The 72,089-nt window shown below is 45.1% G+C and overlaps 1 protein-coding gene across 1 annotated transcript; it reads left to right on the forward strand.

Moving 5' to 3' along the window:
* The first annotated feature begins 49,827 nt into the window (after positions 1-49,827).
* Positions 49,828-54,943, forward strand: C2H10orf71 (chromosome 2 C10orf71 homolog). Its single transcript, XM_069753039.1, has one exon. It carries the CDS (start codon positions 49,901-49,903, stop codon positions 54,335-54,337), a length of 4,437 nt encoding a protein of 1,478 aa, XP_069609140.1. The 5' UTR covers positions 49,828-49,900; the 3' UTR covers positions 54,338-54,943.
* Positions 54,944-72,089: the final 17,146 nt, after the last annotated feature.

The raw sequence follows: 72,089 nt of genomic DNA on the forward strand, positions 1-72,089 counted from the left end.
CCCTTATATACTTATACATGGTTATTAGATCGCCCCTCAGTCGTCTTTTTTCTAGACTAAATAATCCTAATTTCGCTAATCTATCTGGGTATTGTAGTTCTCCCATCCCCTTTATTAATTTTGTTGCCCTCCTTTGTACTCTCTCTAGTTCCATTATATCCTTCCTGAGCACCGGTGCCCAAAACTGGACACAGTACTCCATGTGCGGTCTAACTAGGGATTTGTACAGAGGCAGTATAATGCTCTCATCATGTGTATCCAGACCTCTTTTAATGCACCCCATGATCCTGTTTGCCTTGGCAGCTGCTGCCAATGATTGTAATGATTACAATTAAACTTTCATATATTATAGATTCATTATCCACCAACTGAAATTTGTCAGGTCTTTTATTTTTTTTAATTCTGATGATTTTGGCATACAACTCCTGATAACCCAAAAAACCTGTCTCAATAAATTAGCATATCAAGAAAAGGTTCTCTAAACGACCTATTACCCTAATCTTCTGAATCAACTAATTAACTCTAAACACATGCAAAAGATACCTGAGGCTTTTATAAACTCCCTGCCTGGTTCATTACTCAAAACCCCCATCATGGGTAAGACTAGCGACCTGACAGATGTCAAGAAGGCCATCATTGACACCCTCAAGCAAGAGGGTAAGACCCAGAAAGAAATTTCTCAACAAATAGGCTGTTCCCAGAGTGCTGTATCAAGGCACCTCAATGGTAAGTCTGTTGGAAGGAAACAATGTGGCAGAAAACGCTGTACAACGAGAAGAGGAGACCGGACCCTGAGGAAGATTGTGGAGAAGGACCGATTCCAGACCTTGGGGAACCTGAGGAAGCAGTGGACTGAGTCTGGTGTGGAAACATCCAGAGCCACCGTGCACAGGCGTGTGCAGGAAATGGGCTACAGGTGCCGCATTCCCCAGGTAAAGCCACTTTTGAACCATAAACAGCGGCAGAGGCGCCTGACCTGGGCTACAGAGAAGCAGCACTGGACTGTTGCTAAGTGGTCCCAAGTACTTTTTTCTGATGAAAGCAAATTTTGCATGTCATTCGGAAATCAAGGTGCCAGAGTCTGGAGGAAGATTGGGGAGAAGGAAGTGCCAAAATGCCTGAAGTCCAGTGTCAAGTACCCACAGTCAGTGATGGTGTGGGGTGCCATGTCAGCTGCTGGTGTTGGTCCACTGTGTTTTATCAAGGGCAGGGTCAATGCAGCTAGCTATCAGGAGATTTTGGAGCACTTCATGCTTCCATTGGCTGAAATGCTTTATGGAGATGAAGATTTCATTTTTCAGCACGACCTGGCACCTGCTCACAGTGCCAAAACCATTGGTAAATGGTTTACTGACCATGGTATTACTGTGCTCAATTGGCCTGCCAACTCTCCTGACCTGAACCCCATAGAGAATCTGTGGGATATTGTGAAGAGAAAGTTGAGAGACGCAAGACCCAACACTCTGGATGAGCTTAAGGCCGCTATTGAAGCATCCTGGGCCTCCATAACATCTCAGCAGTGTCACAGGCTGATTGCCTCCATGCCACGCCGCATTGAAGCAGTCATTTCTGCAAAAGGATTCCCGACCAAGTATTGAGTGCATAACTGAACATTATTATTTGATGGTTTTTTTGTTTGTTATTAAAAAACACTTTTATTTGATTGGATGGGTGAAATATGCTAATTTATTGAGACAGGTTTTTTGGGTTATCAGGAGTTGTATGCCAAAATCATCAGTATTAAAACAATAAAAGACCTGACAAATTTCAGTTGGTGGATAATGAATCTATAATATATGAAAGTTTAATTGTAATCATTACATTATGGTAAATAATGAAATTTAACACTATATGCTAATTTTTTGAGAAGGACCTGTATATATATATATATATATATATATATATATCTTCAAGCCACTTTCTGCCCCTGAAACTGTGTAGTGTGAAACATGGACCTGTATTTTTTCTGCACTGTCCCACACCTAAAAAGGGAGATTTATATTGCCAATCAGTGCATCTGTGCCAGTCCAGTCTGTTGTATCTGTCAGTCATTTTCTGCCACAGAAATAATACTGTAAAACAGTGGGCCAGATTTATTCATTAGTCTCCCATATAAAAACAAAAAGGGGAGATTAATATTGGCAAATCTGTGCATCTGTGCCAGTCCAGTCTGTGGTATCGGTCTGTCATTTTGTGCCACTGAAACACTACTGTAAAACTGTGGGCCAGATTGATTCACTAGTCTCCCATCCCCCAAAAAAGAAGGGGAGATTAATATTGGCAAATCTGTGCCTCTGCGTCAGTCCTGTTAGTGGCATATCTGTAAGCCACTGTCTGCCACTGAAACACTACTGTAAAACTGTGGGCCAGATTGATTCACTAGTCTCCCATCCCAAAAAAAGGAAGGGGAGATTAATATTGGCAAATCTGTGCATCTGCGTCAGTCCTGTTAGTGGCATATCTGTCAGCCACTGTCTGCCACTGAAACACTACTGTAAAACTGTGGGCCAGATTGATTCACTAGTCTCCCATCCCCCCCAAAAAAGAAGGGGAGATTAATATTGGCAAATCTGTGCCAGTCCAGTCTGTGGTATCGGTCTGTCATTTTGTGCCACTGAAACACTACTGTAAAACTGTGGGCCAGATTGATTCACTAGTCTCCCATCCCCCCCAAAAAAGAAGGGGAGATTAATATTAGCAAATCTGTGCATCTGCGTCAGTCCTGTTAGTGGCATATCTGTCAGCCACTGTCTGCCACTGAAACTGTGTACTGTAATACAGTGGGCCTGATTTTCCCTGCACTCTCACACACCTATAAAGGGAGATTTAAATTCACAACAATTTTTCGTCCACCTTGTAACTGGTTTTACAATACCAAATAACGTTTGTTAGTTTGGTTACATATTTCCAAGAATGAGGAAGTCTGGTGGAAGAGGTTGTGGCTGTGGGCGGTCATTGCCAGCTGGTAATGATGGTAGTGGTGGTGGATAGGGTTGAGCGAAACGGGTCGAAATTTTTTAAAAGTCGCCGACTTTTGGCAAGGTCGGGTTTCATGAAACCCGACCCGACCCCAGTGTGGGGTCGGCCATGAAGTCGGCGATCTTTTGAATCTAGAATCGGAATTCCGATACCGATTCCCGATATGTTTAAGATATCGGGAATTGGTATCGGAATTCAGATTTAAGTGTAAAATAAAGAATTAAAATAAAAAATATCGCAATACTTACCCTCTGACGCGCCCTGGTACTAACCGGGAACCTTCCTTCCTTAGAATCAGCCTTCCAGGACCCTGCGGTGACGTCGTGGTGACGAGGTGAGGAGGATGATGGGGATGAGTATTTTTTGGATGAGGAAGCTTCTCAGGGGGCAATAGAAACTGATGGCGTTGCAAGGCCAGGTACAGGATTTTTGAGGGAGGCAAGTGACGTTGATTTGCCCGAAAGTGCTCCTCAACCCAGCCCAAGCAGTGAATTGACAACTGGAACATTGGCCCACATGGCGGATTATGCCTTGCGTATCCTAAAAAGGGACCCCCGCATTATAAAAATGATGACCGATGACGATTACTGGTTGGCCTGCCTCCTGGATCCATGCTATAAGGGGAAACTGCAAAACATCATGCCACATGAGAACCTTGAACAAATATTGGCAACCAAACAAGAAACTCTTGTTGACCGTTTGATTCAGGCATTCCCAGCACACAGCGCTGGTGATGGTTCTCACACGAGCTGCAGGGGGCAACAGGGCAGAGGTGTTAGATGTGCACAAATCAGAAGTGGCGTTGGACAGAGGGGTTTTCTGACCAGGTTGTGGAGTGATTTCGCAATGACCGCAGACAGGACAGGTACTGCAGCATCAATTCAAAGTGACAGGAGACAACATTTGTCCAGTATGGTTACTAACTATTTTTCCTCCCCTATCGATGTTCTCCCTCACCCGTCATTCCCATTTGATTACTGGGCATCCAAAATAGACACCTGGCCTGATTTGTCCGAATATGCATTGCAGGAGCTCGCTTGCCCAGCAGCTAGTGTGCTATCAGAAAAAGTATTCAGTGCTGCAGGTTCAATACTGACCAAAAAAAGGACTCGTCTGGCTACCCAAAATGTTGATGATCTAACCTTCATTAAAATGAACCAATCATGGATTTCTAATTATTTTGCCCCACCTTTCCCGGCTGACACCTAGCTTTCCTGTAAAAAGGTCTTGCTTTTGGACAGGTCTTACTGAGTGTTCCAATTTCTCCATTTGCAGCTGCTATATGTCCAGCATATGACATGTTTAAACCTCCCTAAATGGGCTGACTCCCCCCACATGGCCGTGGTCTCGCCACTTGGCGGAAGCACGTGTGAGAGTGCCGTTTGTCTGAAGAGGTGGGTGTGCCCACTTTAGGTCGACGGCACTGGCACCGGGTGCCTCATAGTACAATGAAGTGTCTCTGGCGTTGGTGGCGCGCATCCAATGTCAGACACACCATTGTAACACGAGGGGCCTTGGGCCAGTACCGCCGGGCACGAGAGAGTGCCCCCCAGCCCCCAGCTCAAACTGTGCTCTACCACTTGCAAAATTATCTGTCACTGCTCCACCGCTGTTTAGTCTATGCGGTGAAATCCTTCAATGCCTGGCACTGACAATACCAATTTGTTGACATGTTGGATGCTACTTAAAATATTCAGTGGCCCTGTCCTACATTTACACCAGTAAATACTTTGCGCCAAATAACAATGTCTGAAAGTCATCAGAGGAGCCCACCCCTGTACCTAAGTATGCCACCCTTTTTTTGTTTGTTTTGTTTTTTTGTGAGACATTAACATCTATGTATTATTTTGGAGTACTAACTGTGTCAGACACTCCTTCCAATAGTCCTCCACTGACCACAGCAATGCTGCCTGTGTACCCCTGGAACCTATTTAAAAGTGCATAGAGCCACCTTTTTTTATTTCAGGCCTACTAAGTCTGTCTGCGGTCCCTCCTTCCAATAGTCCTCCACTGACCACACCAATGCTGCCTGTATACCCCTGGAACCTATTTAAAAGTGCATAGAGCCTACTTTTTAAATTTTAGGCCTACTAAGTCTGTCTGCGGTCCCTCCTTCCAATAGTCCTCCACTGACCACAGCAATGCTGCCTGTGTACCCCTGGATCCTATTTAAAAGTGCATAGAGCCACCTTTTTTTATTTTAGGCCTACTAAGTCTGTCTGCGGTCTTTCCTTCCAATAGTCCTCCACTGAACACACCAATGCTGCCTGTGTACCCCTGGAACCTATTTAAAAGTGCATAGAGCCTACTTTTTTATGTTAAGCCTACTAAGTCTGTCTGCGGTCCCTCCTTCCAATAGTACTCCACTGACCACACCAATGCCACCTGTGTACCCCTGGAACCTATTAAAAAGTGCATAGAGCCTACTTTTTTATTTTAGGCCTAGTAAGTCTGTCTGCGGTCCCTTCTTCCAATTGTCCTCCACTGACCACACCAATGCTGCCTGTGTACCCCTGGAATCTATTTAAAAGTGCATAGAACCTACTTTTTTTTAATTTTAGGCCTACTAAGTCTGTCTGCGGTCCCTCCTTCCAATAGTCCTCCACTGACCACAGCAATGCTGCCTGTGTACCCCTGGAACCTATTTAAAAGTGCATAGAGACACCTTTTTTTAATTTTAGGCCTACTAAGTCTGTCTGCGATCCATCCTTTCAATGGTCCTCCACTGACCACACCAATGCTGCCTGTGTGCCCCTGGATCCTATTTAAAAGTGCATAGAGCCACCTTTTTTTATTTTAGGCCTACTAAGTCTGTCTGCGGTCCCTCCTTCCAATAGTCCTCCGCTGACCACACCAATGCTGCCTGTGTACCCCTGGAACCTAATTAAAAGTGCATAGAGCCACCTTTTATTTTATTTTAGGCCTACTAAGTCTGTCTGCGGTCCCTCCTTCCAATAGTCCTCCGCTGACCACACCAATGCTGCCTGTGTACCCCTGGAACCTAATTAAAAGTGCATAGAGCCACCTTTTATTTTATTTTAGGCCTACTAAGTCTGTCTGCGGTCCCTCCTTCCAATAGTCCTCCACTGACCACACCAATGCTGCCTGTCTACCCATGTAACCTTTTTTAAACCTGCATCGAGCCAACTTTGTGGTGTAAGGCCTACTAGCTGTGTCTGTCTGTGCCACTCAATACAGCTGTCCTCTTAAAAAAATGACCTGCAATTGTCAGGTTTTCAGCCTATCGGAATTTTAAAACTGCAGTGGGGCTACTTGTTTGGTTGGGGCCTACTAACAGTGTCTGTCGCTCCAAGGTGTTCTCCTGGTTGCCTTTCCTGAGCTTCTATCTTCAGGCTCTTGTTAAATAGTTGTTAAATGGAACAAATGCAGTGGGGCTACTAGTTTGGTTGGGGCCTACTACTGGTTTCCTGTCCTGAACTTCGATCTTCATGCTCTCATTAAGTAGTTATTAATATAACACTGCATTTGGCCTACTAGTTTGGTTGGGGCCTACTAACGGTGTCTGCCGCTCCTTGCTGTTCTCCTCCACTGAACAAAGTAGTGCCGCCTGTTTACTACTGTTACCAATTTTGAACTGCATTTAGACTACTTACTGATTTGGGCCTACTCACTGTGTCAGCCTCTCATTACGGTTGTCCTCCACTGAAGAAAGCAATGCCACCTGTTTAGTCCTGTTACCAATTTTGAACTGCTTTTAGCCTACTTTTGTATTTGGGACTACTGTATATCTGTGTTTCCTCCTCATCCTGCCCATTGCCCAGACAGTGCTAGATGACTCTGCTGGTACATTGACCCAGCCAGCTACATTCCCCTTGCACGCTGCACAGCCAGATTCTGACCCTGCTGAAAGTGAGGTTCCCCTTCCCGCATACTCTACCACCTTACATGGGGACAAAGAGGAAGGTGCAGATGAAAGTGCAGGTTCCTTCATCAGGTTGGGGGGGATACTAGTTGGCGATGTCACTTTCACAGGGCCCCTCATAGTACGCAAAAGTGTCGCTGCCGGTGGGAGGCGCCCTTGCCGTTCAAACACACCGCCGTACTTTGAGGGGCCCTGTGCCAGTGCCAATGCGAACGAGTGGGCCACCCCTGCTTGCTCAGGATCACAGCACTTGCAAAGTTGAAATACTTACCTCTCCCTGCTCCACTGCCGTGACGTGGTTTCCTGGGCCCACTAAATACTTGACCCAGCCATACCCCCCACAACTTTAGCCAAATAACCCCCAATGTCCAATGCCTAACTATTATTATAAGGTAAATTAAGATTGACAAGCTTCAGTACCAAGAATGGATGTTTTTGCCATTAAAATGGGCACTGTAGGTGTTTTCCTGGCCTCCACTCACTGCCGACTATGCTTCCCCATTGACTTGCATTGGGTTTCGTGTTTTGGTCGATCCCCGACCCCGACTTTTCCCGATAATCGGACGATTTCACTCGACTCGACTTTTGAGATAGTCGGGTTTCGCAAAACCCGACTCGACCCTAAAAAAGTAAAAGTCGCTCAACCCTAGTCTGCACCCATCCCCAATACTGTTTCCTCATATATGCTCCCCATTCCCCGGTATTGTTTCCTCATACATGCCCCCATCTCCCCCTTTGCTCTTCATTTTGTGTCCTCAAATCTCCCTCACACATTAAATTCCCCAATCCCCACTCCAAGTATCACCCCACACATTAAACACCCCCATCCCCATGACAAATCTCCCCCACACATTAAATCCCCCCATCCCCATGACAAATCTCCCCCCCACACACATTCAATCCCCCATCTCCACTCCAATTCTCCCCACACACAATAAATCCCCCCATCTCCACTCACATTAAATCCCTTCCCCACAATAAATCCCATCTCCACTCATATTAAATCTCCCCCATCCAATAATAAATCCCACCATCCCCACTCACATTAAATCTCCCGCCCCACAATAAATCTCCACTCATATTAAATATCCCCATCCAATAATAAATCCCACCATCCCCACTCACATTAAATCCCCCTCACAATATATCCCCCCCATTCCCACTCACAATAAATCCCCCCCTGCACCTTTGGTGTTTTCAGCTCCACTGGAGCACTTACCACCGATCTGCGTCTCAGTGCCTCTGCTCAGCCTCTGCTCTGCAGCGCGGGCGAGTGACATCAGCAGCAAGATCACATGACCTGTTCACGCTGCTGGCGTCACTCTGACCCAGCAGTCAGAGCTTCAATTGTGCTCGCATCTCAGATGCAGTACAATTGAACACTGGGAGCCGGCGCGCTGCAGCTTATCTGTGCCAGCTGTCAGCTTGACAGTCGGCACAGAGAACAGCTGACTCCCAGTGCGGGGGGAGGCAGAATGCAGATGCCAGGGGAGACACTGCGCCCCCCTGCCGGCTGCGCCCGGGGCACATGCCCCGGCTGCCCCCCCCTAGATACGCCACTGAGCGTACCACATTCTTTAAAGTGAACCTGTCAGCAAGATTGTGCATAGTAATAGTAGTGTCAGGTCAGCGCCTTAATACTGATTAAAATGATACCTTGGTTGATGAAATCCGTCTTGTGGTTGCTATTTAACCTATACTTGTAGTTTTTGGGTAATGATATCCTCGTGCGCTGGGGCGGGGATGTGGGGCCATCTTCATGTGGTGCTTTGATTAGGTATTCATAATGCAGACAGCTACATAGTTACATAGTTATTAAGGTTGAAGGAAGACTATAAGTCCATCTAGTTCAACCCATAGCCTAACCTAACATGCCCTAACATGTTGATCCAGAGGAAGGCAAAAAAACCCATGTGGCAAAGAGTAAGCTCCACATTGGGGAAAAAAATTCCTTCCCGACTCCACATACGGCAATCAGACAAGTTCCCTGGATCAACGCCCTATCAAGGAATCTAGTGTATATACCCTGTAACATTATACAGTACTTTTCCAGAAAGGTATCCAGTCCCCTCTTAAATTTAAGTAATGAATCACTCATTACAACATCATACGGCAGAGAGTTCCATAGTCTCACTGCTCTTACAGTAAAGAATCCGCGTCTGTTATTATGCTTAAACCTTTTTTCCTCCAAACGCAGAGGATGCCCCCTTGTCCCTGTTGCAGGTCTATGATTAAAAAGATCATCAGAAAGGTCTTTGTACTGTCCCTTCATATAGCTATACATTAAAATAAGATCACCCCTTAGTCTTCGTTTTTCCAAACTAAATAGCCCCAAGTGTGATAACCTATCTTGGTATTGCAGACTCCCCAGTCCTCTAATAACCTTGGTCGCTCTTCTCTGCACCCGCTCTAGTTCAGCTATGTCCTTCTTATACACCGGAGACCAGAACTGTACACAGTATTCTAAGTGTGGTCGAACTAGTGACTTGTATAGAGGTAAAATTATATTCTCCTCATGAGCATCTATGCCTCTTTTAATGCATCCCATTATTTTATTTGCCTTTGTAGCAGCTGCCTGACACTGGCCACTGAATATGAGTTTGTCATCCACCCATACACCCAGGTCTTTTTCATTGACGGTTTTGCCCAGAGTTTTAGAATTAAGCACAAAATTATACATCTTATTACTTCTACCCAAGTGCATGACCTTACATTTATCCCCATTAAAGCTCATTTGCCATTTATCAGCCAAGCTTCTAGTTTACATAAATCATCCTGTAATATAAAATTGTCCTCCTCTGTATTGATTACCCTGCAGAGTTTAGTGTCGTCTGCAAATATTGAAATTCTACTCTGAATGCCCTCTACAAGGTCATTAATAAATATGTTAAAAAGAAGAGGGCCCAATACTGACCCCTGTGGTACCCCACTGCTAACCGCTACCCAGTCCGAGTGTGCTCCATTAATAACCACCCTTTGTTTCCTATCCTTGAGCCAGCTCTCAACCCACTTGCACATATTTTCCCCTATCCCCATTATTCTCATTTTATGTATCAACCTTTTGTGTGGCACCGTATCAAAAGCTTTTGAAAAGTCCATATACACTACATCCACTGGGCTCCCTTGGTCCAATCCGGAACTTACCTCTTCATAGAAACTGATCAAATTAGTCTGACATGAACGATCCCTAGTAAACCCGTGCTGATACTGGGTCATGAGGTTATTCCTCTTCAGATACTCCAGTATAGCATCCCTTAGAATGCCCTCCAGGATTTTACCCACAGTAGAGGTTAAGCTTACTGGCCTATAATTACCGAGTTCAGTTTTTGTCCCCTTTTTGAATATTGGCACCACATTTGCTATACGCCAGTCCTGTGGTACAGACCCTGCTATTATGGAGTCTTTAAAGATTAAAAATAATGGTCTATCTATGACTGTACTTAATTCCTGCAGTACCCGAGGGTGTATCCCATCCGGGCCCGGAGATTTGTCAATTTTAGTGATTTTTAGACGCCGCCGCACTTCCTGCTGGGTTAAGCAGGTGACATTTAATTGGGAATTTTTATCACTAGTCATTTTGTCTGCCATGGGATTTTCTTGTGTAAATACTGATGAAAAAAAGTAATTTAGCATATTGGCTTTTTCCTCATCCTCATCCACCATTTCACCCAGACTATTTTTAAGGGGGCCAACACTATCATTTTCTTACTATTTATGTAGTTAAAGAATATTTTAGGATTATTTTTACTCTCTCTGGCAATGAGTCTCTCTGTCTCAGTCTTTGCTGCCTTGATTTGCTTTTTACAGAATTTATTTAATTTTTTGTAATTATTTAATGCCTCCTCACTACCTACTTCCTTTAATTCTCTAAATGCTTTCTTTTTGTCACTTATTGCGCCCCTTACAGCTCTATTTAGCCATATTGGTTTCCTCCTATTTCTAGTATGTTTATTCCCATACGGTATATACTGTGCACAGGTCCTATCCAGGATGCTAATAAATGTCTCCCATTTTCTTTGTGTATTTTTGTGTCTCAGGATATCGTCCCAGTTAATTAAGATCCTCTCTCATCCGTTGGAAATTTGCCCTCCTGAAGTTTAGTGTCATTGTAACCCCTCTATTACACAACTTTTTAAAGGATACATGAAAACTTATTATTTCGTGATAGCTATTTCCCAAGTTACCCCCAACCCTTATATTTGCTATGCGGTCTGGCCTGTTGGTTAATATTAGGTCTAGCAGTGCCCCCCTTCTTGTTGGGTCCTGAACCAGTTGTGAAAGGTAATTGTCTCTCATAGTTGTCAAAAACCGATTACCTTTGCTGTAACTGCAGGTTTCTGTTCCCCAATCCATTTCAGGGTAGTTGAAGTCCCCCATAATAATGACTTCTCGTTGAGTCGCAGCTTCATCTATTTGCTTTACGAGGATATTCTCCATTGCTTCCATTATTTTTGGAGATTTATAACAAACCCCTATCAGTAATTTATTATTTTCCCCCCCTCCCCTTATCTCCACCCACAGGGATTCTACATTTTCATTAAATTCACCTATATTATCACGCAGGATGGGTTTTAAGGACGATTTTACATACAGACACACCCCTCTCCCTCACATACCTGTACGGTCATTTCTGAACAGGCTATAGCCCTGCAAGTTAACAGCCCAGTCATGGCTCTCATCCAGCCACGTTTCAGATATCCCCACCATGTCTTAATTATGCTCCAACAAGATTAGTTCTAATTCGTCCATTTTGTTGGCGAGGTTTCTGGCATTAGCATACATGCACTTGATGTTCCTCTCTGTACCTCTATTTCTTAAATTATTAACTGTTCTAACCCCACCCCCCATGCCACCGCCACCTCCATCTTCCTTATTTGTGCCCAGGTCTCTATCTGCACTATCTTCCCCTCCTATAAAATGAATACCCTCCCCCCCAATTCCTAGTTTAAACACTCCTCCAACCTTCTAGCCATTTTCTCCCCCAACACAGCTGCACCCTCCCCATTGAGGTGCAGCCCGTCCCTAGCGTAGAGCCTGTAGCCAACTGAGAAGTCGGCCCAGTTCTGCAGGAACCCAAACTCCTCCTTCCTACACCAATTCTTGAGCCACTTATTAACCTCTCGAATCTCCCGTTGCCTCTCTGGCGTGGCACGTGGTACAGGCAGTATTTCGGAAAATTCCACGTTGGAGGTCCTTGCTTTCAGCTTGCAGCCTAATTCCCTGAAATCATCTTTAAGGACCTTCCACCTACCTCTAACTTTGTCATTAGTGCCAATGTGCACCATGACCGCTGGGTCCTCACCAGCCCCTCCCAATAATCTGTCCACCCGATCAGTGATGTGTCGGACTGGAGCGCCAGGTAGGCAGCACACCGTTCGACGATCCCTGTCTTTGTGACAGATTGCCCTATCTGTTCCCCTAATAATTAAGTCGCCCACTACCAGCACCTGTCTGGCCTGCCCTGCTCTCCTATTTCCCTCCTTACTGGAGCAGTCACTCCTCCGGCTTTCAGAGGACATGCCTGGCTGCAGCAGTGCTACCCCTGTATTGTCACCCCCCTCATCTGCCAACTTAGCAAACTTATTGGGGTGTTCCAGATCAGGACTAGCCTCCCTGGCACTCTTCCCTCTACCCCGCTTCCTAACTGTCACCCAGCTTGCTACTTCATCGTCCTGCAGCTCCATCCCACCATCTTCCCCCCCCTCATCTATCCCATTGAGTGTCTGCCCTGTGAGCAGAAGACTCCTCTCCATATTGTCTATGGATCTCAGTGTTGCCAGCTGCACATTTAGATTCAGAATCTGGTTTTCCAACAACGTGCTCACATCTCGCACAGCAGTATGCACCCTCAATCGGCTGCTCAAGGACTGCATACATGTGGCAAGATGTGCACTGGATGGCATTAACAAGAGTGGAGCACATTTCCTAATGGGGATTGCACCAGACAGAAAAGTTAAATAAAAAAAATAAAAAATAAATACAAAGTATTAATACAAAACAGACAGCAATTCAGTAATTCCTCCCTTGGAAACTCCCTGAATCTAAAGTCACTGAATCACAAGTCACACTTACCGCCGTTCACACTTACACTCAGCTCACACTCAGCTCGCTCACACTCGCTATGCTGAAGATTTATAGATTTTTTTTTTCTCTAGTTCCCTTAACAGCAATCCACCTTGCTGTCCAAATGCACTTCCACTGATCCATCACCAGAATAGAAAGGATGAAGCAGATACTGTATACGGACAAACACCATTTCAGCGCATCATGGCTTTCATATAGAGGTGGATCTGAAATAAAGACAAATATGACGCAGGCAATGTAGCTTTCTATGACTTTCAGGAGTCCAGGCACACATGTATCCGGTGACTTCTCCTGGTTGAGCTCTGGTTAAGGACACTTCGATGATATAGGCCAAGGTGGTAAGGCACGAGAACACTGTGGCCACGATTTCGTAGCCCCCTAGTTTGCATAATGAATACCTGTACATACTGAAGAAAAAATACAACCCTTTCTGCAGGCAGGTGCCAGCCGTGTCACCTGTGTTGCAGCATAATCGCATGTTTAGTGTTCTAATAGATCAGGCATTTCTTAACGCGTCAATACCAAATATATGCATTTTTATTTTTGTTTTATGTTGAATGGGGCAAAAGGGAGTTGATTCGAACTTTTACATTTTTTTCATTGTTTTATATTTTTAAAAATACTTTTTTATACTTTTTACTGGTTTCAATAGTTTCTTTAAGAGACTTGAAGCTATAAGAGACTTGGAGCTACGATCATCTGATCACCTGTGCTGCACATAGCAGTATTTGTTTAACATGTTAACACCCTATCACGATTCCACCTGCGGCTGTTAGGGGCAGAAGACAGGTGATCAGATCAGCTGTCATGTGCCTGAAAAATGCGGGCTCAGCACAGAAGCACACATGGAATGTAGTGACATGACGTATGTATATCTATGTATATAAGAGGCATCGTGATTACTCGCTAATCCCGCCCGCTGCACAGTAACTCCACCCCCCACCACATTACCACAAATAATCCCGCCCCCCACCTTATTACCACACACAATCCCGCCCCCACCACATTACCACACACAATCCCACCCCCACCACATTACCACACATAATCCCGCTCCCACCACACTAGCTAATCCTGCCCCCTGTACAGTAGCTCCGCCCCCACCCCATCACCACACACAATCCCGCCCTCCATCCCATTACCACACAAAGTCCTGCCCCCCACCCCATTACCACAAACAATCCCGCCCCCACCACATTACCACACATAATCCCGCCCCCCACCACACTAGCTAATCCCGCCCCTTGCACAGTAGCTCCGACCCCACCCCATTACCACACACAATCCCGCCCCCACCACATTACCACACATAATCCACACCACATTACCACACAATCCTGCCCCCCACCACATCACCTGCCCCCCACCATATCATACAATTAGGTTCTGTAGAAGGACGTAGATCTGGGGATTTATTATGATGGAATATAGGCTGAACTGGATGGACAAATGTCTTTTTTCAGCCTTACTAACTATGTTACTATGTTACTATGTTACTGTGTTACCACACATAATCCCGCCCCCACCCCATTACCACACACAATTCCGCCCCCACCACATTACCACACATAATCCCACCCACTACATCACCACACATAATCCCGCCCACCACATCACCACACACAATCCCGCTCCCCACCATATCACCACACATAATCCCGTCCTCCACCACACTAGCTAATCCCACCCCCTGCACAGTAGCTCTGCCCCCACCACATCACCACACATAATCCCGCCCCAACCACATTACCACACACAATCCCGCCCCCCCATCACATTACCACACACAATCCGCACCACATTACCACACACATTCCTGCACCCTACCACATCACCAAACATAATCCCGCCCCAATACACTAGCTAATCCCGCCCCCTGCACAGTAGTTCCGCCCCCCACCACACATAATCCCACCCCCCACCCCATTACCACACACACACAATCCCGCCCCCACCACATTACCACACACAATCCCGCCCCCATCACATTACCACACATAACCCGCCCACCACATCACCACACACAATCCCGCCCCCCACCATATCACCACACAAAATCCCGCTCCCACCACACTAGCTAATCCCGCCCCCTGCACAGTAGCTCCGCTCTCCACCACATCACCACACATAATCCCACCCCCCACCCCATTACCACACACAATCCCGCCCCCACCACATTAGCACACACAATTCCGCCCCACACCACATTACCACACACAATCCCGCCCCCACATCAACACACATAATCCCGCCCGCCCACCACATCAACACACATAATCCCGCCCCCCTCCTCATTACCACACATAATCCCACCCCATTACCACACATAATCCAGCCCCCACCACATCACCACACATAATCCCGCACCCCACTACACTCGCTAATTCCGCCCCCTGCACAGTAGGTCCGCCCCCACCATATCACCACACATAATTCCGCCCCCACCCCATTACCACACTCAATCCCGCCCCCACCATATTACCACACACAATCCCACGCCCCACCACATTACCAAACACAAACTGCACCCCATCACCACACATAACCCCGCCCGCCCACCTCATCACCATACATAATCCCACCCGCCCACCCCATCACCACACATAATCCCGCCTGCCCACCACATCACCACACATAATCCCGCCCCCCAACACATCACCATACATAATCCCGCCCCCCACCACATCACTACACATAATCCCGCCCCCCACCACATCACCACACATAATCCCGTCGCCCACCACATCACCACACATAATCCCGCCCACACCACATCACCACACATAATCCCGCCCCCCCACCCCATTACCACACATAATAACATTACCACACATAATCCCGCCCCCCACCCCATTACCACACATAATCCCGCCCCCCACCCCATTACCACACATAATCCCACCCCATTACCACACATAATCCCGCCCCCACCACACATAATCCTGCCCCCCCACTACACTCGCTAATTCCGCCCCCTGCACAGTAGGTCCGCCCCCCACCATATCACCACACATAATTCCACCCCCACCCCATTACCACACTCAATCCCGCCCCCACCACATTACCACACACAATCCCATGCCCCACCACATTACCAAACACAAACCGCACCCCATCACCACACATAATCCCGCCTGCCCACCCCATCACCGCACATAATCCCGCTCCCCACCACATCACCACACATAATCCTGCCCCCCAACACATCACCACACATAATCCCGCCCCCCACCACATCACTACACATAATCCCGCCCCCCACCACATCACAACACATAATCCCACCCCCCACCACATCACCACACAATCCCGCCTCCACCACATCACCACACATAATCCCGCCCCCCCACCACCACACATAATCCCGCCCCCACCACATCACCACAGATAATCCTGCCCCCAACACATTACCACATATAATCCCACCCCCCACCACATTACCACACATAATCCCGCCCCCAACCACATCACCACAGATAATCCCACCCCCCCACATCACCACAGATTATCCCACCCCATCACATCCCCACACCACATCACCACACATAATCCAGCCCCCCACCACATTACCACACATAATCCCGCCCCCCACCACACTAGCTAATCCCACCCCCTGCACAGTAGCTCTGCCCCCACCACATCACCACACACAATACCACCCCCACCACATTGCCACACACAATCCTACCCCCCACCACATTATCACACATAATCCGCACCACATTACCACACACAATCCAACCCCCACCACATCACCGCACATAATCCCTCCCCCACCACACTAGCTAATCCCGCCCCTGCACAGTAGCTCTGCCCCCACCACATCACCACACATAATCCCGCCCCCCACCCCATTACCACACAATCTCGCCCCCCACCCCATTACCACACAATCTCGCCCCCACCACATTACCACACATAATCCCACCCGCCCACCATATCGCCACACATAATCCCACCCCCCACCCCAAAACCACACACAATCCCGCCCCCCCACCATATCACCACACACAATCCCGCCCCCACCACATTAGCACACACAATCCCGCCCCCCACCACATTACCACACACAATCCCGCCCCCACCACATCACCACACATAATCCCGCCCCCCCACAACACTAGCTAATCCTGCCCCCTGCACAGTAGCTCCGCCCCCACCACATCACCACACATAATCCCACCCCCCACCCCATTACCACACACAATCCTGCCCCCACCACATTATCACACATAATCCGCACCACATTACCACACAAAATCCAACCCCCACCACATCACCGCACATAATCCCTCCCCCACCACACTAGCTAATCCCGCCCCTGCACAGTAGCTCTGCCCCCACCACATAGTAACATAGTAACATAGTTAGTAAGGCCGAAAAAAGACATTTGTCCATCCAGTTCAGCCTACATTCCATCATAATAAATCCCCAGATCTACGTCCTTCTACAGAACCTAATTGTATGATACAATATTGTTCTGCTCCAGGAAGACATCCAGGCCTCTCTTGAACCCCTCGACTGAGTTCGCCATCACCACCTCTTCAGGCAAGCAATTCCAGATTCTCACTGCCCTAACAGTAAAGAATCCTCTTCTATGTTGGTGGAAAAACCTTCTCTCCTCCAGACGCAAAGAATGCCCCCTTGTGCCCGTCACCTTCCTTGGTATAAACAGATCCTCAGCGAGATATTTGTATTGTCCCCTTATATACTTATACATGGTTATTAGATCGCCCCTCAGTCGTCTTTTTTCTAGACTAAATAATCCTAATTTCGCTAATATATCTGGGTATTGTAGTTCTCCCATCCCCTTTATTAATTTTGTTGCCCTCCTTTGTACTCTCTCTAGTTCCATTATATCCTTCCTGAGCACCGGTGCCCAAAACTGGACACAGTACTCCATGTGCGGTCTAACTAGGGATTTGTACAGAGGCAGTATAATGCTCTCATCATGTGTATCCAGACCTCTTTTAATGCACCCCATGATCCTGTTTGCCTTGGCAGCTGCTGCCTGGCACTGGCTGCTCCAGGTAAGTTTATCATTAACTAGGATCCCCAAGTCCTTCTCCCTGTCAGATTTACCCAGTGGTTTCCCATTCAGTGTGTAATGGTGACATTGATTCCTTCTTCCCATGTGTATAACCTTACATTTATCATTGTTAAACCTCATCTGCCACCTTTCAGCCCAAGTTTCCAACTTATCCAGATCCATCTGTAGCAGAATACTATCTTCTCTTGTATTAACTGCTTTACATAGTTTTGTATCATCTGCAAATATCGATATTTTACTGTGTAAACCTTCTACCAGATCATTAATGAATATGTTGAAGAGAACAGGTCCCAATCCCAATACCGACCCCTGCGGTACCCCACTGGTCACAGCGACCCAGTTAGAGATTATACCATTTATAACGACCCTCTGCTTTCTATCACTAAGCCAGTTACTAACCCATTTACACACATTTTCCCCCAGACCAAGCATTCTCATTTTGTGTACCAACCTCTTGTGCGGCACGGTATCAAACGCTTTGGAAAAATCGAGATATACCACGTCCAATGACTCACCGTGGTCCAGCCTATAGCTTACCTCTTCATAAAAACTGATTAGATTGGTTTGACAGGAGCGATTTCTCATAAACCCATGCTGATATGGAGTTAAACAGTTATTCTCATTGAGATAATCCAGAATAACATCCCTCAGAAACCCTTCAAATATTTTACCAACAATAGAGGTTAGACTTACTGGCCTATAATTTCCAGGTTCACTTTTAGAGCCCTTTTTGAATATTGGCACCACATTTGCTATGCGCCAATCCTGCGGAACAGACCCTGTCGCTATAGAGTCCCTAAAAATAAGAAATAATGGTTTATCTATTACATTACTTAGTTCTCTTAGTACTCGTGGGTGTATGCCATCCGGACCCGGAGATTTATCTATTTTAATCTTCTTTAGCCGGTTTCGCACCTCTTCTTGGGTTAGATTGGTGACCCTTAATATAGGGTTTTCATTGTTTCTTGGGATTTCACCTAGCATTTCATTTTCCACCGTGAATACCGTGGAGAAGAAGGTGTTTAATATGTTAGCTTTTTCCTCGTTATCTACAACCATTCTTTCCTCACTATTTTTTAAGGGTCCTACATTAACAGTTTTTATTCTTTTACTATTGATATAGTTGAAGAACAGTTTGGGATTAGTTTTACTCTCCTTAGCAATGTGCTTCTCTGTTTCCTTTTTGGCAGCTTTAATTAGTTTTTTAGATAAAGTATTTATCTCCCTATAGTTTTTTAGAGCTTCAATTGTGCCATCCTGCTTTAGTAGTGCAAATGCTTTCTTTTTACTGTTAATTGCCTGTCTTACTTCTTTGTTTAGCCACATTGGGTTTTTCCTATTTCTAGTCCTTTTATTCCCACAAGGTATAAACCGCTTACACTGCCTATTTAGGATGTTCTTAAACATTTCCCATTTATTATCTGTATTCTTATTTCTGAGGATATTGTCCCAGTCTACCAGATTAAGGGCATCTCTAAGCTGGTCAAACTTTGCCTCCCTAAAGTTCAGTGTTTTTGTGACTCCCTGACAAGTCCCCCTAGTGAAAGACAGGTGAAACTGTACAATATTGTGGTCGCTATTTCCTAGATGCCCGACCACCTGCAGATTTGTTATTCTGTCAGGTCTATTAGATAGTATTAGGTCTAAAAGTGCTGCTCCTCTGGTTGGATTCTGCACCAATTGTGAAAGATAATTTTTCTTGGTTATTAGCAGAAACCTGTTGCCTTTATGGGTTTCACAGGTTTCTGTTTCCCAGTTAATATCCGGGTAGTTAAAGTCCCCCATAACCAGGACCTCATTATGGGTTGCAGCTTCATCTATCTGCTTTAGAAGTAGACTTTCCATGGTTTCTGTTATATTTGGGGGCTTGTAACAGACCCCAATGAGAATTTTGTTACCATTTTTCCCTCCATGAATTTCGACCCATATGGACTCGACATCCTCATTTCCTTCGCTAATATCCTCCCTTAAAGTGGACTTTAGACAAGACTTTACATAGAGACAAACCCCTCCTCCTCTCCGATTTTTACGATCCTTTCTAAACAGACTGTAACCCTGTAAGTTAACTGCCCAGTCATAGCTTTCATCTAACCATGTCTCGGTTATTCCCACTATGTCAAAGTTACCTGTAGATATTTCTGCTTCTAGTTCTTCCATCTTGTTTGTCAGGCTTCTGGCGTTTGCGAGCATGCAGTTTAGAGGATTTTGTTTTGTTCCAATCTCCTCGCTGTGGATTGTTTTAGAAATGTTCTTACCTCCCTTCTGAGTATGTTTTCCTGGATCTTCTTTGTTCAAGTCTAATGTTTTTCTTCCCGTCCCCTCTTCTTCTAGTTTAACGCCCTCCTGATGAGTGTAGCGAGTCTTCTGGCGAATGTGTGTTTCCCAGGTTTGTTGAGGTGTAGTCCGTCTCTGGCGAGGAGTCCATCATACAAGTAATTCACACCGTGGTCCAGGAATCCGAATCCTTGTTGTCTGCACCATCGTCTTAGCCAGTTGTTTGCATCAAGGATCCTGTTCCATCTCCTGGTGCCATGCCCGTCTACTGGAAGGATAGAAGAAAAAACTACCTGTGCATCCAGTTCCTTTACTTTCTTCCCCAACTCTTCAAAGTCTTTGCAGATTGTCGGTAGGTCCTTCCTTGCCGTGTCATTGGTGCCAACATGTATCAGAAGAAATGGGTGGACGTCCTTGGAGTTGAAGAGCTTTGGTATCCTATCGATCACATCCTTGATCATCGCACCTGGAAGGCAGCATACTTCTCTTGCAGTTATGTCCGGTCTGCAGATGGCTGCTTCTGTGCCTCTCAGTAGTGAGTCTCCCACCACCACCACTCTTCGTTGCTTCTTGGCTGTACTTTTTGCTGTCACTTGTTGCTGTGTGCCCTTTTCTTTTTTGCTTGCTGGTATTGCTTCATCCTTAGGTGTGCCATCTTCATCCTCTACAAAGATTTGATATCGGTTCTTCAGTTGTGTGGTTGGTGATTTCTCCATGGTCTTCTTGCTTCTTTTGGTCACATGCTTCCACTCATCTGCTTTTGGAGGTTCTCTGACACTTTTTTCACCTTCTGTGACCAGTAGAGATGCTTCTGTTCTGTCTAGAAAGTCTTCATTCTCTTTGATGAGTTTCAAAGTTGCTATTCTTTCTTCCAGACCCCGCACCTTTTCTTCTAAAAGGGCCACTAGTCTACACTTCTGACAGGTGAAATTTAATTCTTCTTCTGGTCGATCTGTGAACATGTAGCACATGCTGCAGCTCACCATGTAGGTTGTCACATCTGCCATGTTGCTCCTAGATCCTGCTGACTTGCTGTGTGTTTTCCTTCTTGTGTAATCTACTCAGCCAAGCTCTCTTGCAATAATGTCCTACAGGCAAAAATTCTTCGCTTTTCCCAGAAGGCACCTGGAATATGCAAATTAGCCTCCTCAAGCTTAAATCCCTGGTTTGGTGATTCTTTCCAAGCAGCTGGTCCCGGCTGTACCCAACGATCTTCTAGCTTAGGGAGACTCTTCGCTTTTCCCAGAAGGCACCTGGAATATGCAAATTAGCCTCCTCAAGCTTGAATCCCTGGTTTGGTGATTCTTTCCAAGCAGCTGGTCCCGGCTGTACCCAACGATCTTCTAGCTTAGGGAGACTCTTCGCTTTTCCCAGAAGGCATCTGGAATATGCAAATTAGCCTCCTCAAGCTTGAATCCCTGGTTTGGTGATTCTTTCCAAGCAGCTGGTCCCGGCTGTACCCAACGATCTTCTAGCTTAGGGAGACTCTTCGCTTTTCCCAGAAGGCACCTGGAATATGCAAATTAGCCTCCTCAAGCTTGAATCCCTGGTTTGGTGATTCTTTCCAAGCAGCTGGTCCCGGCTGTACCCAACGATCTTCTAGCTTAGGGAGACTCTTCGCTTTTCCCAGAAGGCAACTGTAATATGCAAATTAGCCTCCTCAAGCTTGAATCCCTGGTTTGGTGATTCTTTCCAAGCAGCTGGTCCCGGCTGTACCCAACGATCTTCTAGCTTAGGGAGACTCTTCGCTTTTCCCAGAAGGCACCTGGAATATGCAAATTAGCCTCCTCAAGCTTGAGGACACATAATCCCGCCCCCCACCCCATTACCACACAATCTCGCCCCCACCACATTACCACACATAATCCCACCCGCCCACCACATCGCCACACATAATCCCAACCCCCACCCCAAAACCACACACAATCCCGCCCCCCCACCATATCACCACACACAATCCCGCCCCCACCACATTAGCACACACAATCCCGCCCCCCACCACATTACCCCACACAATCCCGCCCCCACCACATCACCACACATAAAGTCAGAAAAAATCACTGCACTCGTATGGTTTTCAAATGCATTAATTGGAAAGTTTATTTAAATTGGTGAAAAAGGAGATAATAGGCGAATTGACGTTTCGGCCAACCCGTGGCCTTGTTCACAAAACCGCTGTAACAAGCAAAGAAACAAAACAATATTACAAACAGGTAAATATATACATATATACAATTATACAAAAGGGGCAAAGAATCCATATCGAGATCGATAAGCTGCCTTTGGACATATTATGAAGAGACCAAGACTAAAAAATCATGTTATACAATGCTGGGATATACAAAATGGGATATACAAAAAAAGAGAAAAACATACTGAATTAGCAAAGAACGGTACTGGAGGAAGAACATACCCTGTTAGAACCCCTTTACCCCACCCCATTACGACACATAATCCCACCCCATTACCACACATAATCCCACCCCCACCACATTACCACACACAATCCCATCCCCCACCACACATAATCCCTCCCCGACCACACTAGCTAATCCCGCCCCTGCACAGTAGCTCTGCCCCCACCACATCACCACACATAATCCCGCCCTCCACCCCATTACCACACAATCTCGCCCCCACCACATTACCACACATAATCCCACCCGCCCACCACAGCACCACACATAATCCCACCCCCCACCCAAAAACCACACACAATCCCGCCCCCCACCATATCACCACCCATAATCCCGCCCCCCACCACACTAGCTAATCCCACCCCCTGCACAGTATCTCTGCACCCCACCCCATTACCACACACAATCCCGCCCCCGCCACATTAGCACATACAATCCCGCCCCCCACCACATCACCACACATAATCCCGCCCTCCACCACACTAGCTAATCCCGCCCCCTGCACAGTAGCTCCGCCCCACCACATCACCACACACAATCCCGCCCCACCACATTACCACACACAATCCCACCCCCCACCACATTATCACACATAATCCACACCACATTAATATACACAATCCCGCCCCCCACCACATCACCACACATAATCCCTCCCCCACCACACTAGCTAATCCCGCCCCCTGCACAGTAGCTCTGCCCCCACCACATCACCACACATAATCCCGCCCCCCACCCAATTACCACACAATCTCGCCCCCACTACATTACAACACATAATCCCAGGGGCCCCCTACCTCTGCAGCCCCTGTATGAAGTGCCCAGAGGGTGTACAGCAGTGGCGTCTCTCCCAAACCCCCCTTGAGACCCCCTCAGTGCTGTGATTTACTCATGTGCTCCCAGAGCTCTTGCTGTAGGATCAGTTTTCACAGTCACATACAGCAGCCATTGGCTCTGACCACAGTCACTGCTTGTAATGTGAAAGTGCAACCTGCTGTCACTACAGTCTGGATGACACAAGGCAGGAATATTGTCTGCGGAATCAGGGTATTTATTATATAGAAATAAATGAATTCCCATGTGAAATAATAAGGGTAAACCATACAAATATATATCCAATAAATAACCACTTGTATGTAAAATATATGTCATGCACCACTAAAATTGAATCATCCAAAACAGAAAAGTGCAATACACAGACACAGTATAAAAATAATTTTTATTGATAGTAATAATAATATTTAAAAAATAGTACAGTACATAATGAAGCTGATAAATATCAAAACACTACAATAGTATGATGGAGCACCTCAACATATATCAAATGTAAATTATAGACCCTATATTCATATAATTCATTTATATTGCACTAAAAAAGGATTATTGAATACAAATAATGAAAAAACTAAACAAGTGTATAATAAAAATTCACAAAAAAGTGAAAAATAGTGTATTATAGTAAATATTGCAAATAATGTGCAATGTATATATATGATAAAATTTATATGTGACAATAAACTAAAGTAAATAGCGCTAAATATACCCCATAAATTGCACTCAAAAAATATATATAAAATAAATAGTGCAAGATGTAAAACCAAAAAATTATATGTAAACGTGTATAATAACTAAAAAGGGGATAAAAAACGCTAAATGTATCTTATATATTGCACTACCCAAAATACAAAAAATATATATATATATGTGCACAGTAGTGCTATAAAGTGCTAAATAAATAACTATAAATAACAAAGGAAAAGGAAAAAAGAGATTATAACAAAATTGGTATTCAATGTAGCAATCCCTGCATATAAATAAGGTATACCGCTAAAAAAAGTGCACATGTGCAAATGCTAATGACCAGTACTGAGTCTCTATATTGCACCAATACCACACTGGGCCACAGAACAAGTAGTGCAGCACAAAATAGGGCAACCGTAAACTGCTAAAGTAAAGTGCAAATAGTGGTTGACTGGGTCCGCTGCTATAAAAGCAGCATAGATATAATAAAAACAAATTACTGACAAAGGCTCCACATACCTATAGGTGCTCTGTCCCTACGTACGTTTCGGCTAATGCCTTCTTCCGGGGGCGTGTATTATGGCTTAATTAGGGTCTGTTTATATAGCGTCCTGATAACTCCTGAGCCGACACAGCTGAGCGGCACGTCGGCGCATGCGCAGTCGCCCAGCCCATGGCCCCATCCACCCGGCGTCATCCTAGCAACGCGCACGCCACCAAACCCCGCCCACGTGAATCACGTGAATCACGTGGGCGGGGTTTGGTGGCGTGCGCGTTGCTAGGATGACGCCGGGTGGATGGGGCCATGGGCTGGGCGACTGCGCATGCGCCGACGTGCCGCTCAGCTGTGTCGGCTCAGGAGTTATCAGGACGCTATATAAACAGACCCTAATTAAGCCATAATACACGCCCCCGGAAGAAGGCATTAGCCGAAACGTACGTAGGGACAGAGCACCTATAGGTATGTGGAGCCTTTGTCAGTAATTTGTTTTTATTATATCTATGCTGCTTTTATAGCAGCGGACCCAGTCAACCACTATTTGCACTTTACTTTAGCAGTTTACGGTTGCCCTATTTTGTGCTGCACTACTTGTTCTGTGGCCCAGTGTGGTATTGGTGCAATATAGAGACTCAGTACTGGTCATTAGCATTTGCACATGTGCACTTTTTTTAGCGGTATACCTTATTTATATGCAGGGATTGCTACATTGAATACCAATTTTGTTATAATCTCTTTTTTCCTTTTCCTTTGTTATTTATAGTTATTTATTTAGCACTTTATAGCACTACTGTGCACATATATATATATATTTTTTGTATTTTGGGTAGTGCAATATATAAGATACATTTAGCGTTTTTTATCCCCTTTTTAGTTATTATACACGTTTACATATAATTTTTTGGTTTTACATCTTGCACTATTTATTTTATATATATTTTTTGAGTGCAATTTATGGGGTATATTTAGCGCTATTTACTTTAGTTTATTGTCACATATAAATTTTATCATATATATACATTGCACATTATTTGCAATATTTACTATAATACACTATTTTTCACTTTTTTGTGAATTTTTATTATACACTTGTTTAGTTTTTTCATTATTTGTATTCAATAATCCTTTTTTAGTGCAATATAAATGAATTATATGAATATAGGGTCTATAATTTACATTTGATATATGTTGAGGTGCTCCATCATACTATTGTAGTGTTTTGATATTTATCAGCTTCATTATGTACTGTACTATTTTTTAAATATTATTATTACTATCAATAAAAATTATTTTTATACTGTGTCTGTGTATTGCACTTTTCTGTTTTGGATGATTCATACAAATATATAGTACAGGTGTGCATAGGAATCAGCGTTTTGGGTGCATTTTTTTTTTTTGCAGCCAAAGCCTACTCTCTTGGCAGTAAAAACACTGCTTTCAAAACACCCATTTTTTAGGGTATGTGCAGAGGATCCGGAAATGGCAGCACCTTGGACGCAGCGGACATGTGCTGCATCCAAAGTGCTGCCATCTTTTGAACACAGGTGATTCCCCGTGTGTTCATTGATCTGTGCGGAATCACCGCGTCCTATACATTGCACGGGTGAGACTTTTCTTGTGGAGACTCGTGTCTACGCCAGATAAATTGGCATGCTGGGGTCTGGACAGACGCGCCGCATGTCCGTCTCCGCAGGTGAGGTGCGGGTGTCAGTGTACACATAGTAGAGATGGAATTTCTTGAAATCCCATCCACTATACTGTAACATCTGGCTGCTGCGGGGTGGACGCTGCACAAGTACACAGCAGCCAACCCGCAGCGTTTACTGATTGCGGGCACACACCCTTAGAGCTTTTACTGTTTGTTTTTTACAGTATGCATTTTGTCTACAGTACATGTTTAATAAAGTTAGTGTTATTCACAAAAAACGCAGCAAAAAACAACATTGCAACATTTGCAGCATTTTTAAACTTTTTCATTGCTTTCTACGGGTGAAAAAAATTGCTGAAAGTGACACGCTGCAGATTTAAAAAAGGCTGCAGTTGTGAAATTCAGTCAGGGGAAATAAAACGGTGTGCAGGAGATTTCTGAAAATCTCAGTTTTTGCTTGTGCTGTAAAATGCTGTAAACTTCTTATTTGCAGAAGAAAAAGCTGCAAAACTTCTGCATATGAACATGGCGAAAAGCTGCTTTATAACGTGCCAGCAAAACATAGGAGATTTCCGAAATCTCCTGCAGGCGCTTGTTTGTTTTCTGACTGGATTTCAGAACTGTAGCACTTTTTAAGTCCCCTCAGCTTTACCTGCAGATTTACCGCAGTTTTCAACAGCGTTTTTACACCTGCGGATTCCTATTATGGGGCAGATGTAAAACGCTGCGGAATCCGCTCAAAGAATTGACATGCTGCAGAAAATACAACGCAGCGTTTCCGCGCGGTATTTTCCGCAGCATGTGTACTGCGGATTTTGTTTTCCAGACGTTTACATGGTACTGTAAACGCATGGAAAACTGCTGCAGATCCGCAGCAAAATCCGCAACGTGTTCACATAGCCTGAGAAACACGTCACTACTTCTGTAGTTCTCACCCTCCTGGTTTTGGCTTACATATGCTGATGTGAAATACTGACCAAACACTCAACGTGTGAACGTGGCCTTAAACATACTGTAGACAAAACAAACATCCTCACTCCAAAAAAAAGCTGAAAAAAGTGTGAAGAACACCACAAAACAAGCTGAAAAACAGGTGTTTTGAACGCAACATATTTACTGCTAATAGAAAAGGTTTTGGCTACTGAAAAAAATGCTGCATGTGAACATAGTCTTAGTCTGAAACGCTACGTCTATCTGTTGTGTTACATAGGACTGCAGGTGACATCTACTACATTATCTGTTCTCACAGAGTTAGCATTGTTTTATCTGAAGAGTTAAAAAAAATTAAGAGGGGGTTGGGGGCAACTCTTTGTCTTGGGCCCCCAATCTTTTCTGACCCTAGCAACGCCCCTGCGTACAGCTAATAGTGGCAGACCCGTTGGCCGATATAAGGCCCCTAAATATGGGGGCCACAGTGCAATGTTATCATTTGGGGCCCCCACTTTAAATTTTTGCCTAGGGCCCCACTTTGTCTAAAACCGGCCCTGCACATCACCACACATAATCCCGCCCCCCACCACATCATGACACATGATCCTGCCCCCCAACACATCATCACACATAATCCCGCCCTCCAACACATCACCAGACATAATCCCTCCCCACCACCCCATTACCACACATAATCCCGCCTGCCACCCCATTACCACACATAATGCAGCCCCCCCACCACATCACCACACGTAATTCCGCCCCTACTCCATTACCACACACAATCCCGCCCCCACCACATTACCACACACAATCCGCACCGCATCACCACACACAATCCCGCCCCCCACCACATCACCACACAATCCCGCCCGCCCACCACATCACCACACAGAATCCCGCCCCTACCCCATTACCACACATAATACTGCCCCCCCACCCTATTACCACACATAATCCCGCCCCCACCCCATTACCACACATAATTCCGCCCCCACCACATCACCACACATAATCCCGCCTCCCCACCACACTTGCTAATCCCGCCCCCTGCACAGTAGCTCCACCCCCACCACATCACCACACATAATCCCACCCCCCACCCAATTACCACACACAATACCGCCCCCACCACATTACCACACACAATCCCGCCCCCCCTCACATTACCACACACAATCCCGCCCCCCACATTACCACACATAATCCCGCCCCCACCCCATTTCCACACATAATCCCGCCCCCACCACACTCGCTAATCCCGCCCCCTGCACAGTAGCTCCGCCGCACCACATCACCACACATAATCCCGCCCCTCACCCCATTACCACACACAATCCCATCCCACCACATTACCACAGACAATCCCTCCCCCACCACATTACCACACATAATCCCACCCCCCACCACATCACCACACATAATCCTGCCCCCTCCATACTCGCTAATCCCACCCCCTGAACAGTAGCTCCTCCTCCACCACACATAATCCCACCCCCCACCTCATCACCACACACAATCCCACCCCCACCACATTACCACACACAATCCCGCACCCCCACCACATCACCACACATAATCCCGCCCCCCACCCCATTAGCACGCATAATCCCACCCGCCACCCCATTACCACAGATAAACCCGCCCCACCACATCACCACACATAATCCCGCCCCCCATAACACTTGCTAATCCCCCCTGCACAGTAGCTCCGCCCACCACCACACATAATTCCGCCCCCACCCCATTACCACACACAATCCCGCCCACAGCACATTACCACACACAATTCCGTGCCCCACCACATTACCACACACAATCCATACCACATCACCACACACAATCCTGCCCCATCACCACACATAATCCTGCCTGCCCACCACATCACCACACATAATCCAGCCCCCCACCACATCACCACACATAATCCTGCCCCCCATCACATTACCACACATAATCCCGCCCCCCACCACATTACCACACATAATCCCGCCCCCCACCACATTGCCACAGATAATCCCGCCCCCCACCACATCACCACGCATAATCCCACCCCCCCACATCACCACACATAATCCCGCTCCCCACCACATCACCACACATAATCCCGCCCCCCACCACATCACGACACATAATCCTGCCCCCCACCACATTACCACACATAATCCCGCCCCCCACCACATTTCCACACATAATCCCGTCCCCCCACATTACTACACGAGGCTCCGTCCCCCCACATTACCACACGAGGCTCCGTCCCCACACATTACCACACAAGGCTGCGTTCCCCCACATTACCACATGAGGCTCCGTCCCCACACATTACCACATGAGGCTCCGCCCCCACACATTACCACACGAGGCTCCACCCCCACACATTACCACACGAGGCTCCGCCCCCACATATTACCACATAAAGCTCCGCCCCCACACATTACCACATGAGGCTCCGCCCCCACACATTACCACACGCAGCACTTCCTTTCTATGTAATTGAACCACTTCAGCCAAGGTAAACGTACATTTAATTGCATAATCACCAGCAGCATTAATTAGATAGCAATGAGCGTGCCGAGTGTTAGCTGGCTGTAAACAGCTAGTTTTATATATATATCATAGGTTGTGAAGTTGCATACAGATAAACGGCGAGAAAGTGAAACTACATAAAAGCACACATAATGATAGTAATTCTCAGTGACATGGAGTACATTTTAGGCTATTTCACACTAGCGTCGGTACAGGGCCGTCGCCATGCGTCGGCCCGACGTACCGAGGCAAACTGTGGAAAAAATGAACAATGGGGGCAGCAGATGCAGTTTTACAATGCATCCGCTGCCCCACCTTAGTCCAGGGAGGAAGGGGCGGAGTTCCAGCCGCACATGCGCGATCGGAAATGGTGGACACGACGCACAAAAAAAGTTACCAAAAAAAGATACATGCAACTTTTTTTGTGCCGACGGTCCGCCAAAACACGACGCATCCGTCGCACGATGGCTGCGACGTGTGGCCATACGTCGCAATGCGTCGGCTAATGCAAGTCTATGGAAAAAAACGCATCCTGCGGGCAACTTTGCAGGATGCGTTTTTCTCCCAAATGGCACATTGCGACGTACGTCACACAACGCTGGTGTGAAAGTAGCCTCAGCTATTAAGGAAACCACAACCAACACGTGATTGACAAGCTTCATCAGGGGGTGTTTGGAGAATGTATCATACAAACTATATAAATGACTAGGCTCCAATCATGGCATATATCACAAATGTGTGAGTCATTATGAGGTAACTAGATGGTGGCCCGATTCTAACGCATTGGGTATTCTAGAATATGCATGTCCACGTAGTATATTGCCCAGCCACGTAGTATATTGCCCAGCCACGTAGTATATTGCCCAGCCACGTAGTATATTGCACAGCCACATAGTATATTGCCCAGCCACGTAGTATATTGCCCAGTTACGTAGTATATTGCCCAGCCACGTAGTATATTGCCCAGTCACGTAGTATATTTCGCAGCCACGTAGTATATTACCCAGCCACGTAGAATATTGCCCAGTGACGTAGTATATTGCCCAGTGACGTAGTATATTGCCCAGACACATAGTATATTGCCCAGTGACGTAGTATATTGCCCAGTGACGTAGTATATTGCCCAGCCACGTAGTATATTGCCCAGCCACGTAGTATATTGCCCAGTCACGTAGTATATTGCCCAGCCACGTAGTATATTGCCCAGCCACGTAATATATTGCCCAGCCACGTAGTATATTGCCCAGATACATAGTATATTGCCCAGTGACGTAATATATTGCCAAGCCACGTAGTATATTGCCCAGCCATGTAGTATATTGGCCAGTGACGTAGTATATTGTGCAGCCACGTAGTATATTGGCCAGTTACGTAGTATATTGCCCAGTTACGTAGTATATTGCCCAGTTACGTAGTATATTACCTAGTGACGTAGTATATTGCGCAGCCACGTAGTATATTGGCCAGTTACATAGTATATTGCCCAGTCACGTAGTATATTGCGCAGCCACGAAGTATATTGCCCAGTCACGTAGTATATTGCCCAGTTACGTAGTATTTTGCCCAGTGACATAGTATATCGCACAGCAACGTAGTATACAGCACAGAGCCACGTAGTATATTGGCCAGTAACGTAGTATATTGCCCAGTGACGTAGTATATTGCCGAGTGACGTAGTATACAACACAGAGCCACGTAGTATATTGCACAGCGAAGTAGTATACAGCACAGAGCCACGTAGTATATTGGCCAGTCACGTAGTATATTGCCCAGCTACGTAGTATATTGCCCAGCCAGGTTTGTCACAGGTGAAAAAATAAAAAAATAAACATATGCTCACCTTTCTGAAGGCCCATTGTAGTCCATGGCAGCTTCCGATCCCAGCGTTGGTATGGGCGCAGGGCCTGTGATGACGTCACATGACCGTGACGTCATGGCAGGTCCTTCTGCCATACCATCTTTGCCACCGGAAAGTGCAGCGGAAGATGGCAGCCGGCGGGAGCGGCTCAGCGGACTACAGAGGGTGAGTATAGCAGGTTTATTTTTTTAAAATTATTTTTAACATTACATTTTTTACTATTGATGACGCATAGGCAGCGTCAATAGTAAAAAGTTGGGGACACACAGGGTTAATAGCGGCGGTAACGGAGTGCGTTACCCGCGGCATAACACGGTCCGTTACCGCTGGCATTAACCCTGTGTTAGCGGTGACCGGAGGGGACTATGCGGGCGACAGGCACTGACTGCGGGGAGTAAGGAGCGGCCATTTTCTTCCGGACTGTGCCCGCCATGACAGGCAGCTGGCGAGACCAATCAGCGAATGAATAACCGTGACAGAAGGACAGACAGACGGAAGTGACCCTTAGACAATCTAATATATAATTGCCTAGAATACTACTTCCTGCAATTTGTGCCAACTTCCGTGGCTTTGTCCGGAGCTAATGTCCGGAGCTAATGTCCGGAGCTAATGTCCGGAGATAAGTGATGTCAACAGTGTCCAGAGTCTGATTGGTTGCCGCCTGCTGCGAGAGACCAATCAGAAACGTGCCGTACTGTGACACACTCCGCCCGCCATTTTGGTGTGATTTTTGAATTTTTACCTCACAGCAAGTTTCTACTGCGTGGAGGCGGGCCCAGTGACGTTGCTCTTCAAGCTCCTGCCGAATTTCAAGTATATATGGATTCTAGACTTAGTTATATATAAGACTAGATGGCAGCCCGATTCTAAAGAATCGGGAGTCTAGAATCCATATATACTTTATTTATTCAAATGTAAGAATAATACAATTAATAAATAATACTAAGAAAGAACAAAAATAATAGGCAGTATATGGAGAAAATACCAAACAAAAGTTCAAAATTGGTGTGAAAATGTCACTGAACCACTTCACAACTAAATATATATAGTTTTGGTAAATGGTATTATCATTTTTTTGACGAAATTCGGCAGGAGCTTGAAGAGCAACGTCACTGGGCCCGCCTCCACGCAGTAGAAACTTGCTGTGAGGTAAAAATTCAAAAATCACACCAAAATGGTGGGCGGAGTGTGTCACAGTACGGCACGTTTCTGATTGGTCGCTCGCAGCAGGTGGCAACCAATCAGACACTGGACACTGTTGACGTCACTTATCTCCGGACATTAGCTCCGGACATTAGCTCCGGACATTAGCTCCGGACATTATCTCCGCACATTAGCTCCGGACATTAGCTCCGGACATTAGCTCCGGACAAAGCCACGGAAGTTGGCACAAATTGCAGGAAGTAGTATTCTAGGCAATTAATCTCCGGACATTAGCTCCGGACATTAGCTCCGGACATTAGCTCCGGACAAAGCCACGGAAGTTGGCACAAATTGCAGGAAGTAGTATTCTAGGCAATTATATATTAGATAGACTCACTTTGCATACTGAAGGACAGGAAATCCAATGCTCATGCAACATCTTCTATGTCTGGGTCACGAACAGGGCACATCCAGGTGCCGGTCAGGTAATTAGTAATGTGGCAGGGTGAGGCACAAGAAGCAATCCTGGGGTTGGACAGACTCCATGATCACTGCATTATGCATGATCACTGCATCAGGTGACTTGCATAATTATCTTGTGACCAGAAGTGGTCACATGAATGGTAAACCAGGAGACCAGAGAAGAAAGTAAACATCTGTGCAAGGTCTGGTTAATAGCATATTCCTATTGAGCGCTCTATCCCAAAAGAAAGGGGGCAGGGCGATCAGCAAAGGAAAACATCATTAAAGAAATATGTTACAGTTAGGCATCATGCTATTTATCAGATAATAGTGTAAGGCAATGAAGGATTATGTTCCCTTTCTGCTTTTCCTCCTTAACAGGTCTCGATACTGTTTGTTCTATGATGATGTATATATGTTATTAAATTATGGTACTGCTACATGGGTACATGCACTACCGCCTATTTATCATGGTACTGCTACACTAATATGTGTATTACCATTCCCTGTAAAATGTATATATATTCTGATATGTTCTTTTACACTGTAGTGTATTATGTTTGTACCCATGATAGGGACGTGTAGTGTTCATGTTTGGCCACTAGGTAGGGCCATAATATTATACAGAGCTCTCACCTAGTGCCTAGGACAGTAAATAGTTAACTATAGGGGGCTACTGTTTGGTAAGCTAGGAACTTTTCCTTTAGAGAGTCAGAGGGCTAGTGATGCCAGAACCATCCACATGGGCTATAGGCCCAGGACGAGACAGCAGTCACGCAACGTAAAGAGAAGAGTAAGTCAGCCATCCCCAGCTACTGTGCGGAAAATCAGTGGGTTAGAACAGTTGAAGACTCAGAATGTGGCAGCTCATGGTCTGGGCAGAAACCCTTAGAACCGTGGCGAAGCGGTTAAGGGTCCCCATGGAAGCAGTGAGTGCAAACAGTAAAGACGTGGTACAAAGACAGAAGGCAGAACAGAAGGGCAGTACTCTCTTTCAGTGGCATTATACGCTGGTGATTAATGATCTTGTGTCTGGGGTGAAACAGACCGAGGGAAACATTCCCATAGTTAGAGCTGCATAGAGAAAATGCTGAGGGACCGTCAGGGATGGTCTGACCCGGGCCCGCACTTTGTGACAACGAAAGAAGTGCAGGGAAAGAAAAGAAATGTTATTTTGTGAAACCCATTGTCAAGAATGTGAAGTCTTTGGATGTGTTGTGTAACGGAATCAGTAAAGATGTTATTGTTGAAGTTTACTTAGACTATGTCTGAGTTTCTCCTGACTTATCTCGAGAGGATGTCCCAAAAAAGGAAAGGGAGCCTGAGGGTATGCTGATGAATGGAGAATGTATTTCTGTGAGGAGAGGCCAGGGCACTGATGTTCCAGAGTGCTTGACCATGACTACACCCCTGGCCCAGGATCCTACACTTGGCATAGTGTGGCAGGATGCAGCTACCACGCAATGCGGAGAACCCGTGAAGAAAGAAGTGAATGATGTGTTGAAAGTAGCAAGTGATGCCAATGTGATTAAGACTGCAAAACAGAGAAGCAGTGATGTTCTGCAAGTGGCAGACAATGTAGTCATGACTGAAACTTTGAATCCAGGAGGACCGGATGCCCTGGAAATGACAAGTAACTTGAATGTAACTGCTGTGATTAGAAAAAGCAGTGATGAAGATTTTGAGGATGTGTTTGAAAGGCTTGAAGTGACTAAAAAACTGGACTTGACTTGTACTATCAAACAGACTGACCATGTGGATGTGACCAAGATGGCGGCCATAAAGATGATGGAGAATGGTGCCAAAGAGGAAGACACCAACTTGGACTTTCATGGGCATTTCTGTTGTGAATTCTGCTCTTGGGCTCCCTCCAGTGGTTATGAGTGGTAGTGCTGCTGTCTGTGGATCGCAGCATCTATCAGGTGTGTTCACTTTTGCAATTTAAACTCAGCTATTTAGTCCTGCTTGATCCTTTAGTCAGTGCCAGTTGTCCATTGTTTTTGGAGGATTCACATCCCTTTCTGGTCTCTCCTGTTTGCTGTGCTTTTCTTCAAAGATAAGTCCTGGCTTTGTTTCTGCTGTCCACATGCTGTGGGCCTTATTGTTCTGTGCATTTTCATGTATTATCTTGTCCAGCTTGTCTGTGAAAGGATTTTTTGCAGCCAAGCGGTATCTCTGGAGATGCAGATATACCCTCCATGTCTTTAGTCAGATCTGGAGTTTTGTATTTTCTGTGGTGGATATTTTCTAGTGTTTTAATACTGAACGCATAGTTCTCTGTACTATACTTTCTATTTAGCTAGTATGGCCTCCTCTGCTAAATTCTGATTTCAGTCTGCGTATGTCATTTCCCTCTCCTCTCACAGTCAATATTTGTGGGGGGCTGTCTTTCCTTTGGGGATTTTCTCTGAGGCAAGATAGTTTTCCGTTTCTATCTTTAGGGGTATTTAGTCCTTAGGCTGTGTCGAGGTGTCTAGGGAGCGTTAGGTACATCCCACGGCTACATCTAGTTGTGTTGTTGAGTTCAGGGTCTGCGTTCAGTACAGGTACCACCTTCTCCAGAGTACGTCTCATGCTGCTCCTAGGCCACCAGATCATAACACATTTCAGTACAGTATTGGCACCAAAGTTCATCTGTCAATACCCTCTGGTCAACCCCTGGTGGGTGCCAATGAAGAAAAGAAAGCCTTGCCCTCCCCTACAGAATTCAAGTAAATGGATGGAGTTGTCAAAGACATTCCCACCTGGAAATGGGTGGGGCCTAGGAAGAAAACCTGGGTGCAGCTGTGAGGCGTCATCATGTAATCTTGGACCAGCAGCGATGGAGCACTCCTGCACCCATAGCTGACAAGGCATAGGCCGCCTAGAGTGGAGTTAGCGACAGGAAGATACCAGAATTCAACCAGGCAGACCATGGGAAGAAGTTGCGGAGGACTCTACTTACCCACTCTTGGAGTTGTCTCAGGCGCAGAGTCGGTGGCTGGCGGAGCCATCCTCATCCCAGAGGCCGGGACACCTTATTGAGCCAGCGTCGTGACTTCAGAGGGAGGAATCCGGTCATCCAGAACCCTGGTTGGTGACTCAGTGGGGATTGGAACTGGTGTCTACCCTGGAGAAACCATGGTCGGAGACTGAGAACAGACCGGGTCTTTATCTACTGGCTGACTACGCAGGCACACCCGCAGAAGGATCCAGTGGTCCCGGGACGGGTGCGGTCAACAGTCCAGCTCCTGAGTGGGTGATTGCTTCTCAGTCCCTGACCCAGGAGGGATGGTCTCACCCACGGGCCCCTGTTGCAGAGGCAGAAGTCCGACTGCATGTTCCTGAAGGGAGATCGGCACCACCTCCCGGTTTCCGCAGAGGCCCAACCCATCTCCACTACCTCTGTGCCCCCGGGTGCCTCCCATTTCCATTCACCAGTGGAGGGCCCCTTTCCATCTCCAAGGCACGCCACCTGGGTGAAAGATGTCATTAAACGAAAGAAGCATCAGGAAAAGGAGGTGTGGGCCAAGATGAGTCAACCCGGAGTGGCCACCCTGGCCTGCCGATTTACTCGTGGCCTGTTGGTGTATACTGACATAGAACAGGGGAACGGCTTCATTCAGGAAGAAGGGACTGATGCCAAGATATACGTGAATGCCGCATCAGTTAAGTTTGGCAAACCGTTACAGGAGGGAGACCTGGTGTCATTCTTTAAGGAGGACTGTCCTCGAGGGTATTACGCAGTGTCGGTCACCCTCTGCACTGAGGACAACCTGGAACTTTTTGTGAGCCTAGAGCAGGCGTCGGTAGCACCTGCTACTCGGGCTACCACCCTTCCGTGGCAGACCACGACTACTGCGACTGCAGAGTTGTCCTGAGCCCGAAATCAGGCACGGGATTCAGCAACAAATGCAATGGTCCGAGATATGCGCCATTAATTCAGTGAAATTTGGCTGCTAAAAAAAAATGTTGTGCCTGTTGCACCTCTGACTTAAAGTGAGCAGAACTGTTCCATGTTCCTGCAGCCAAAGAAGCCTTGAATCACCCCAAGAGGTGGGTGTAATGAGGCCGGACGGCCTGAAGCAAACTGTTTTTTTTCTTTATTCTTTTTGTTGCACCTGTTGTGCCCCTTCTCCTGGAAAAAGCAGGAACTTGAAAAAGACTTTAAATTGTGTTGGTCCTATGTTTTGTGGACCGTGCTCTCCTTAAAGGAAGGGGGAGCTCTACTCATCGTGCTTCCTTTAAAGGAAGGGGAAGCTATACATTCTGATATGTTCTTGTACACTTGTCAAACCAAACTCCCCATATATAAATTATAAGGGGAAAAGAGGCTTACGCAAAATTAACAAGTATCATAAAAATATATTTTTAATGAAAAATAAATTAAAAAACAATAATATTCAACAGGAAATCCTCTTCATAAAAACAATAGCTGGGAACAACATACAAGTAGGAAAATGAATGAATACATATAATATAGCATAACGGTAACAATATACCAAATATACTTACGCCCCCAATTTGATGAAGCCAGTCAGGCGAAACGGTACTGTCGGGGTCGCTGTGGAACACTTCTTGTTAGGAATCTACATCCATGTAAATATCACTGTTTTGCAATAGCTTTAGACACGGCTCACTTTTATAGCATGGTGCACTTTATTCTAGCCCATTATGTTAGTGGGAGGTGATTAGTATGTGTGTTCATAGCCCTCATTGTGATCATAAGAACTGATTTTCCATGGTAAATTTCGTTCATTGAATATACCACATAGGTTATTTTCAGTAGGGTCTATAGAATATTATTGCATTATTTGGTATATTCTTACCGTTATGCTATATTATATGTATTCATTATATTGAGATTTTCCTACTTGTATGTTGTTCCCAGTTATTATTTTTATGAAGAGGATTTCCTGTTGAATATTATTGTTTTTTAATTTATTTTTCATTAAAAATATATTGTTATGATACTTGTTAATTTTGCGTAAGCCACTTTTTCCCTTATAATTTATATATGGGGAGTTTGGTTTGACATGATTATTTTGAGGTATGCACAACACTGTCTGTGGACATATGATAAAACTAATGTTCTTGTACACTGTAATGTATTATGTTTGTACCCATGATAGGGAAGTGTAGTGTTCATGTTTGGCCACTAGATGGGGGGCATTATATTATACAGTAAATAGTTAACTATAGGGGGGCTGCTGTTTGATAAGCTAGGAACTTTTCCTTTAGAGAATCAGAGGGCTGTGGATGCCTGAACCTGAACCGTCCACATGGGCTATAGGCCCAGGACGAGACCGTAGTCATGCAACTTAAAAAGAAGAGTACCACAGCCATCCCAAGCTACTGTGCGAACAATCAGTGGGTTAGAACAGTTGAAGACTCAGAATGTGGCAACTCATGGTCTGGGCAAAAACCCTTAGAACCGTTGCGAAGTGGTTAAGGGACCCCATGGAAGCAGTGAGTGCAAACAGTAAAGACGTGGTACAAAAACAAAAGGCAGAACAGAAGGGCAGTACTCTCTTTAAGTGGCATTATACGCTGGTGATTAATGATCTCGTGTCTGGTGTGAAACAGACCGAGGGAAACATTCCCATAGCAGAGCTGCATAGAGAAAATGCTGAGGGACCGTCAGGGATGGTCCGACCGGCGCCCGTGCTTTGTGACCACGAGAGAAGTGCAGGGAAAAAAAGAAATGTTATTTTGTGAAACCCATTGTCAGGTAATTGGATGTGCTGTGTAACAGAATGAGTAAAGATGGTATTGTTGAAGTTTACTTAGACTATGTCTCAGTTTCTCCTGACTCATCTGGAGAGGATCTCCCATAAAAGGAAAGGGAGCCTGAAGGAGCTGGACCTGAAGGTGCAGTTATGCTGATGCATGGAGAATGTATTTCTGTGAGAAGAGGCCAGGGCACTGATGTTTCAGAGAGTTTGGTCATGACTACACCCCTGGCCCAGTATCCTACAATTGTACTCGGCCCAATGTTATTATATGGGCAGTGTAGGTCAGCGATTCAGCAGCCGAAAACAATAATCTATTTATATAGCGCCATCAAATTCCCTATCTTTGGAATGTGGGAGGAAACTGGAGTACATGCAGGAAACCCACACAAACACAGGGAGAACATACAAACTCCTTGCAGATATTGCCCTTGGTGGGATTTGAACCTATGACTCCAGCGCTGCAAGGCTGCAGTGGTAACCACTGAGTCACCGTGCTTTCCCAATCTCAGCATGCTGTGATTGACAGCGAGACTTGGCTCACTCGCACCCACATAAGTCTATGGGTGGGTGAGAGACATCACACTGCACTCGAATGTCATCCCAGAACAGTCCGATATACTCCGAGACAAGCCATGGAGGAGATGGAGAAATTACTTTCTCCATTTTCTCCACACCTGTGCTGTAATACTTTCATGAGAGAGGATCGGAGAACAAAGCACTGACATTCAGGTCACGCTCGCAGCAAAGCTGGAGCTGAGTATCATTATCAAATCGCATCCGATGCTATATGCCAGTGTGACTCCAGCCTTAAAGAGATGACAAAAAAACAAAATATAAATGTGAAATTGAGTAATACAACAAAATCAGAATAAATATGTGCAATGATGTGTGCAAAAAGACAGTAAAAATAAACTGAAGAAAAAAGAGGATATATAAAGAGAATATATATGTGTGATTAATGAAAAAACAACCATACAGGACGTGGTTAGCAACGTAATTCTACTAAGGGCTCTGTCCCAAAAGTAAATGGGCAGGACGGTCATCAATGGAGAATGTCATTAAAGAGAAACAGTATGTCACAGATGGCAGAAACCAGTTTATAAATGGAAGATAAATGAAAAAAATACACTGAGTATCACTGGTATGTGCAGATATGGGACAAAAGAAGCTACAATATTGAAAGTATACAGTGGGTGGACAATTTAGTCCACATCTGTAAATTTGCTTTCTTCCATTGCTATGTCCTGTTTCTTTTCTTGTTATTGTATTGTTTACCTCTGTTTTTTGTTTGAATTTTATAACAATAAAAGGCTAGAATGAGAAAAAAGAAATGAGAAAAAAACACACGATACATATAAAGTAACCTGACTGGGAGCATGTTATAATGACAACTACATGGTTACCCCAACAGAAACATTTTTTAATAATAGGTCATTAATCCATTGGGAGTTACTTCTTGTGATATTTAGAGTTGAGCGACTTTTACTTTTTTAGGATCGAGTTGGGTTTCGCGAAACCCGACTTTGTCAAAAGTCGGGTCGGGTGAAATCGGCCGATTATTTCGAAAAGTCGGTGGAGGACCGAAACACGAAACCCAATGCAAGTCAATGGGGAATCAAAGTCGGCAGTGAGTGGAAGACAGGAAAACACCCATTTTAATGCCAAAAACATCAACTCTTATTTCTTAAGCTTGTCAATCTTAATTTACTTTATAATAATAGTTAGGCATTGAAAACAGGGGGTCATTTGGCTAACGTTGTGGGGGGGGGAGGGTAGGGCTAACTCAAGATTTCCGTGGGCCCAGGAAACCCGGAATACATCACGGCTGTGGAGCAGGGAGAGGTAAGTATTTCAACTTTGTAAGTGCTGTGATCCTGAGCAAGCAGGGGAGACCCACTAGTTGGCACTGGCACAGGGCCCCTCATAGTACGGCGGTGTGTTTGACGTTGGGTGGCGCCAACAAGTATGCCCCCCCCACCTGATGAAGGAACCTGCACTTTCATCTGCACCTTCCCCTTTGTCCCCGTGTGAGGTGGTATAGTATGCGGGAAGGGGAACCTGACTTTCAGCAGGGTCAGATTCTGGATGTGTAGAGTGTAAGGGGAATGTAGTGGTCTGGGTCAATTTACCAGCAGACTCATCTAGCAGTGGCTGGGAAATGGGCAGGATGAGGAGGAAACACAGATATAAGCTCAAAATAAAAAAGGCTAAAAGCAGTTCAAAATTGGTAACAGGACTAAACAGGCGGCATTGCTTTGTTCTGAGGAGGACAATTGTAATGAGTGGCGCAGATACAGGCAGTAGGCCCAAAATAAAAAAGTAGGCTAAATGCAGTTCAAAGTTGGTAACAGGACTAAACAGGCAGCATAGCTTTGTTCTGTGGAGGACAATTGTAATGAGTGGCGCAGACACAGGTAGTAGGCCCAAAATACAATAGTAGGCTAAATGTAGTTCAAAATTGGTAACAGGACTAAACAGGCGGCATAGCTTTGTTCTGTGGAGGACAATTGTAATGAGTGGCGCAGACACAGGTAGTAGGCCCAAAATACAAAAGTAAGCTAAATTCAGTTCAAAATTGGTAACAGGACTAAACAGGCGGCATAGCTTTGTTAAGTGGAGGACAATTGTAATGAGTGGCGCAGACACAGGTAGTAGGCCCAAAATACAAAAGTAGGCTAAATTCAGTTCAAAATTGGTAACAGGACTAAACAGGCAGCATAGCTTTGTTAAGTGGAGGACAATTGCAATGAGTGGCGCAGACACAGGTAGTAGGCCCAAAATAGAAAAGTAGGCTAAATGCAGTTCAAAATTGGTACCAGGACTAAACAAGCGGCATAGCTTTGTTAAGTGGAGGACAATTGTATTAAGTGGCGCAGTATTAGGTAGTAGGCCCAAAATAAAAAAGTAGGCTAAATGCAGTTCAAAATTGGTAACAGGACTAAACAGGTGGCATAGCTTTGCTAAGTGGAGGACAATTGTAAAGAGTGGCGCAGACACAGGTAGCAGGCCCAAAATAAAAAAGTAGGCTAAATGCAGTTCAAAATTGGTAACAGAACTAAACAGGCGGCATAGCTTTGTTCTGTGGAGGACAATTTTAATGAGTGGCACAGACACAGCTAGTAGGCCCAAAACAAAAAAGAAGGCTAAATGCAGTTGAAAATTGGTAACAGGACTAAACAGGCGGCATAGCTTTGTTAAGTGGAGGACAATACTAATGAGTAGCGCAGACACAGGTAGTAGGCCCAAAATAAAAAAGTAGGCTAAATTCAGTTCAAAATTGGTAACAGGGCTAAACAGGCGGCATAGCTAGGTACTGGGGTGGGCTCCTCTGCTGAGTAGCAGACAGTGGTAGTAGGTGCAAAGTATTAACTGGTCAAAATGGAGGCCAGGGCCCCTGTATATTTTTACTATCATGTATCATTTAAAAAAATTTGTATTGGCAGTGCCATTGAAGGATTTAACAGCACAGACTACACAGTGGCGGAGCAGGCAGAGGTAAGTATTGCAAGTTATAGAGCACTGTTCGAGCTGGGGGGGAACACTCTCTCGTGGGCGGAGGTACTGGCACATGGCCCCTCATATTACGACGGTGTGTCTGACGTTGGTTGTGCACCACCACCGTCAGAGACACTTCTGTTGTGGATTCTGTTTTTGGGCTCCCTCTGGTGGTTACAGATGGTACTGGGTGACTTGTGTTCTCTGCCGTCTCTGGTGTCCACCTGTTCTATCAGGATATGGGAGTTTCCTATTTAACCTGGCTTTCTTGTCATTTCCTCGCCGGCGATCAATGTAATCAGTGTGTCTTGTTACCTCTGCTTTCCGCTTCAGTAATCTTCAGGACAAGCTAAGTTTTTGATTTTCCTGTTCCACGTTTTGCTTTATTTTTGTTTTAGTCAAGCTTGCAGTTATGTGATTCCTTGTTGCTGGTTGCTCTAGTGGGCTGATATTACTCCTCATGTTCCATGAGTTGGCACATGAGTTCAGGTAATTTCAGGATGGTTTTTTGTAGGGTTTTTCGCTGACCGCGCAGTTCACTTTTGTATCCTCTGCTATCTAGTTTTAGCGGGCCTCATTTTGCTGAATCTGTTTTCATTACTACGTATGTGCTTTCCTCTCATTTCACCGTCATTACATGTGGGGGGCTGCTATTTCTGTGGGGTGTTTCTCTGGAGGCAAGAGAGGTCTTTGTTTCTTCTAATAGGGGAAGCTAGTCCTTCGGCTGGCGCGAGATGTCTAGAATCATCGTAGGCACGTTCCCCGGCTACTGCTAGTGTTGTGAATTAGGTTCAGGATCGCGGTCCGCTCAGTTTCCATCACCCTAGAGCTTGTTCTGTTTTTTGTGTGCTTGTCCTTTTGTGATCCCCTGCCATTGGGATCATGACACACTTCATTGCACTATGAGGGACCCTGTGTCAGTGCCGTCGCCCAAGAGTGGGCGCACCCACCTGTCCAGGCAAACGGCACTCGCACGGGTGCTTGCGCCAGGTGGTGACCACGGCCCTGTGGGGGGAGTCAGCCCATTTAGGGAGATATAAAAATGGCCTATGGTTGACATTCAGCAGCTGCAAATGGCGGAATTGGAGAAGTCAGTAAGAGGAGGCCAAAAGCAAGACATTTTTCAGGCAAGCTATATGTCAGCAGGAGAAGATGGGGCAAAATAATTTGAAATCCATGATTGGTTCATTTTAATGAAGGTTAGATCATCAACATTCTGGGTAGCCAGACGTGTCCTTTTTTCGATCAGTATTGAACCAGCAGCACTGAAGACTCTTTCTGATAGCACACTTGAAGCAGGGCAAGCGAGTTCCTGTAATGCATATTCTGCCAATTCAGGCCAGGTGTCTATTTTAGATGCCCAGTAATCAAAGGGGAATGACCTGTGAGGGAGAACATCGATATGGGAGGAAAAGTAGTTCGTAACCATACTGGACAAATGCTGTCTCCTGTCACTTTGAATCGATGCAGCACTCGCTGTCGTGTCAGCGGTCATTGCGAAATCACTCCACAACCTGGTCATAAAACCCCTCTGTCCAACGCCACTTCGGATTTGTGCACCTCTAACACCTCTGCCATGTTGCCCACTACGGCTCGTGTGAGAACCATCACCGCCGCTGTGTGCTGGGAATGCCTGAACCAAAAGCCTGCTGCTATTCATTCTCCTGTGAACCATGTCATTGGACTTTGGATTTTATCCTCAATAAATTTTGATATTTTTGGAGGCTGGATTTCTTTTCCTGTTTGCCATACTCAGCCATGTGGGCCAATGTTCCAGTTGTCAATTCACTGCTTGTGCTGGGTTGAGGAGCACTTTCTTGCAAATCAACATCACTTGTGTCCCGCAAAAACCTTGTACCTGACCTTGCAATGCCACCAGTTTCTATTGCCCTCTGAGAAGCATCCTCCTCCCATAAATATTCATCCCCATCATCCTCCTCCTCCTCCTCTTCATCCGCCACCTCGTCCAGGAGAGTTCTCTGAGCAGACAATGGCTGACTGTCATCGAGGCTTTTCTCCTCCTTTGCTGCAGACGCCAGCTCATAATGTCTGTCAAAACTTTGCATCAGCAGACGCATTAGTGGGACGCTCACGCTTATGATGGCATCGTCTGCACTTACCAGCTGTGTGCATTCCTCAAACCACTGAAGGACTTGACAGAGGTCTTGGAGCTTCGACCACCGCACACCAGACAACTCCATGTCTGCCAGTGTATGTGTATCCTCCCACAAATTAATCACAGCACGCCTCTGTTCGCACAGCCTCTGAACCATGTGCAGTGTGGAGTTCCATCTTGTTGCAACGTCGATTATTAGGCGGTGTTGGGGAAGATTCCGCGATCGCTGATGGTTCAGCATATGGCTGGAGAGTACGGGCGACCGGCGGATGTGCAAGCAAATTCTTCGCACCTTCAGGAGCAGGGCTGGTAACTCCGGATAATTTTTGAGGAAGCACTGGTTCAAGGTGTGAGCCAGGCAAGGTATGTGTTTACATTCTGAAAGGGCTATGGCAGCCATAAAATTCCTTCTGTTATCACAGAGTACCTTGCCTGCCTCAATATGTACACTTCCCAGCCATGACTGAGTTTGTTGCTGCAAGTACTCGGCCAGTACTTCCGCGGTGTGTCTGTTGTCACCAAAACACTTCATTTCTAACACAGCCTGCTGACACTTACCACTAGCTGTTCGATAATGGGACACCTCGTGTACAACACTGGCAGCTGCGGATGAAGTGGTCGTGCGACTGCGCTCTGTGGATGAGCTTTTGCTTCTGGAGGAGGAAGAGGAGGAGGAGGGGTGGCAAACGCCTACAGCCAACTGTTTCCTAGATCGTGGGCTAGGCAGAACTGTCCCACTAAGGCTGTCCCCTATGGACCCTGCATCCACCGCATTAACCCAGTGTGCCGTGATGGACAAGTAACGTCCCTGGCCATGCCTACTGGTCCATGCATCTGTTGTGAGGTGCACCTTTCTACTGAATGATTGCCTCAGTGCATGGACAATGCGGTCTTTGACAGGCTGGTGGAGGGCTTGGATGGCTTTTCTCGCAAAGAAGTTTTGACTGGGTAGGTCATAGCATTGGTATTGCGTAGGCCATCAGGACTTTGAAAGCTTCACTTTCAACCAACCGGTAGGGCATCATCTCTAATGAGATTAGTCTAGCAATGTGGGCGTTCAAACCCTGTGTACACGGATGAGAGGATGAGTACTTTCTTTTCCTAACGAGAGTCTCTTGTAGGGTGAGCTGGACTGGAGAGGTCCATATGGTGGAACTAGCGGTGGTGGTGAATATGGCGGATTGAGAGAGGGTTGGTGATGGTATTCCCGCTGAAGGCCTACATACAGTGTTTCCTACCAATAACCTTGTGATTCCCTGACTGCTTTGGCCTTGCGATGATACCTCCACATTTGCTGCTGGTGGTGTCCTAACCAGTGGGCTTCCATTGAGGGAAGCAATGTAGCGTTGCTGACTACCTTCATTCTGAGCAGGCGCACCAACGGTACGGGACGTTTGGTAGTTACTCCAGGCTTGTAAGTGCATGCTGGTTAAATGTCTAAGCATGCACGTTGTATTTAAATTTTGAAGATTCTTCCCTCTGCTAAAGGTCTTTGAGCATTTCTTGCAGATAACTTTGCACTGATCATTCGGATCTTGGTTAAAAAATTGCCACACTGCACTCTTCCTACTATGGAATACCTTTTCAGGCATTGCACGCTGTGCTACTTTCACCGGATGGCCACGCTGTCCTAAAACTGTTTTTGTTTTTGACAAATGTTTTTGGCCTGATACGGGCCTGCCAGATGACAGCTATTGCGATATAGATGGCTGCTGCGGATCATCCTCCTCCGCTTCTGAGCTACTGGCAGCGGCACCCTCTTCCCCCAATGGCTGCCAATCTGGGTCAACAACTGGGTCATCTGTCACCTCCTCTTCAATGTCATTTGCACCTTCCTCTGTGTCACCGTGTAAGGTGCTATAGCGTTCGGGACGGGGTACCATAGTCTCATCAGGGTCAGATTCTGGCTCAGTACACTGCAAGGGCAATATAGTGACCTGAGTCAATGGAACAGCATTATAATCTAGCTGTGGCTGTGCATCGGTGCAGTCCATGTCCGATTCATCTTGCACTGGGCAGTTAATTTCCCGTTCTAACCCAGGCACGGTATTTGTAAAGAGCTCCGTGGAGTAACCTGTAGTGTCACCTGATGTATCCTTCACTTTTGGTTTGGGTGAAGGACACAAGGAAACATCTTGTTCCTCTCCAGGAGCATCCACTGACGACTCGCTGCTTTTATATTTGGAACTTTCTGAAGAGGAGGCGAAAGAGCTAGAGGCTGAGTCAGCAAGGAAAGCCAAATCTTTTTCCTGCTGCTTCGGCTTTAAAAGCCGTTTTCCTACTCCCAGATAAGGAAGCCTTCGAGGCCTTGTGTAGCCAGACGATGACGCTGGCTCGACACCTCCAGCCTTAGGTGCTATTGTGCTTTTGCCACTAACACCATATGCACCACCACCACCATCAGTACCAGCTCGCAACCACCGCCCATGGCCTCTTCCACCTGACTTCCTCATTTTTTGGAAAATCTAACCAAAATAACAACCGTTATATGGTACTGTAAAACAAGGTAGAAGATGTATATAAACTTGTTGAGAATTTGAATCTCCCTTTTTTGGGGGTGACAACCACAACTTAGGCCCAGTGTATATAACAACGCAATTTAAGTGGCAGAAAGTGGCTGGCTGATATACGACACACTAACAGGACAGAAGTATATCCACTTTGTGAAAATTTGAATCTCCCCTCTTTTTTGGGAGAGTGAACCACAACTTAGGCCCAGTGTATATAACAACGCAATCTAAGTGGCAGAAAGTGGCTGGCTGATATACGACAAACTAACAGGACAGAAGTATATCCACTTTGTGAGAATTTGAATCTCACTTTTTTATGGGAGAGACTAAAACAAACCTCAGGCCCTATGCATAAAACAACACAATGTAAGTGGCAGAAAGTGGCTGGCTGATATACCACAAACTAACAGGACTGAAATATATCCACTTTGTGATCATTTGAATCTCACTTTTTTGGGGGGGAAACTAAACCAAACCTCAGGCCCTGTCCATAAAACAACACAATGTAAGTGGCAGAAAGTGGCTGGATGATATATTTAAAAATTAAAAGGACTGTAGTACAATTTCAATCTCCTTACAATGATCTCAGGACAAGTATGGCAGCAATAAAAAGAACTGCTGCACACAAAAGTGTGGACAAATAAACAAGATATTTGTGTAGAATGGACCAACAGGATTTTTGCTTTTAAAAAAGCAGTTGGTTTGCACAGCGGCGTGCGAACAGCAATGCAGCTATCAGGGAGCCTTATAAGGCAGCCTAATAAGCTACAGAGCTGATGCACAAAAATATAGCCTCCACTGTCCCTACAAACAAATGGTGGTGTTGGACAGTGGAAATCGCTACAGCACAAGCAGTTTCGGGGCTTAATCTTCCCTCCCTAACTATATCCCTTCTTCTGATGAAGCTGCGGCAACCTCTCCCTATGCTACGATCGGCAGAAGTAAGATGGCGGTCGGCATGCACGCCCCTTTATAGCCCCTGTGACGCCGCAAAAAGCAAGCCAATCACTGTCATGCCCTTCTCTAAGATGGTTGGGACCGAGACCTATGTCATCACGCTGCCCACACTCTGGTTCCTCCTTCATTGGCTGAAAAATGGTGCTGAACGCATCATACGAAATGCGACTTTGGCGTGAAGATCGCCGACCTCATGGCCAATCCCACACTAGGATCGGGTTTCATGAAACCCAACTTTGCCGAAAGTCAGCGATTTTTGAATTTGTCCGATCTGTTTCACTCAACCCTAGTGTATACACCTCTGATTCCAAAGCATGGAATATATGTACATGCCTCTGGTACAGTCACTGTGAACTCCACCATAACCCCAGATAACTTGCGGACACCACCTGTCATGTTTTACAGGCCTGATTCTAGTTGTGTATAGCCTCAGGGTGCGGGTTAGAGAACAAAAGGGAAATTATTATTAAATTACATATATATGCATACACAGTTTTTTTTCCGACCATAAGACACACTTTTTCCCTACCAATTTTTGGAGGAAAGTGTGGGTGCGTCTTATGGTCGGAATGTAGCATTGTGGGGAGTGGGCAGCAGCGAGTGGGATCGCACTGTGATCCCACTTGCGGGAGGCAGAAAAATGTCCCAGCTGCCTGGAATCCAGAGTTGGGTTAACCATGTGGTCCCCATGATTAAAGTGCAGTGAATATTCATTAGCAGCTTCCCCACCCACCTGAGCAGTGAGCAGGGAGCAGCACATGAATACTTCTTCACTGAAACAGGGACACACAAGGTTTCCCCAGCACTGGGTTCCTGCAGAAGCTGGGGAGATGTGTGTCCGGCTGGGGAGATCTGTGTGTCCGGTGGAGGAGGGGGCAGCAGCAGGAGCAAGAAGGGATAAGATTGCTGCATACCAGCCTGGGCTGGATGCTGAGTGCTGGGCATAAAGACCTGTGTGATGTCATGAAGTTGGCGGGCTGGAGAATCACATGGCAGCACAGAGCCCTCCCTTTTCTGATGTCATCACAGGTCCTTCAGGCTCCCCACTAGAATCTGCTGGCTTTCCCTTATGACCTGTGCTGTGGAGAGGCAACAAGAGGGAGGGCCCTGTGTGTGCAGTCATGATATGCTCCAGCTTTTCACCTCCCCACAGTGTGGCTGGCTGGCTGGCACAATTAAAATGTTAGCCTTTACAACACACAATAAAGCACTCTGCCACTCCTGTAGTGAACTATAACTACCAGCATGCCATAAGATTTGCAGGGCATGCTGGGAGTTATAGTTCTCCCAATGGGATCTTAAAGCAGCACTCCAGTGTTATTTTTCAGTTCTGGAGTGGTGCTTTAAATATTAGCCCTGTGCCCCCATTCTTATACTCATCCTCCAGTGTCTTCATATAGTACTTTACAGACACCACACTGGTCCTGCAGCACAATCTTCTACCCGTAGCTTTAAACATAATAACATACTATTATATATAATAACCCCACATATAATAGTATGTTATTAAATTTTACCACATTTTTTTTTGCTTCAAATATTTTTTTCCTTATTTTCCACCTCTAAAACCTGGGTGCGTCTTATAGTCCGGTGCATCTTATAGTCCGAAAAACGGTATATATATTATATACATATATACACACACACACATACTGCTTGTCCTTACACATTGTCCATTTGCTGTAAATAAAAAAAAGCATGACATTGTTAAATAGTATACATCTTTTTGAGTAGATTTTACTCTTTCTGTCCACAGGAATGACCCATTGGGAACTTGAAGAAATTTCATACATCTGCCACCTGTAAAACATATCAAATAAAATAATTTGCTGAAATGCTTCGTTACAAAAAGAATAAAAGACAGGCTGATGGCCTTGGTACAAGTGTCTCTCTAATGGATGACACAGATCGGGAGGTGAGCAGTTTCACAGATCGAGCATTCAGAAGTTTATGTGTTGCAGAAGAAGAGCCATTTAATGATGTTCCTCATGTGCCATCCCCTATTAAAGGAATCTCGCTTTCAAAAAAGTACCATTTAGGAATTTTTAATCTTTCAGTCAGAAAAACTCAGCCATTGGCACAGTTACCCACAACTCCACGCCAACGTGGGAAGTGGGCTCCAACATTCCAGCCTTTGCTTACTTATGCAAAAATAGGTGTGACTGATGTCAAGACCAATAACAGCAAACTATTTGCCCCTGTGCCAAGAGGTTCTAAGCAACGCTCCAAAGTGTCATCATTGATACAGACTTTTGATAATGTTGAAAATGAGATACCAGATAACTCTCCTTTAGATTCAAGACTTATTTTATCTAAAGGTTCCTATAGAGGCAGTGAAGCAAATGCTGAAAGTGAGACTGTAAAAAAACCTTATATTAGTAATGAATTAATACCAGAATCTATCAATCCAAATGATAATCATTTTAATGACAACAACTTGCACAGACGTACTGCCAGAGAAGTGTTTCTGGAGTCTCAAACTGAAACGTGTTCTCGACTCTCAAGGTCTCCGCTGCTTTCGTCGGGGTCACCATTGGCTGATCAAGCTAAAAAAGTTATAAAGCACAAGGATTCTCTCAGAAGGACAGCTTTTTTGCATAGTGAACATAGTGCTTTTAAATCCTGGATTGACATAAATAGGAGAATGGTTGGAGCTGATGAAAGTGACAGTTCAATACCAGGGACACCTCCTCTTCTAAGATCAGCAACCCCATGCTCACCTCTACTTCAAAGAGCAATATCTGGACTAAAAGCAAGAGATGGAGTAATAGAATTAGGCTGGACTTCTCCTGCTTCTTCAATATCCAGCAGCTATGATCCTAATCAAATGCTTAGAACAGTGCCTCCACTTCCTACCAGAAAAAATGCAAAACAAAACAGAGACTCTTACCAAAAAACTGCTAGAACTCCGCTAAATGTAAGAAATCAAGATATGATAAAGACAGATGAGGGACATTCATCAAGTAAGGAGCAAGTCAATTGGATGAATAAAATGAATGAATCTAAATCAGCAGAACAAGTCAATCATGTAGCTTCACCTAATAATGCTTCAGAATTGAAAAATACATCACAAATTTTTGTACGGCAAAAAGAGGAAGGCCATTCAAAGATAATTTCCCCAGAGCATATAGAAATGTCTGAAGCAACAAGCAAAGAAGAACTAAAGGAACCAGAGAAAAAGCAGCCACCCCCTGGAAAATTAAAAACATTAATACAGCAGATCGAAAAAGAATCAATTAAACAAATTATGCCAGTTCATTTCACAGAAAAAAAACATGACACTAGGAATTTACCAAAGGATGAATCTGTAGAAATTCCCACTACAATTGAAAAATCACTATCTAGCTCTAATAATTTATCAGGCAGCAGCAATCATGTACCACCATGGAGGAAAACAAAAAGCAGTAATATAATTGCCCCAGAGAAGATAATTCAAAGTAAAAGTGTAATCAAGAAAGAGACTGTTGCAGTTCATGCCCATGAAAATTTATATTTATGCAAAGAAGTACAAGAAGAAAAACCATCAACTTTTAACATTTCAAATCTTTTGACTCCAGTTATAAGAAGGAAAAACATCCAAGAAGCCCTTGAAGAAAACAGTATAATAACCCCACCAATTAACATTACAAGTAAAGATCAAGACCAAAGAGAACTCCTTTTATACCAGAAAAGAGATGATTATAAGTCTAAGGCAACAAGTTTACTATTTAATTTGAAAGATATGAGAAAAAGGGTCAAAAGTACATATAGTCCAGCCATTACTGCAAGAAATGGCTTTGAAAATAACGTGATGACAGACGTACAAATGCAGGAATCTGTTATTCATGCTAATAATGTTCCAGATATCAATAAATTGGTTTATAAAGCTGAAAATTGTAATCACACTTATTTTGAAGAAAACTCAAGGTCAACAGGAGAGTCAGAATTCAAAAGTAAATTAGTGGGAAATGAATCTAAGAACTATTTATCCTTGAGTCCAATGGATCAGATCACATCACATCAGAATGGAGAGCTCTCTGAAGAAAAAGTAATCTCAGATGCAAATTTTATACTGGAGGAGAAGGAAGGTTCTCAATTTCTTAGTACGAATAACAATCATATCCATAAAGAAATTGATTATTCTCCCCTGAATCTTCATAGCAAAACTGATACATTTGTAGGTGGGGAGAGCACAATGTCTTCTGAAGACTCTTTAACATGCCTAAATAACACAGAAGTCCATTGTCTGTCAGGAATGGAAAATGTAGAAGAAATTAAGCATGATGAATGTACAGATGGTGTATCTGATCCAGGTCATTGTGTTATGGAAACAAGTGTAGACATTGTTCCAAGACAATCAAAGACCTGTTTTCCCTCTGAAGACATTGAAAGTAAATGGGATGTTGATCATCATGAAAATGAAAAGCAATTTAGTAACGATGATGAAAGTATAGAAATTTTACAGTATTTTGCAGTTAATAGTTGCAGTGGAGTCGATGGAATAGAGAGCAATGTGAAGTTTGGAGTTCTAGAGAGTCAAATTGAAAAAGAAGAATGCCAAGAGAATGTGACATTTGAAAAAGCTAGAGCAGATAGCTCATGTTCTGAGGAACTTAAAAGGCCATTATCCATAACACCGTTTAAACCAAATTTATTTTACTTAAAAGACAATAAAATTAAATCTTCTCCTATTACAAAATCAGTGAGACTTCCTCTTTTCAGGAGTCTTTCTGAAGATTGCTTGGCCTTCAAGAAGTTAGATGATACCTATTCATGGAAGATAGGAGACTTTAAAGATGCAAGAGAAAGCAATGGCATAGGTACAAATATCCTCAAGACAAAGCATGCAGATATCAGTAACGTCAGCAAACATCAAAAGCACCTAGAGGTAAGCCTCGCAGAAGAAACCTTAACACACAAAGCTATGGAGCACATTCAGGTACAAACTTACAAAGAAGAAGCAGAAGACCAGAAGCTTTGGAGGAAAGTTAATAGTATTAGAGATGATAAAACTAAAAATGAGGTAGAAGAGTCAACTGCAATCAACATGGCTAACAGGAGTAAAATGGTACCATGCTTAGAAGAGACTTTCTTCCATCCAGTTGAAACTTGTGTCTCTGAAGTAACAGGTCCATCACCAGAATGTAATACTTTGATTGTACACAACATAAGAGACTCTGCAAAAGAACTAGTAAATGGAGAACACATAGGTACTCCTTGTATTGACAATGAAAATACAATTGATTCTCCTATTGATAATGGAATATTGCAGTTTGAGGATAGTGTTAGTTTTATAGAAGATATTGCCTGTTCTAACATAACAAGTCCCATGTCAGAGAGTATTACTTGTTCTATTGTTGCCAGCCCCATGTCTGTAAATACCCAAAGCTCTGGATTCACCACAGCACTTTCAGCTTTAGAAGATATACCAAGTCCACCCTCAACAAGTGTAAATACAAGAAATGGAAAGTTAAATTTCTTGCTTCCTGAACGAGTAATTCCACTTGACTCAGAGTCTAAAAGCACTCACTTAGTAAAACAGGAAAAAGGATCTGTTATAGAACCACAAAAGATGCATTCAAAACCTCCTGCTGTACCCCCTAAAACAGAAAAAGCATTACGCCGTGCCAAACGTCTGACCAAAAAACGAAGAAAGACAGATATGCCTCAAAGAGATTTCCTGGAATCTGATGTTGCTCTAGATGTTTCAGCACCAGGCAATCTTACACCAACATTGGTCTCATCACAATCACATCACAAATTAATGTCATGCACACCCAGATCCCTAGAGCATGAAGACAACATGTCTGAATCTTCGACACAATCCCTTCCACTTACCCAACGTAAACTTCTTCTGGACCCCGACTCTGGTCGATACTTCATGGTCGACATCCCTGTTTGCTTGCGCATCAAAACCTTCTATGATCCTGAAACAGGAAAATATCTGCAAATGTCGCTACCGCCATCAGAAAGGGGAAGTCCAGCCTTTGAAATGTCTAACAGTCCATATGTGATGTACCCAGGGCTTACGCCAGTGCCTGTTTCATCTATTGTATCATACAGGGGTAAATCAGAGCTACTGAATCATGAAAATGTAAACACTTGTGAAAGGGAAAGCTTATGGAATGACAGAGAGGAAGAATGTTTAAAAATGGATCATTTTAAAAATTGTGATTCCCATGACCAGAGAATAATAAGGACTCCACTGAGCATGGATAGAATTACAAGTAGAAGCTCAGATATTATCTCAATGAAAGATATAGATGACTTTGCAATGGAAGCAGTTTCATGAAATTTTTACTAGCCATTTAAAGTAAAAAAGTACAAAACCTTACAGTATGGTTAGATAACATAAAAGTTATACAGCCACTTTAATTCCATTTTGACATAACTTGGTTTAAAGCAGTACAACAAATATGTTAAAGATAGGCATAAACATTACATCTGCGACTACATGGTATTGCAAGTTCTCAAGTCACGAAAACGAACAAAGAGTTTGTGGTTTCATATAAGATATTTGGGTAACCAAAATGTTTAGTCTTTTTAAGGAGAATGGTAATCCTTTTGTGTCTTGGTGTTAGGGTCGTCTTACCATAAATGTTCACTGTAATATAAAAATCACCAACTTTTTTTGGATGGGTATTTGAGTGACTTGCTCCAACTATGGTGCAAACATGAAAGAGAATATGCGGCAACCAAGAGCACAAATGTTCCATTACATTAATTAAAAATGTTTGTGCATTGTATGTTTACCACCATACAAGTTTTATGGATATAAAATGCATTGATTTTGGGTGGATTTTACATCTTGAATCACTGTCACTATAGTTTTCTTATATAGGGTATGTGGTGTGGTGTGCAAAGAAACTCAGCAGAATAAAGTTTATGTGAACTGCCACCCTGAGCTAAAAGTGTAGTTTTAATTCTATTGCTATTTGTTTCCAGGACACCATCGCCTTCGATGTCTATTTAGCCAGTGAATGACTGTTTATTTTTCTATGTGTTTTGTCTTCAACATATGATTCATTCAACCTGCAGTAGGAAAAAATAAGTGGCTCTGGAATCTTGGTCTCATATCATTAGGTTTACATTGCCCAAGCATAAAATGGTGGCAGTGCAAGGAGGTGGAAATGTTGCCCATGTTCCCCCGTGAAGACACATGTATTGTTACAATGTATTTTTATGTGCAATGTGTTTAGTGTTGTGCATTATTAGCAGTAGAGGTGTGTTCTGTCCAGCCAGAAATAGTTGATTGAGAAAGGTAGAATTATTGGTTGGGACTAGCCCAGAGTGGGAGGCCCTAGAGTGAAGGGAAAGATAATTTCCTATCAGAAAGTCAGAAAGGGCCTAGCTTGCAGTTAGACACGTCCTTTGGTCTGATTAATCAGCAAAACCGCATGAATTGTGTGTCTCTTAAGTGAGCGGAGACACTGGCAATGCACAGCATGATCCAGAATGGGGACAACAAAAAGTGTTAGAAGGAGTTATTGATTCTTTAGAGTCAAGGTCTGGAGCAGGAAGCCTAGACAGATGGTAGGAAGTTATATGACAGTCAAATGATGGAGCAGCGCAGAGAAGGAAAGCAGGCCGAAAAGAGAGAGTGCCCTGTGTGGTAGTTCTGAGGCGTCAGCAAGCATAGAGGAAAACAGGACATGGAACCTCTGGTTGAACAATAGAACTCTCAGTTACTAGTTAGTGGTACTGTTGTTGGAGACTAGTGAAGCTCCCAAAGTGCTGTGCTGGGTTGTGGGTGAAGCTAGTGAGAGAGGCTAAAGGATAAAGAGAGAGGAGCAAGCTCAGGAAGGAATAGAATGTGTATGAAAATGTCATTAACGTCCATTAAGTTTTGCACCCGCTATCTCATGTACATACTTCTCCCTACATTATTGTTCAGTAAAGGACAGACTATTTTTGAGTCGTGGTCTCCCTCATTCAATGCTACAACATCTGGTCTTGACTAGCCAAAGTTACCAACATCATTCTGTCTACAAAGGCGTAGCTCCCCTGTAGCTAAAGTCCACACAACCAACCAGGACCCTGATTTTCATGTAGCATGCCAGGGTGTGAAAGACAAGCACCTCGCCCACGGCTATCACCCCACACCATGTTACAGCAGATTCTCTATATACAGTGGGGAAAATAAGCATTTTATACACTGCCGATTTTGAAAGTTTTCTCACCTACAAAGAATGGAGAGGTCTATAATTTTTTAACATCACTACACTTCAACTGTGAAAGACAGGATCTAAAAAACAGAAAATCACATTGCATGATTTTTAAATAATTAAATTGCATTTTATTGCATGCAATAAGTATTTGATCACCTATAAAACAGCAATAATTCTGGCTTTCACAGACCTGTTAGTTTTTCATTAAGAAGCCCTACTACTTTGCACTCATTACTTGTAATAATTGCACTTGTTTAAACTAGTTACCTATAAAAAAAAGACACCTTTCCACACACACCAACCTCTCCACCATGGCCAAGACCAAACACCTGTCTAAAGACACCAGGGACAAAATTGTAGTACAAGATTTGGATGGGCTACAGGACAAAAGGCAAGCAGCTTGGTGAGAAGGCAACAACTGTTAGCACAATTATTAGAAAATGGAAGAAACACAAGATGACTGTCAATCTTTCTAGGTCTGGGGGTGCATGAAAGATCTCGCCTCGTAGGGTTAGGATGATTCTGAGAAAGATCAGAAATCAGCCCAGAACTACATGGGAGAACCGGGTCAATGACCTGAAAGGAGCTGGGACCACAGTCTCAAACATTACCATTAGTAACACACTACGTCGTCATGGATTACTATCCTGCAGGGCACGCAAGGACCCCCTGCTGAATCCAGCACATGTCCAGGCCCATTTTAAGTTCACCAATGACCAAATGGATGATCCAGAGGAGACATGGGAGAAGGTCATGTGGTCAGATGAGATCAAAATAGAAATTTTTGGTATGGAATCCACTCACTGTGTTTGGTGGAAAAAGGATGAGTACAATCCCAAATTCACTGTCCCAACTGTGAAGGATGGTGGGGGAGACACTATAATTTGGGGTGCCTTTCTGCAAAGGGGACAAGACGACTACACCGTATTGAAGGGAGGATGTGTGGGGTCATGTATAGTGAGATTTTGGCCAACAACCTTCTTCCCTCAGTAAGAGCATTGAAGATGGGTTGTGGCTTGATCTTCCAAATAATAAATTCAGTTTTTTTATTGTATCAATTACTTATTTCATGCAATGAAATTAAGGAGAGAGAGCGCACATAGGGTGATAAAAGTGATAATTTGGATGACAATACACGGTAGGTGCACTCACCATTAGAGGTTGTGAAAAGTCACAACCCCTTGCAGAATATAAGAAGAAACAGTGGTCGCTGGAGACTCCCTGGACACCAATGTGACAAAGAAGGAAGGAGAAGACCGGGTTTCCCAATGTATCATAGTTATCAAGGTTGTAGGTATCCGCACGGACCACACACAATGGAAGTTTTCTTGAAAGCTTTATTGTGCCAACGCGTTTCATGGCAATCTGCCACATCCTCAGGGCCAAAGATTTTACAGTGTCTGTTTACAGCAGTGGTTTTATACAGAATCTTCATGGCATCACAATTACAAACAAACCGACATCACTTCCTGCGGGAACGCCCCCTCCAGTGTTAGAGTGTCATACACCAGTTACAATGACTATTTCAAAATCTAAACTCTGATGAAACACTATCCACCTAAAACTTCAGTCTTTAATTAAAAAAATAAATATATAAAAAAAACAATGATCGCTGCATATTTTTTTTTTTTTTTAAATGGAGTTGGCTGGAATCAAACTCACAAGTTATGGGCAAGCCAGAACACTTAGGGTTCCCCATTACCATCATACTATATCTCCACTTGTTGGGAAAGGTTGAGGCTTTAGACAAAACCTTCATGACATCCCAAATAAACATCACTTCCTGCAAAAACGCCCACTCCAATATCATAATGTCACACAACAGTCACAATATCTTTACATCAATATATAACCTCTGATAAAACACATTAAACCTCTAAACAGTCAATTTTTGATTTAAAACCATATATGAAGCCTATAATCAAAATGTGTTAAGATTTTATAAAAATAAAATGGCTGGACTCAAACCCATAGGTTTTGGGCAAGGCAGAACACCAAATCCTTCCCATTGTCATTAAACGAAATCTACATTTCTGGGGAATGGATATGTGATTAGGAGATCCGTCGGGCCACTACGGACAAGAAACCATAAAGGATGGATTATCAAAAAAGATCTACCAGCTCATTAAGACCTTTTGCATAAATAGTATCTAATTTGTATATCCAATAAACTTCTCTCTTATTTAGACACTAATCTATTTGGGGTATCCGCTGGTACATGATCTATAGGTATAACTCGTATTGGGGCTTTGTTCCCGTGTTTTTCAAAACAGTGTCGAGACAAGCCATGTTTCAGATATCCCTTGGAGATGTTGTGTCTATGCGAGTTCATCCTTAAATGTAGAGGCTGTGTGGTGCGTCCCACATATTGTTTCCCAGAGCAACAATCAATTAAATAAATAACAAAACTGGATTGGCATGTTATTTTAAAATTAATGTCATATACTCTCACTATCATTATTTCAGTGAAAACTATTCACATTATCACTGATCCAAAGGCAACACAAGCATTTTTTTATTTTTACATTTGAAGGAACCTCTTAGAGGCATCTGTGAGGTGCTGATTCCTGCATAAGGGGCTTTTTTGACTCCCCCATCCCTAATTCTGCTGGGGCTAAAATGTTTTTCAGGGATGGTGCTCTCCTAAAGGTATCCACTGGTCTAGTTGGTAATACTTTCTGACAGACCGGGTCATTTAGTAGAATCTTGCAATGCTTCTGTATTATGTTCCTAATGTTGCCATTTTGGGATGAAATTGGTGGTATAAAATTCCTCTGTAGACTTTTTATTTTCTGGTCCCATGTATTAAACTACTTTGTGAAATTCCCTTTGCCTCTGAATATGCTTTTTTTTATTAGTTTTTTGGGGTATTCACGCTCTAAAAATCTCTGTCTTAGACATTTGCTTTGTTCCTTATAATTTTTTAATAAGATACAATTTTTCCTTATTCGTTGATACTGATTTTTTGGTATATTTGTGAGCCATTTGTTGTAATGGTTACTTTTGTAGTGTACATAGCTATTGGCGTCAACTTTTTAGAAAAAATTATTTGTTATTATTTTACCTTTACCATCATGTTTTATCGTTAGATCCAAAAAGTTGATCTCCATCTTGCTAATCTCAGGTGTTAGTTCAATTCCCCAATTGTTGCACATGATGATCTCCAGGAACTCAAATACTGTGTTCCTATGGTTATTATAAATTATAAAAATATTGTCTATAAACCGCTTATAGATAATATCATCCCTGAAGATATTATTGAAAACATGCCAGGGCTCGAAGGTGGCCATGAATAAATTTGCATACTTAGGTGCCACCCTCGAGCCCATGGCCATGGCCCGTTTCTGATGGTAAACCTTCCCCTCGAACGTGAAGTAATTGTTATTCAAAATGCAATAAATTGCAAATTAAATATGTAAAAATCATAAAATGTGATTTTCTGGATTTTTTTTTTAGATTCTGTCTCTCAGTTGAAGTTTACCAATGATAAAAATTACAGACCTCTCCATTCATTGTAGGTGGGAAAATTTGCAATATCAGCAGTGTATCAAATATTTATTTTCCCCACTGTAGATCAGAATATGAAATGAAAAAGAAACCAGTGATAAGGAAAGTTATAGGGTGTAATAAAAATAATACAAACAATATGCAAACCAAATCAGTCATCTCCTCACCGGAGGTGTCACTTTAAGCTAATAATGCTTCTTTGTTGCCACGGAGTTTATTTTTCAAGAATACAGCAATTAGTAGTGTTTTGTGGAAGTTTCCATACATGTGTTATGAGGCCTCTTTGGCATGTATTTAATTTTTAAAATAAATGCAATTGAAGGCAATAACAGCCCTTTTCCTCAGGCAAAGCAATCCTGCAGTAATTTTATACATACTATGCTATTGGTTCAAACGTTAACAGATTTAATAAACTGCTAAGAAACATAAGAGTGATATAATTAAATGTGGTTAATTATATATTGATGAAATATGCCAAATAAATAACGGCTTGTTACTTTACAGCACAAAAGATTCTGTCAATCAATGCCCTTCTTCTGCGAGAGTTAGAGGTAATACATATAGGGTGGTACAGTAGGAAAAGTATTAACCATTCGTACTAAAAAGGGGTCTGCTCTGCAGTCCATGCTGCACATACTTTTTCACAACAATAGTATTATCATATGGTCGGGCCACTACAATCCTCTAAATTCTCAAGATGGTAAGATAATATCCACCAAAACAACAGAGCATGATATGTATGTAAGAAATGCTCACAACCAGCAGTAGCAAACCTGTGAGAACAGTACACTGTATATACTCGTGTATAAGACAAGTTTTTCAGCACTTTTTTGTGCTGAAAACACCACCCTCAGCTTATACATGAGTCAATTGTCCCAGAGTTCAAGCGGGGGAGGGGGAGCAGCGGGTCACAGAGGCAGGAGCAGGCGGCTGTGGCTAAAGCCTGTGCTGCTGTAATAGCGCATAGTGCCAGCTGCAGCTGCCGGCTTCCAGCACACAGGGCTGTATTTAGAGTTTCTGCTGCACTATCGGCAGTGACTTTGCCATAAATCGCTGATGTGAAAGTAGCCTTTTGCAGCAGATTCGGCAGTTTTTCCGCATCTGCTGTGTAACGGATCACTTACGGCAACACTGTGTTCGGCCTCATTTATTCCCTATGGGACTTGCGGACATGTGCGGCACTTGCGGTTTTGCCGCGATCCGGCAAAGGCGGTACTTGCAGCAATGGAAAAAAACAATGCTAGCAGTGTTTTTTGTATCATCGCAAGTGCAAAACCGCAATTGCCGCACATGTCCGCAAGTAGCCATCACTACCTGTCTATGCACCTTCCTAGCTCATCCCTAACCATCCCTCTCTGACCTAAAACTACACTATAAAGCTTTAGAAAAACAATTAACTGACATATTCCTATGATAATGAGGGCTCCAGGCTACGGCGTAGACTAGGACGTGCAGTCTCCGGGTCTCCATTCTCTCTGTGCACACCCTCAGTCCCTGCCTCACTGCCTGTGCACAGACCTCCTTCTACTGGACCCGGTAATTACTGCTCGCAGTAGCATGCCAGCAGAGGTGTATCTAGGGTTTCTGGCACCAGGGGCAAGAATTCATTTTGGCATCCCCCCCCCCCCCAGGACATATGCGATTTGCACACTCAGTCATGTACCGACGAGCTCCTCTCCCTAATGCTCTCAATGTTCAGTGAAAAACTGAGAGAAGAGGGAAGAGAAGCTTGTTGTCACAGGACCACGAGTATGAAAGTCGCATATGAGTGAAGTGTCCATGTAACGACTCCTGGAACCTGCAGAGCTGAATCCTGATATCGCAGCTTCTGAATTCTCACAGCTAATGCACTGCACACTTTTAGGATTCTCCCTTGCCGGTGGACAGTCATGTCAGCACAAGCATGTGATTTGTATACTTCAGGCCACATTCCGACTAGACGTGCCCGGCCTCACTCAGTTCATTTTCATTGATGGAGGCCACATATGTCTAGTCAGCATTTGACCACATGTATGTAAATTACCAGCACCAGAGAATCCTGACAGCGTGCAGTGCGCACTGTGAGAAGTCAGAAGTCTGCAGTCACAAAGAATGACTGCAGACTCATCACAAACCTGGGCATCCCCTTTAACCCTTTTACCCCCAAGGGTGGTTTGCACGTTAATGACCGGGCCAATTTTTACAATTCTGACCACTGTCCCTTTATGAGGTTATAACTCTGGAATGCTTCAACGGATCCCAGTGATTCTGACATTTTTTTCTCATGACATATTGTACTTCATGATAGTGGTAAAAATTCTTTCATAGTACCTGCGTTTATTTGTGAAAAAAACGGAAATTTGGCAAAAATTATGAAAATTTCGCAATTTTCCAACTTTGAATTTTTATGCAATTAAATCAGAGATATGTTACACAAAATACTTAATAAGTAACATTTCCCACATGTCTACTTTACATCAGCACAATTTTGGAAACAAAATTTTTTTTTTGTTATAAGGGTTAAAAGTTGACCAGCAATTTCTCATTTTTACAACACCATTTTTTTTTAGGGACCACATCTCATTTGAAGTCATTTTGAGGGGTCTATATGATAGAAAATACCCAAGTGTGACACCATTCTAAAAACTGCACCCCTCAAGGTGCTCAAAACCATATTCAAGAAGTTTATTAACCCTTCAGGTGCATCACAGGAATTTTTGTTTAAATAAAAATGAACATTTAACTTTTTTTCACAAAAAATTTACTTCAGCTCCAATTTGTTTTATTTTACCGAGGGTAACAGGAGAAAATGGACCTTAAAAGTTGTTTTACAATTTGTCCTGAGTACACCGATATCACATATGTGGGGGTAAACCACTGTTTGGGCACATGACAGAGCTCGGAAGCGAAGGAGCGCCATTTGACTTTTCAATGCAAAATTGACTGGAATCGAGATGGGACGCCATGTTGCGTTTGGAGAGCCACAGATGTGCCTAAACATTGAAACCCCCCACAAGTGACACCATTTTGGAAAGTAGACCCCCTAAGGAACTTATCTAGAGGTGTGGTGAGCACTTTGACCCACCAAGTGCTTCACAGAAGTTTATAATGCAGAACCGTAAAAGTAAAAAATCATATTTTTTCACAAAAGTTATCTTTTCACCCCCAATTTTTTATTTTCCCAAGGGTAAGAGAAGAAATTGGACCCCAAAAGTTGTTGAACAATTTGTCCTGAGTACACTGATACCCCATATGTGGGGGTAAACCACTGTATGGGCGCATGGGAGAGCTCGGAAGGGAAGTAGCACCGTTTGACTTTTCAATGCAAAATTGACAGGAATTGAGATGGGACGCCATGTAGCGTTTGGAGAGCCACTAATGTGCCTAAACATTGAAACCCCCCACAAGGGACACCATTTTGGAAAGTAGACCCCTAAGGAACTTATCTAGATGTGTTTTGAGCGCCTTGACCCACCAAGGGCTTCACAGAAGTTTATAATGCAGAGCCGTAAAAATAAAACAAAAATTTTTTCCCACAAAAATTATTTTTTTAGCCCCCAGTTTTGTATTTTCCCCAGGGTAACAGGAGAAATTGGACCACAAAATTTGTTGTCCAATTTGTCCTGAGTGCGATGATACACCATATGTGGGGGGAACCACTGTTTGGGCGCATGGGAGGGCTCGGAAGGGAAGGAGCACCATTTGGAATGCAGACTTAGATGGAATGGTCTGCAGGTGTCACATTGCGTTTGCAGAGCCCCTAATGTACCTAAACAGTAGAAACCCCCCACAAGTGACACCATTTTGGAAACTAGACCCCCAAAGGAACTTATCTAGATGTGTGGTGAGTGCTTTGACCCACCAAGGGCTTCACAGAAGTTTATAATGCAGAGCCGTAAAAATAAAACAAACATTTTTTCCCACAAAAATTATTTTTAGCCTCCAGTTTTGTATTTTCCCGAGGGTAACAGGAGAAATTAGACCCCAAAATTTGTTGTCCAATTTGTCCTGAGTGTGCTGATACCTTATATGTGGGGGGGAACCACTGTTTGGGCGCATGAGAGGGCTCGGAAGGGAAGGAGCACCATTTGGAATGCAGACTTAGATGGAATGGTATGCAGGTGTCACATTGCGTTTGCAGAGCCCCTAATGTACCTAAGCAGTAGAAACCCCCCACAAGTGACACTCATTTGGAAACTAGACCCCCTAAGGAACTCATCTAGATGTGTGGTGAGTGCTTTGACCCACCAAGGGCTTCACAGAAGTTTATAATGCAGAGCCGTAAAAATAATACAAAACTTTTTTCCCACAAAAATTATTTTTAGCCCCCAGTTTTGTATTTTCCCGAGGGTATCAGGAGAAATTAGACCCCAAAATTTGTTGTCCAATTTGTCCTGAGTGTGCTGATACCCTATATGTGGGGGGGAACCACTGTTTGGGCGCACAGGAGGGCTCGGAAGGGAAGGAGCTCCATTTGGAATGCAGACTTTGATGGAATGGTCTGCAGGTGTCACATTGCGTTTGCAGAGCCCCTAATGTACCTAAACAGTAGAAACCCCCCACAAGTGACACCATTTTGGAATCTAGACCCCCTAAGGAACTCATCTAGATGTGTTGTGAGAACTTTGAACCCCCAAGTGTTTCACTACAGTTTGTAACGCAGAGCCGTGAAAATTAAAAAAAAAAAACTTTCCCCCCCAAATTATTTTTTAGCCCCCAGTTTTGTATTTTCCCAAGGGTAAGAGGAGAAATTTGACCCCAAAAGTTGTTGTCCTATTTGTCCTGAGTACGCTGATACCCCATACGTTGGGGTAAACCCCTGCTTGGGCACACGGGAGAGCTCGGAAGGGAAGGAGCACTGTTTTACTTTTTCAACGCAGAATTGCCTGGAATTGAGATCGGACGCCATGTCGCGTTTGGAGAGCCCATGATGTTCCTAAACAGTGGAAACCCCCCAATTATAACTGAAACCCTAATCCAAACACACCCCTAACCCTAATCCCAACAGTAACCCTAACCACACCTCTAACCCTGACACACCCCTAACCCCAATCCCAACTGTAAATGTAATCTAAACCCTAACCGTAACTTTAGCTCCAACCCTAACCCTAACTTTAGCCCAAACCCTAACTGTAGCCTTAACCCTAGCCCCAACCCTAACCCTAACCCTAGCCCTAACCCTAACCCTAGCCCTAACCCTAACCCTAGCTCTAACCCTAACCCTTGCCGTAACCCTAACCCTAGCCCTAACCCTAACAATAGCCCTAACCCTAACCCTAGCCCTAACCCTAGCCCTAACCCTAACCCTAGCCCTAACCCTAACCCTAACCCTAATGGGAAAATGGAAATAAATACATTTTTAAAATTTTTCCCTAACTAAGGGGGTGATAAAGGGGGGTTTGATTTACTTTTATAGCGGGTTTTTTAGCGAATTTTTATGATTGGCAACCGTCACACACTGAATGACGCTTTTTATTGCAAAAAATATTTTTTGCGTTACCACATTTTGAGAGCTATAATTTTTCTATATTTTGGTCCACAGAGTTATGTGAGGTCTTGTTTTTTGCGGGACGAGTTGACGTTTTTATTGGTAACATTTTCGGGCACGTGACATTTTTTGATCGTTTTTTATTCCGATTTTTGTGAGGCAGAATGACAAAAAACCAGCTATTCATGAATTTCTTTTGGGGGAGGCGTTTATACCGTTCCGCGTTTGGTAAAATTGATAAAGCAGTGTTATTCTTCGGGTCAGTACGATTACAGCGACACCTCATTTATATCATTTTTTTATGTTTTGGCGCTTTTATATGATAAAAACTATTTTATAGAAAAAATAATTATTTTTGCATCACTTTATTCTCAGGACTATAACTTTAAATTTTTTCGCTGATGATGCTGTGTGGTGGCTCGTTTTTTGCGGGACAAGATGACATTTTCAGCGGTACCATGGTTATTTATATCTGTCTTTTTGATCGTGTGTTATTCCACTTTTTGTTCGGCGGTATGATAATAAAGCGTTGTTTATTGCCTCTTTTTTTTTTTTCTTACGGTGTTTACTGAAGGGGTTAACTAGTGGGCCAGTTTTATAGGTCGGGCCGTTACGGACGCACCGATACTAAATATGTGTACTTTTATTGTTTTTTTTTTAATTTAAATAAAGAAATGTATTTATGGGAATAATATCTTTTTTTTTCATTATTTAGGAATGTTTTATATTTTTTTTTACACATTTGGAAAAATTTTTTTTTACTTTGTCCCGGGGGGAGGGGGGGACATCACAGATCGGTGATCTGACAGTTTGCACAGCACTTTGTCAGATCACCGATCTGACTTACAGTGCTGCAGGCTTCACTGTGCCTGCTCTGAGCAGGCTCTGTGAAGCCACCTCCCTCCCTGCAGGACCCGGATGCCGCGGCCATCTTGGATCCGGGCCTTGAGCAGGGAGGGAGGTAGGGAGACCCTCGCAGCAATGCAATCACATCACGTTGCTGCGGGGGCTCAGGGAAGCCCGTAGGGAGCCCCCTCCTTGCGCGATGCTTCCCTGTACCGCCGGCACATCGTGATCATGTTTGATCACAGTGTGCCGGGGGTTAATGTGCCGGGAGTGGTCCATGACCACTCCTGGCACACAGTGCCAGATGTCAGCTGCGATAGGCAGCTGACACCCGGCCGCGATCAGCTGCGCTCCCCCGTGAGCGCAGACGAACGCGTATGACGTACTATCCCGTCGGTGGTCATAGGGGCCCACCCCACCTCGATGGGATAGTACGTCTAATGTCAGAAAGGGGTTAGTATCACAAATAACATTTACATCCAGGTATCTTATAGATGACGTCGTCTCTGGAGCCGTTTTCCTTTTCTTCATCTTGTTCAGATCCCATGATGAGTTTTCTCAGCAGCCATCTCTGCAGACTTCCATCTTCTCCGCTCTTTTGCAGAAAATCTCCACATGACGCCCTTAAAGATACAAGTGTCATTATAATGCTCCTGAATAAAAAATTGCCCCTCACTATATTGTCTGCACAAAATATGACCCCCACATTGTCCCTCTTATGGTACATGCTCTTCACACTGACCTCTCCTCTCCATACCGGCCCCCTCTTCACACTGTCCTCTCACACTGTGTCACCCCTATAGGGCCCAGTATTTATACTCCATCCTCCCACCCTGCGTGCATGGCTCCTCCATCCTCCCAACCTACGTGCATGGCTCCCCCATCCTCCCACCCTGCGTGTATGGCTCCCCCTTCCTCCCACCCTGCGTGCATGGCTCCCCCATCCTCCCACCCTAGGTGCATGGCTCCCCCATCCTCCCACCCTGCGTGCATGGCTCCTCCATCCTCTCACCCTCCGTGCATGGCTCCTCCATCCTCCCACCCTGCGTGAATGGCTCCTCCATCCTCCCACCCTGCAGGCATGGCTCCTCCATCCTCTCACCCTGCATGCATGGCTCTATCCTCCTCCCCTGCATGCATGGCTCCTCTATCCTCCCACCCCGCGTGCATGGCTCCTCTATCCTCCTCCCCTGCGTGCATGGCTCCCATATCCTTCTCCCCTGCGTGCATGGCTCCCATATCCTCCTCCCCTGCGTGCATGGCTCCCATATCCTTCTCCCCTGCGTGCATGGCTCCTCTATCCTCCCACTCTGCGTGCATGGCTCCTCTATCCTCCTCCCCTGCGTGCATGGCTCCTCCATCCTCCTCCCCTGCGTGCATGGCTCCCATATCCTTCTCCCCTGCATGCATGGCTCCTCTATCCTCCATCCCTGCATGCATGAGTCCTCTATCCTCCTCCCCTGTGTGCATGGCTCCCCCATCCTCCCACCCTGCGTGCATTGCTCCCCCATCCTCCCACCCTGTGTGCATGGCTCCCCCATTCTCCCACCCTGTGTGCATGGCTCCTCCATCCTCTCACCCTGCGTGCATGGCTCCTCCATCCTCCCACCCTGCATGCATGGCTCCCCCATCCTCCCACCCTGTGTGCATGGCTCCCCCATCCTCCCACCCTGTGTGCATGGCTCCTCCATCCTCTCACCCTGCGTGCATGGCTCCTCCATCCTCCCACCCTGCGTGCATGGCTCCCCCATCCTCCCACCCTGCGTGCATGGCTCCTCTATCCTCTCACCCTGCATGCTTGGCTCCTCTATCCTCCTCCCCTGCGTGCATGGCTCCTCTATCCTCCCACCCTGCATGCATGGCTCCTCTATCCTCCTCCCCTGTGTGCATGGCTCCCATATCCTTCTCACCTGCGTGCATGGCTCCCATGTCCTTCTCCCCTGCGTGCATGGCTCCTCTATCCTTCTCCCCTGCATGCATGGCTCCCATATCCTTCTCCCCTGCGTGCACTGCTCCTCTATCCTCCCACTCTGCGTGCATGGCTCCTCTATCCTCCTCCCCTGCGTGCATGGCTCCTCTATCCTCCCCTGCGTGCATGGCTCCTCTATCCTCCTCCCCTGTGTGCATGGCTCCCATATCCTTTTCCCCTGCATGCATGGCTCCCATATCCTTCTCCCCTGCATGCATGGCTCTTCTATCCTCCTCCCCTGCGTGCATGGCTCCCATATCCTTCTCCCCTGCGTGCATGGCTCCCATATCCTTCTCCCCTGCGTGCATGGCTCCTCTATCCTCCTCCCCTGCGTGCATGGCTCCCATATCCTTCTCCCCTGCTTGCATGGCTCCCCCATCCTCCTCCCCTGCGTGCATGGCTCCTACATCCATCTCCCCTGTCATACTCACCTTTCACCGTGCGGCGCAGAACTTCCCGGCATCTCTGCAGCATCTTCCTTCCTGTATGAGCGGTCACGTGGCTCATTAAGGTGATGAATATGCACATATTCATCACCTTAATGAGTGGTAGCACCTGACCGCTGAAGACAGGATGCGCTGCTGGCGCTGAGAGAGTTGCAGCCACTGCTGGAGGAAGGTGAGCATGATGTCGTCAGGGAGGGGAGGAAGGAGGGAGGAGGGAGGGAGGAGGGAGGGAGGAGGGAGGACGGGCACTTGGCCCCGGACTTTTATGAAAAAAAAGAAAAAAAAGAAAAAACCTTGCTCAAGTGCGCCCCCCGCATCCTGCCGCCCTAGGCACGTGCCCTCAAGTGCCTAGTGGCAAATACGGCCCTGCCAGCACACATCCTACTTACCTACCTGCATGCCATTGCTGGCTCTGCATCTCGTTCGTTCCAGCATCAGCATCTCTTCTGGCAGAGCGATCACTTGGCCCCGCTCAATAAGGTAATGAATATGCATGCCTCTCCACTCCCATAGGCCTGGTGTGCATATTCATTATCGAAATGAGCAGGGCCACGTGATCGCTCAGCCGGAAGAGCTGCTGGAACTGGAATGAACGAGAAGCAGAGCCAGCAAAGGCATGCAGGTAGGTGAGTAGGTGATTTTTTGTTTGTTTGTTTGTTTTTAAACAGGAATCATGCATACAAGGATAGGGGATAAGGAATCATGCATACCAGGACAGCAACGGGGGAGTCATGCTTACAATGACAGGGACGGGGGAGCCATGCATACAATGAGAGGGACATGGGAGCCATGCATACCAGGATAGGGATAAGGGGGACAATGCATACCCAGCTTATACTCGAGTAAATAAGCTTACCCAGTTTTTTATGGCAAAGTAAGGTGCTTTGCATGGGCTGACATACCGCCGGTTCAACTTGTGCGGCTGCATCGGGACGTGGAGGCCCCAGGGGGCCCCAGCAAGCGGCACACCACACAGCTGCTATGGGGTCCCTGTGAGGCAGGGGGGCACACCTGCTGCCAGCACCGTCTCCCCCGCCGCATTGAACTATACCGGCATCTGCCGGTTACAATTCAAAGCAATGATGGAGAGAGCGTCACTTGATGCTCCCTCTCACTTCATTCCCCGCTTTGCCTCTGACAGACACTGCCGCGCACTCACTGCGTGCCGACAGGAGCAGGAACTGGAAGCACCGTGGGCACAAAGAGAGGTGAGGGGTGTGGGTTTTTTTTAAACGATAACAGTGACTACTGGACAGTGGGGCAATTCTGGGGGGGGGGGAGCTGCGCTGTATACTATGAGGCTGAGTGCTGTATACCATGAGGCTGTGTGCTGTATACCATGAGGCTGCACTGTAAACTATGAGGCAGTGCTGTATACTATGCGGGCAGTGCTGTATACTATGTGGGCTGTGCTTTATACTATGCAGGCTGTGCTGTATACTATGCAGGCTGTGTTATATACTATGGGGGGTGCATTATATTCTATGGGGAAGGCTGTGTTATATACTATGGGGGGCTGCATTATATTCTATGGGGCCTACATTATATACTATGGGGAGTTGGGCTGTATTATATTCTATGAGGGGTGATTGCATCATACTCTATGAGGGGGCTACATTATATCAGGACTAAGAAGTGGACCTTCTGGGTCACGACTTCAGAGCCCCCGAGGGTGAGTGAACCAGATGGTACCACCCCCTGTACAGGGAGTGTTTGGGACAGGCCCAAGGAGGCTGAAGCCACAACAGCCGGAGCCAAAGGGACGACTGAGGATAGCGCAGAGAGAGAACTGAAGATGGAGGAAAGATGGAGCTACTGAAGAGGCTAGAATGGCGGAGGCACTGGACAGATGGAGGCAGCAAAGACAGGGTACTAACCGGTAAGATGCTAGCACTCGACAGATGGAGACAACGGAGACTCTGGACTGGCAGGGTATGGCAGGAACAGATGACTGGCAAGGTATGACAGGAACGCAGAGCTGGCTGGACACGGCAGGAACGCAGGACTGGCAGAACAAGGCAGGAACACGGGACTGGCAGGATACGGCAGGAACACAGGACTGGCAGGACACGGCAGGAGCATGGGACTGGCAGGATATGGCAGGAACACAGGACTGGCAGGACACGGCAGGAACACAGGACTGGCTGGACACGGCAGGAACACAGGACTGGCAGGACACGGCATGACCGCGTATAGCTCATATGGAAAAAAAATTTTCCCCCCCAGACACCACTCCCCTAAAACCGCCTCCTGTGACCAACCAAAATTCTACCACCCCCCATCTTACGCTAAATATGCAAAAAGAACATGACACGTTAAATTCTTTGGAAATTTTTGGCCACAGCGGCTAGTTTATTACCACACAACAATTAAAACATTATAATCATAACAAAATTATCTGAAAACTTGAGGGGGAGGGTTCTTGGAGCTAAAAGATCTGGCATCCTATATAAAGGCAAAACCAACACTTTTTTACCCTCAGCCGTGACCACCAGCTCGAGGGCACCATGTAACCCTTTTTCAGGGCAGACCAAAAACCCCAAAGCTCCCGAGGACAATCCCCGTCCAGAGCACATAACCACAAGCCAGATCCACCCCCATCCAATTGACCTTCCTCCAATAAACATCACCAACTCCAAGAACCCCGCCCCCGCCAACCACGAACAGCCCTGACCACCTCAGGCTCGGGAGTGCCCCACCACCGCCAGCGCCCTTTTCACACCCTCCTGTATGGCAAGCGCCCACAAATCAATACCGATATCATTTAGGTACACACCATCTTCTCTCCAGAAGTTACCGCCCCCGGCCTCCAACTCAAAGTGCCTCACTGCAATTCCCCCTTTCCTGGATACAAACTTCCCCACAGCCCTATTAAGTTTTATCCTGGCCCTATTAATGCCTGTCAAGGACCGAGCCAACCTCCACTGCTTCCTAGGCACAATGTCGGACCATACCGTCAGAACTCCCGGATAAGAGAAACACAATCTCAGAAAATCGAAGCGGATGTCCCTGATCAATTCCCTAACCGGCTTCGTACCCAAATCGTTCCCCCCCATGTGCACCAGCAAAATATCTGGAGCTCTATCCAAACGCACCGCCTGGGAAAATTCAGGCAACACCCTGTTTCATAGCATACCCCGGAACCCCAACCATCGAATCACTACCGTGTCGCGGCGAAAACCCAACTGCCTGCCGTCCGGCCTGGCGTCAGCCCGCGCCACACCCCAATACACGACCGAATGTCCGAAAATCCATGTCAATAACGGGGGCCGACCTGAAAAACAGAACAATAATTAAATGAACCAAAAAACTACATAGTCCCCAAACAACACCTAATGCCATATATAAGTTAAATAACAATTAGAATTCCATCGCCCAATTCGTTTAATCACATCAGTCCCTAAACCCAAACTATCCGCAACCGTGGCGGCCCCAATTCTAAAAGAATGAGACCCGTAGGACCCAGAATCCAGTCCCAACTCAACCAAAACCTTTTTCAAAACTGCCGAAAATTGAAAACGTGACAAGAAAGTCCCGTCTTGGTGGCAAAGCAACGGGTCCGACCTAACCGACCACAAACCCCAGTACTCCTCCAAACATCGCTGCGGACACATCAAACATCCATTTACCCTCCCTAAGAC

The sequence above is a fragment of the Ranitomeya imitator genome, chromosome 2 (genome assembly GCF_032444005.1).
Source record: "Ranitomeya imitator isolate aRanImi1 chromosome 2, aRanImi1.pri, whole genome shotgun sequence".
NCBI lineage: Eukaryota > Metazoa > Chordata > Amphibia > Anura > Dendrobatidae > Ranitomeya > Ranitomeya imitator.

Bases quoted from the DNA above. Each gene is read 5' to 3' on its own strand.
- C2H10orf71 (XM_069753039.1), top strand. From the start codon at position 49,901: ATGCTTCGTTACAAAAAGAATAAAAGACAGGCTGATGGCCTTGGTACA.